The sequence below is a fragment of the Cupressus sempervirens genome, chromosome 11, assembly GCF_028749045.1.
Source record: "Cupressus sempervirens isolate cs-2001-9-10 chromosome 11, ASM2874904v1, whole genome shotgun sequence".
NCBI lineage: Eukaryota > Viridiplantae > Streptophyta > Pinopsida > Cupressales > Cupressaceae > Cupressus > Cupressus sempervirens.
The window spans coordinates 610,751,475-610,821,474 of NC_143128.1; the positions used below are offsets into that span (position 1 = coordinate 610,751,475).

Genomic DNA, 70,000 nt, shown 5'->3' on the forward strand with positions numbered 1-70,000 from the left:
CTACAAGAGTATCTCAGGAATATGCCTTCATCACCTTTGACATCAAATTTACCTTTCCTGGATTCTTTCAAGATATAACATTTGCTACCAAATACTTTCAAGTAACTTACATTAGGTATGTAGCCATACCATAGTTCATAAGGAGTTTGATTTGAATCTCTCTTCAAGTATACTCTTTTCAAGGTATGCATTGCAGTACTGATTGCTTCCATCCAGTATTTGATTGTAATATTCTTTTTTATCATTAATGTTCTTGCACAATCCATGATGGATCCATTCCTTCTTTTCGCTTTACCATTCTATTGAGGTGTACCAAGGGCTGATACGTATCTCTTAATTCCTTTTTAAATGTATAATTCATTGAACTCATTGGAAATAAATTCACCACCTTTGTCTGATCTTAAACATTTCAGCTTCTTTCTAGTTTCTTTTTCTACTCTTGTTAGATACCATTTAAATTTTTGAAAAGCTTTAGATTTTTATTTTAGATACATTACAGTCATTATTCTAGAATAATCATCAACAAAAAGAATGAAGAACTTATCTCCACTATAACTCTCTATTCCAATAGGTCCACATAAGTCTATATGTACAATCTCTAAGACTTGTTCACAATGATAGTTTTTCCTTTTGAAACTAGTTTTTCCCATCTTACCAATTTGACAATTTTTGCATAGACCCATATCGAGTTTTCTCAAGCTAGGAATACCTCTTACTCTTCTATTTTTTCTTATCTTGACCAGGCTATCAAATTTTACATGACATAATCTAATGTGCCATAACCAAATTTCTTCTACTTGAGCAATAAAACATGAACTTTCACGAAATCTAGATATAATAGACTACCTTTTGTTTGTTTGTTAGATACAACCAGATTTCCTTTTCCATCTAACAATTGGCCTTGCTATTCTTGAATTCTACCCATAATCCAATGTTATTTAAATGTGCCACATTCAGTAGATTATGCTTTATTCCTTCAACCCAATAAGCATTGTCACATCTAAGTTCATTAGTTAATGAGATACATCATTTTCCCTTTATGCAACAAGGTTCATTGTTTCCAAATCTCACACTACCACCATCATAATGTTCCATGTGCTCAAACTTTGTTTTTTCTCTAGTCATATGATGTGAGCAACCACTCTCAATAATCCATGTATCTTTTTTTCTAACATGAGAGATAAGTACCATTTTATCTCCTTCATCATTAGATTCATCTTTTACAACAATATATACCATTTTATCTTCACTGCTATCAAAATCTTTAGCCATAAAAGAAGATTTCTTACCTTTTTCCTTGTAGTTGTTGTACTTTTTGAATTCCTACTTGCCTTTGAACTTATTACTTTTCTTTTGGGCACCTTGTAGCAATGTGACCAACTTCTTCACAAGTAAAACAAATTAGAGGAATCTTACCTTTTTACTTTCCTATAGCTTTGGATTATTATTTCCTTGCAAGTAAGGCTTCAACAACTTCAAGATCACCATCTAAATTTTCTTCTTCTTCTTCTTCGCTCTCTATTTGAGTGGCTTTTGATTTCTTACGCTTTTTCTTGAGTGAGAACTTGGCTTCAAATGTAGACTCAATACCTTTGGAACTAGGGACATAGTTATTATAGTTATCCAAATCAAAAGTTGTCAATCTTCAAACTAGAGCATTCAAAGTTATATTTCCATTTGGATTAAATCTCATCTCTTGAATAGAAGATACTCTAATTGCATAGATAGGAAGAAGGGTTCTGAGTACCTTTCTTACAACTATTGTTAGTATTTTTCTTTTCAACAATATCTTCAACTAATTATGTTCTAGAAGGAGTCTTGTTATCATTATGAAGACATTTATGACCTAAATCATTGATAGTTTCTATATGTAGCCTCATAAGTCATTTCCATGTTGCAAAGTTCTCTCAATTAAAATTGAGAATCTCTCTTATGTAAGACATCTTGATCTTTAGCTTTGGTCCTTGAAACCTTCTCTGCAAGTACCAAAGGCTCTGATACCAATTTTTCGAAATATAAGAGGAGTAACTAAGAGGGGAGGGGTGAATCAGTTACCACAAAAATAATTCTTAGATCCCTTAGATGTCAATATAAATCAAAACTAAACTCTATTGAAACTCAGGAAATACACAAGAAAAATGTTGTAACTTGGTAAACACTGAAATAGCTTGGTAAATGCTTAACATGAAAATCTTAAGATATTATCTATGATTGATATAACTTTAACCTAGTTGCAAACAAATAAGAGAAATGGCATGAATGCAAGATTTTAATGTGGAAACTTAATTTGGAAAAATCACCAATTGTAACTAGTTACTAATTTTCACTCTTTTGAAGTGAGCCCTGTTAGGAGCCAACCCTATTAAAGGTTACAAAACAAAACACATTGTTAGGTGTGATCCTATTAGAGGATTTAATCACCCAATTAGGAGTGACCTTGTTAGAGGTCTTTAGACAATTCAATAGAAATGCCACCTTGTTAGATGATTTTAAAATAGTTGTTAAACCAATTCTATTAAGAGATTTAGATCACTTCTACAATGGTTAGAGAGTAACAATGAGATGACCTGATTCCTGATGCAATTAAATTGTTGATTATAGATCTCAATTCTAGCTTGTATACTTGATCCTTATTAATTGAATGAATCTTTGCATCTCGACAAGGATATTCTTCTTATCCTTCTAATTTGCTTCCTCTAAGCATCATTAAATTTTCAATTTATGTTCCACACATTCAATGCTCAACTTGACCTTATATTTATATCTTACACATTATCTACTCAACTTGAATACAACTAAGAATAATTAATATTCATCTTCTTAGTTGACTAAAACCAATAAAAAATTCAATTGAACTCAAGATGCCAAAACAACAAAATCCTTTGTTAACTGACCCTACTCAGTAGATACTAACTCAAAGTTATTTTCTTATGTTGACCAAGTGAACTTAGTTAACATTGTATATTAATAAAGTTCCTTTGGTAACTGAGTGAGCTTGGTTAACACTTGTTCCATCCAACATTTCCTTCATTAATCAAGTGAGCTTGATTAACACTCAACTTCTGTAAGCTTTACTTTGTTACCGAGTGAACTCATTAGACACTGTCTTCTAAACTGGGCAAACTCTAGAATGCCCAGTAGACTTAGGAAACTATTTTTAATGCTCAAGTAAGCTCAACATACACTAACTAGTAATTATATGACATTTTTTGTAACATCAAATATAATACACAATTAATCAATTGTTTCCAACAGCCACATAGTTGGTGTCCAGGTACATTAGGCCTGAGTCTCAAATGGTTACTAAATGCAATTTCATGAGTTCATGCCATGCCTTGAAGTTATCTATGTTCAGCTTAGGGATCTCCCTTTTGTAAGACATCTTGATCTTTAGCTTAGGTCCTTGAAACCTTCTCTACTAGCACCAAAAGATTTGATACCAATTGTTAGAAATATAAGAGTAATTGAGAGGGGAGGGGTGAATTAGTTTTTACAAAAATATATCCTAGATCCCTTAGATGTCAATACAAATAAAAACCAAACTCTGCTAAAAATAGAAAATATTGTTGTAACTTGGTTAGCACTAAATCACTAAACAAACACTAACAATCTTTGTTACTTGGTAATTACTAAAATATTTGTTTCTTAAGGTGCTTAGTGTTATTAACTAAAATTAACTTAGTTGCATAAATAGAAAGAAAATAAAATGAACACATGTGACACCAGGATTTAATATGGAAACCCAATTTGAGAGAAACCACCAATTGCAACTAGTAGTTTTTTTTCACTCTTCTGAAGTGAGCCTTGTTAGGAGCCAACCAAGTTAAAGCTTACAAAACACATTGCTAGTTGTGACCCTATTAAAGGATTTAAATCACCCTATTAGGAGTGGCCTTGTTAGATGTCTTCAAAAACTTTAATCTAGAAATGCCACCTTGTTAGAGGATTTGGTAAATAGTTGTTATGCTAACTCTGTTAAGATATTTAATACACTACTAAAATTATTAGAGAGTAACAATGATACAACCTAATTTCTAATGCAACTAAATATGTTGACTTCAAATCTCTACTCTTGCTTGAATACTTGATCCTCCTTGATTAGATAAAACTTTGTAGCTTAGTCAACTAAGGATACTCTATTGTCCTTCGAATTTGCTTCTTCCATTTATCTTCTCAATCTCATGCCTTTCTTCATTCCTACAACTTGAATTTGTACTTATATATTTTTCCTTATCATGTCAGCTTGAATAAACTTACAAATATTCAATATTCATCCTTTAAGTCATCTAGACTTAAAAAATATAAATTTATCAAACTAAATATATTGATTCAAAAAATTCTTCGTTAGCCGACCCAACTCGATCAACACTAACTCAAAAAAAAATTTCTTCAAACTTTCTTTAGTAATTGACTGAGCTCGTTTACACTAGTTCCATGTCAACTTCTCTTTGGTGCCTAAGTGAACTTGGTAGATATTTTCTTACTGCAAACTTCCTTTTGTACCTGAGTGAGCTTAGAAGATACTATCTTCAAACTTGATTATCTCTTGAATGCTCAATAGATACTAGAAACTATTTTTATTGCCCAAGTGACCTCGGGAGACACTAACTAGTAAAGACTTGCAATTTTGTGTAACATCAAAGATAATATACAATTGAACAATTGTTTTCAATAGGTAGCACATGATTTATGTAATATCACTTGCTAGTTTTGTGAGAGCTTAGCACTATATAAGAAACCACAATGGTAGTTGTTGGTGTGAGAGAAAAGGACAATGGCAAAAAGGAAAGTCCAACAAGACAAGGCTTGACACATTAGCCAAGGGAGAATTTGTGAAGGTTGGAAGCATGACATGGGATGTGTGGATTCATTCTTGTTTACATGCATTTCTTGGTTGTGGCTATGGCTTTGAAGGCTTTAATGGTTGTATTGCAATGGTGTTTTTGTTGAATAATACATGGCAATAGATTCTTTTGGAGGCTAGTTTTTTCCCTTAACGAGGGTTTCTTAGGATATATATCTTGTGTCACATTTGGGTATGTTATTTATTCTATTGCATGTGGATTTTAATTACATATTCATTTCAAATCTGTTATGGGTTTTGTGGAAATGGTAATATTTGTGGTTGCAGGTTTCCTTACAATTTTAAGTATTGTGGCTACTAAAGATTTTCATTTAGAGCTACTTAACATTAAAATAAATTTTCTTCATGGTGATTTGGATGAAGAAATATATATGGTACAACCATAGGGATTTAAGGTCAAAGGTAAGGAGAACTTAGTGTGCAAGTTGAAGAAAATTTCATATAGCTTAAAGGAAACACCTTGGTAATGGTACCTTAAGTTTGACATTTTTAAAAATGAACATGGTTATAATCTGTGTCATTCTGACCATTGTGCTTATTTTAAGAGGTTAGATGGTGATAGTTATATTATTTTATGTTTATATGTTGATGATATGATTGTAGCTAGGTCTAACATGGATCATATTAAGGGGTTAAAACAATAGTTAGCACATTCATTTACTTTGAAGGATTTGGGGACAACAAAGAAAATCCTTGGTATGAAAATTTGTAGAGATAGAAAGAATAAAAAATTGACATTATCACAAGTTGATTATATTGGGAAGGTGTTGCAACATTTCTCTATGGAAAATGGAAATGTTGTTAGCACACATTTGCTTGGTCATTTGAAATTGACTACAAAGATGTTTCCAAAGATAACAAAAGAGGAGGCTAAAATTTCAAAGGTACCTTATGCTTCAGCTGGAGGGAGCTTAATGTATGCCATGGTATGTACTAGGATAGACACATGTAGTGGGAGTTTTTAGTAGGCATATAATTCATCCAAGGATTCAACATTGGAATGCAATTAAATGGATTCTCAAGTATTTGAGAGGAACATCCAGTCATTGTTTATATTTTGGGGGCTCTACTATTGATTTATAGGGCTATGTTGACTCATATTTGGAAGGGGATATTGATACCAAGAAGAGTACTACAAGTTATGTATTTACTATTTGTAGAACAACAATGAGTTGGATTTCTAGGTTGTAGAAGGTTAATGGTTTATCCACTATAGAGGTAGAGTATGTTGTTACTACAAAGCAAGCCAAGGAGATGATACAACTTTAGTTATTCCTGGAAGAATTAGGAAACCCATAGAGGGATACTTATTTGTTCATAGATAGCTAGAGTGATGATATTCATCTTGCAAAAAATTATGCTCTACTTTCAGAGAAAAAAATATATAGTTGGGGTATCATTTCATTTGGTCAATTTTGGATGATGGACAGTTAAAGCTAGAAAAGATGCACATAGATGATAATCGAAGAGATATATATACCAAGGTAGCAAAAAGGGAATAGTTGAACTCCTCTCCAGCTTCAATTAGTCTTCTAGAATAAAATAAATAAAAGAACAATAAAGTCTAGGGTGGTTTGATATTCCAATAGGAGCTATAGGTTTAGCACTACTAGTATCAATCTCCAAGTGGGAGATTGTTGTGATGTGGATCATAATTACACTCAAATATATATTTTTTCCCCTTTATTTAACATATTTTTCCCCTATATTATTACTATGAGGGTTTGGGGGCTACACCCCCAAGACGTGGCCTAGGGGCAACACCCTTGGTTAGGGTTAGGGATTTCATAATGTTTGATGAGATTATAGCTTCTTGCAATAGTATTTAGATGTAAGTGATTACAGATTGTAATCACTCGATAATAATAATATTAGACTTGTTGTTGGTGGATGTAGGTTAGGGATTAGGTGAACCATGTAAAATCTATGTGTCTTGTGTTCTCTTCTATGCGATTTATTATTTTTTGATATTGGTTATATCTATATATAATTGTCATTTATGTTTGTGATTAATCCTACAATGTTGAATGTGTATGCACTTTGACTGTCTAGCTCATCGATTGGGATAAAAACTCTATTTATTTGGTGTATAGCCCATATGATAGACAACAAAATATCTCTACGATTTTGAGTTGCATAATTGATTCCTTAACTAGTTCTTATCTAGGTGGCCTTCCTTTATATTTTAATCATTTATATCCTTTTGAAATTTTATTATGGAAAATTTTAATCCTAAGCTAGTGTGTTGGAAAGGATTTTTTTTTGGCTACTAGTTTAGTTAGGCTCCTCAAAACCCACCAAATGTTGCAACAAAAACATGGGTAGACAAGAAATTGGACCTAATAAACATGGGTGATTCTTTGGTTGAATCTAAGAAACATGGTTTCCTCATTAAATTGGACCTTTCCAAGTCTTATGATGGTGTGGAACAGGATCTCCTATTAAATGGTTTTTTGAATCTTTTGTGTTCGGGCTCCATACCATTCAACCAATCAACAAATTTAGTTTTACTCCTACTTCATTTTCCATTATCAATGGCTCATCTTCAATGTTCTTAAAACCATCTAGAGGCTTGAGATAGGGAGACACTATCTTTCTTATCCTTTTTTCCATTATGGTTGATTTCTTAGGTATATATTTGGGTCTTCTAGGGTTTAAGGGGTCATTTATGGGTTGGCACCCACTTCTTAACCTCAATATTGAAGCTATGAAAAATTTATAGATGACACAATCCTCGTGGGAGAGACTTCTATGAGGGAGTTCAAGAATGCTTAGGATTATTTGAATCCTCATACTCTTGTGAAAGTAAATCTCATCGATTAGGATAAAATCTCTGTTTATTTTGTGTATACATTAGAGGATAGATAACAAAATATCTCTACAATTTTTGGTTGCATAATTGATTGCTTGATTGGTTCTCATCTTGGCCTACTATTATAATTTAATCCCCTAAGACCTTTTGGAATGTCATTTTGCATAATTTTAATCTTAAGCTAGCGGGTTGAAAAGGTAATTTTCTTAGTTAGGATGACAAAATTACCCTACTTAAAGATATCTTTAGAACATCCCCACTTATCCTTTAATCCTTTTCAAAAATCCTTGGAGAATATGTTGTGATCTTGGAAAAGATTCAAAAGAACTTTATATGGTCATTGATGGAAGGAAGATAAGGAATTCCCATAATGGGTTTAGATCAAATTTGTAGACATAGGGGTAAGGGTGGAGTTGGTGGTAGAACAATCAAAATACTAAATAAGGCTTTTATCACTAAATAGATATGGAGAATGTATGGAAAATACAAAGAATGGAACCTAACAAGGAAAATGATTTACCTCTATAGCTCTTACTCTCTTGATTCTTACCTCTCAACCCTTAATATTTATCATGCATCTTGTATTTAGAGCTCTATGTTTGATGCTAGGCATCTAGATAGTATCAGGGATAGATCAAGATTAGGTAATATATAAAAAAGATCAAATAATGGGAAGATTCTTGTCTTAATGAAATTCCATTGAGGGAAGGTTTCAAGGATCAGGGTCTGATTTATTCTTGCAAAATATTTTATGGTAGTATGATTTCAAGCTACTAGATCAATGGTAAGTGGATGAACCTTACTTCCATCAATCTTAGTCTATCGAAGATATAGATGTGGCTTAATTCTTAGAGGATCAATATGGATGATTATGACTCTCTCATTTGGGCATTTAATCACAATGGTTGTTACTTTGTTTTCTATGACATCTTGTAACTCACACCTAGTGACAACTCTCCCTTCTAGGGCTCTTGCTGGTTTAAAGTGTTAACTCATAAAATTGGAAATTTCTACTAGAATGTGTTTCAAATTCAAATTATTTCTATTGATAACATTTGTAAGATATACTCTCAATTGATAAATAGATGCTTCCACTAGAAAATTGATTTGGAGACCACCTTCTACATGTTCTTCCCCTGTCCTTTTTTCTTGGGAATTTTGGGATACTATATTGATTGGTTGGAATTTAAATTGGGTGTTCTTGGGTAATATCAAGGATTTAACAACTCAATAGATCTATGCAGCATCAAATCACAATACCAAGTTTATATGAAACTTGATTTTACAGCATCTCTTATGGAAAATTTGCAAGGAACAAATCCACAAAGTATTTAGTGATTAGGAAGGGTCAACCTGGGTTACTGCAAAAATAGTATTAAAGCAATAAAGAAAAAAATTATTTCCATTAAGAAATATGGTGATTTGGATGAAAGATTAAATAGAGACAAGTTAGTCTGGTTGTCCCCTTTGAAGTATTGGATGAAGACTAATTTTGACATTGATGCTAAAGAAAACAATGATCACGATGGATACAAGGGTATTATTAGGAATATTAATGTTATTATGACTATGTTTTCCCCTTTAGGTATCTAGATGAGTCACATTTCTAAAGCTAATGCTACTCTCTAGGCTAATCTCGCTATGCCACTTCAATGTACATAACTTTGAACTGAGGGGGATTCCAACAAAATTATTAGATACCTACTTGGAAAATCCTTTTGGGCTAGGTAAAGGCATAAACCTATATAAAATTGGTGATATTATTCAGAATTGGAAAATGAATTAAACCAATGAAATGTGTAGAAATTGATCAATTTTTTATTTATAATTTTTAACAATTATTTGGAATAAGAATTGATATATTTTCATATTTTTTATAGTCAATTTTTTACTTGCTAAAAAAAAGCTAAAAATTAGGGGTCTAGTACCCCCCACAAAATTATATGGACAAAAACATATTTCCCTTTGATCTTAGACTATGTTATAGGTAACATATATATCTAGAACATTAAAAAAAATAATTTGATTTAGACCTATATTTTCACTTTTATAATGATTCAAATTTCAACTCACCTAAAATCAATAGTTTTCATTTCCCACCACATTTTTCAAAAAAAAAAATCTATTCTAACTAGAATAAAAAATATACATTCTAGAAGAGGACTCTCTTCTTTAGAAAGTCATATTATTTTTAATTTTTGAATATGATTTAATATATATTTTAATTTCTCAAAATTGACATCTTTTTGAGTGTTAAAGTGCGTTCTTGTAGAATTTCTTGATTACAATATACTATATCTAATTAAAACACTATAAAAAAGCTATATGAGTATATTCTTGACTTTGAGCTCTATAAAATGGTGTTTATAAGTTATTAAAAAAAGATCATCAAAAACAGTAAGAGTTATTGAAACATCTACTTTTTGAAATAGTTATATTTCTTTAGTAATTGGATATAAAATAGTATAAAACATGCATTCAATAGACATTTCTAATTGGAAAAATGTCAGACCATAGATAACTTAGATAGAATAAATTTATCTAGATCATATCTTTGAACAAAATTGTTTTAGATATAAATACTCAAATTTAGCTATTTCGATAAGTTAGCCTGAATGGTGACACAACTTTGTACTTTTGCCCTTGAGGACCACATGGATGGTTGATAACATAATCAAAAAAATTGAAATCTATCATTAAAGTTTTTGAGAATGTTATCATTTCTCATTCCTACCAAGAGGCCAACATGTCTATGGATTGGATAGAAATTTTTTTGTTTCATCCTAAGAAATTTTTCCTTTGGAAAGGGAATCTAAATTTAGATTTTGAGCTTAAGGAAATAACTAAGGCACATATGACACATAATGACATGAAAAATATAACAAATAATGATAGAAGTGATAGAAAAACCTAGGAGGTAGTGGCATGCCTTTCTCAATAATTTTGATTTGCATGTTATATCAATGATTATTAGTTTAACTACTACTATTTTTACATTAGGGTGCATTTTGAATTTGGACATTGGTAATAGACATTTGGTTCATAAGATTGATTATAGAGATACAGATTGTGCTCTAAAACATGAGGAACCAAGCTCTTGTAAAGAATGGAAGGATTTTTTGACTATATGGGAACAACTTGAGATGGTTAGAGTAAACATTTATCTAGAAATGGACATGGGTTCAAGTCAAAAGCTACTTCAAAGCTCTTCAAGAGCTAGAGGAAAGATACATCTATCATGTATGGTATCTCATTCACTCTTACTCTAGGCTTTATTTCAAAAAAAATTGTCCTCCCTTGTGATGTCATGGATTTTGACAAGGAAAGAAAGGCCATAGACAATGTTGTTGCTTAATTTTGTAAAAGTGACAAGGAGAGGAGTGCTCTAATAAAATATGGAAATTACTACTTGATCATACAAATTAAACCAATTTGGAGTAAGGTGCTATAAAGTATTAGGTCATATCTCACCTTGGATGGAAATTTTTCTAGAGTCCATAGTTATAAGTTTTATTTTATGAATCATTTCCATAATGTTGAAAGGGTCTCTTTTCCATTTTATATTTTGAAGCCCCTAAACAATAGTGTTATCAACTATAAAAAAAGGCCACTAGGAAATTCTACCCAAAGGGCATATTATTCGTTTTTCAAAATAATATAAAGTCTCCCCCCTTAACCAACAATAATAAAATAATAAGAAGAGGACGATGAAATGTCATATGCAGTAAACAAAAAATCCCCTTGGGATTTGAAAGTTAATCAAGGGGGGATTGTATTGGATGACAGTAAAAGTGGGATAGAAAGTAGGAAATATTCTAATAAGGGTTTGATAGATTTTATGGATGTTGGAGACTAGGGCCCAGATGTTTGGAAGGATGATCCCAAGGTATTGGAGACTAATGTTTAATTTTAGGTGAAAGGTAAATCTGAGTTATGGGAACAATGAGGGATTCTATATTTATCCTCTATAAATAAGAAGATCCAAGATAAAAGTTAAAAAGGGGAGCATGAAGAAGCCCTTTTTGATGGGTGATGCAAGGAGGGATCAAAATAGCTAGGGCCAATGGCACACCTAACTATCCAATCACTTTGTTGAGTAAACACAATGGAAGAAAAAATCAAAGAGAACAACACCAAGGAGTGAAGGAACAACACTTTATTGATTCATTCAATTATCAGCATACATGCCTAGCTGTAAAGCCTTCTAGGTTACAACCAAATACAAAATACAACTTCAAATCCATAATCTAGCTTCAAAATGTGCTATTCTAGAAACTAAGTTCCTCTACTTTGATTTCCCATTTAGACTCTCTAAGCTATCTTAACCTAAACCAAATACCCCTTTTATAATTTCCAAAATGGCTTATAGAAGTTTCTAGATCATTACAAGAAGGAAGACCGACCCTAAAATGGTGTACACACATCCCAAGACATAATCCTATCATTAAATTCTTGATCCAAATTAAATACATAAGTCAACTCAAACTAGAAACTAATCACTACAGAAACTTAGTTGAAGAAGGAACTAAGCATCAGGAAATAATATGTTCACTCAACACTTGAACGAATGCTCAGTCAATAGTAGTGCAATTGCTGTAACTTGGGTCAATACTAATAGAATGAATAGGATAACATGACAACCGGCAAGAAAACATGAGTCAACAACAACTTCAACTTAGGTGATACTAAATAGACTAGCACTCGATAATGATTGCAACTTGAAAACAACTCAAAGAATGAACACATATGAGTATGATAACATGTCGAACAAGGATGTTTCTCCATCAAAATAACAAAGTAGAAAGAAATTATTCTCTGGAATCATGCAAGTGTCATGACCTGAGTTAAATCAAACTCAGATTGACAAATACATGCAACATCTTGATTTGGTCTGTTCTTCCATGTCCCCAAATATTCATATTAATCTTTTCCTCTTGTGCTCTTATCTATGATCCAATATATGTTCAACGTCTTCAATCTACTTCTTAAGTTAATCATCAAGCACAAGAACTCCATTTTTTGATGCATTATACTCATACAAATCAACAATATTAAATATAGGAGATATATCCATGTCATCAAGAAACTCAACTTTATAACCATTACCATTATCAAACTTCCTCAAGATCTTACAAGGTCCAAACTTCTTCATTTTTAGCTTACTATATGTTCCAACAAGAAATCTTTCTCTCTTCAAATGAATCATCACCTCATCACCAACTTCAAAAAACATGATGTCTTCTAGACTTATCAACATTCTCCTTATACTTATGATTAGTTTGTTCCAACTTCAACTTCACTTTCTTATGTAAAGACATCATAGAACCAGCAAATTCTTCCCCTTCAAAAATTTTATTCTCTTCACCAACAACATCCCTCAAATTTGATACTCCTCTAGTATGCATTCTAGTAACAATCTCAAAAGGTGTTTTTCCTATACTCCTATTTACAAAACTATTATATGAAAACTCTAGGTATTCTTTCAAAGTCATTCTAAAATCTATGAATTATTATTTCATCTCTCTCTTTTACATAGACAAACACATATGATAAATCTTAAAGTGATTAATGTAGATAAACTTGATAAATTAAATTCATGGGTAATACATCTAGACATATGTATGATAAATATTATATTTCGATAAGAAATAACAACCTTCTAAAGCCCAATATAGATAATGTATTTAATTAGAACATATTAAGTCACCTACATGGATAAAGCATTTTTAAATGATACAATGGATATTGATCTAAGGATGGAACTTTGGTAGGTTGACTAGAAGGTTATGACCCCATTTGATCATTCAAACCCATCTTTCATAGAAGATATTTTGGAGATTCATAGTAGGGTGCTCATTCTACTAATGAGGTAATCCCTTTTTCTTTCCCTTCTCTCACTTTTTCTTTCATGTTAGTAGAGATAGATCTAGAAGTTATGTTTACTAATAATGTTCATCTTGAATTTATTATGTCATCACTTATTCTCTTGTAATGGCTTTCCAAATAATATATTTGTGGTTGAAATGTTTCTTCAGCTAAGTTCTCTCTTATTGGTTTATTTGTGTTTGTTTTAGTACTAACTCCTTTTTCATGTATTTTTATGTCTATTTCTATTTGCTTTTGTTTTTCTTTGCACCCTCATGCATGGATGTAGACTTAGGACCCTTTGTATTGATAGCTTGTTCTCTATGACTAAGTGAAGTTCTATCTCACTACAATTCACTGGAATTTCTTCTTATTCTCCTCTCTACTTTACCACAAGTATGGGTTGACCCACACTTTCACTAAAGTGAGGGCTAAATGTATTCTCTTATATTATAAGAACTCCAATTTAATCAAGGTTTAATAACTGTTTAATGCAATATCATCAACCTCCTTGTGCCTTTCCTTAGATTTATTTTCTAATATATCCTTTCTCTTAGGTGGAATTGGGATCAAACCTAATAAATTCTCTTTAAAGCTCCTATGTTTATAGTGTTAAGCTCAAGGTAGGATTTCTCCTACTAGATCCTCCCTTTACTTCAACTATCCACATGGAATTTTCTCTTTACATCATAATGAATATATCTTGAGTTTTGTAACTAAATCTAGAGATCCAACCCCTATTTTTGGATCCTAAAGGGATCCAAGAGGTTTTGGGAGACAAATGTCAAGATAACAATGTGCTTCTAACCAATTAGGGGTGCAATGCACTCATTAACAATCAAGGGCACAATGCCCCTAGATTGGCCAATCAAGGTCGAAGTGTACCTCATATTGGGACCTACTTTAGGTCCCATGTCTCGATACCTTTGGGGTGTTAATTCATAGGTAGGTCAGCCTATAGGAGTTACTCAATTCTAAGATCTATATAAACCCTTCAATTTTACCCATATCTACATCTAAGCATCTTATCATCATGTGTTCAAGCATTCATGCACTCAAGCTTTCGTGTTCTAAAGAATTCCTCAAGCAATCAAGGAATTCAATTTATCTCCATTGAAGTCTAGTGATACATGCATTGAATGAATTTATGCTAGATCCTGTATTGCATTTTCAATATTCAAGCTCTTCCTTCGTACATCCAAAATCCTTTGTTACATCTTTTGAGTCCATCTTTTCAAAATATGTATTGATCTACATATATTTTTAAGGAATATTTTAAGCATGTACATTCATGGAGGTTTTGGTTTCATTTTGATTTTGTTTCTAGGGTTTTGTAGTCAAGTCAATTCTATTAGATCTACTGACTTAGTTACATTGCAAATTTAAAAGCATATTCATTTATTTGCATTGCTTCATGTCATATATATCAATACTGCTTCCTACCATTGTATCTTTAGTTTAATTCAAGGTTAATTCCTAAACTAGGGTTTGACCAAGGCAAACTACCCTAATAAAAAATAAACAAACTTTGTGTTTTGCAACCTTCAAATATCCAATTGATGAATAGGTTATGTAATCTAATACCCTTTTTGGCTCTTTGTGAGACTGAAAAATTAGAATTAGTGACACATACAATCAATTAGGTTTGTAGCACAACCCTGGTGATCCATTTTCCCCTAATTATCTTGTTCGGCCCTCATAGATCTCTAAACAATTTTTGGGTTTTCTTTTGCTTTCAATTTTTAGCCTACATTTTGGATTACAATAGCTTATGACATCATTCAATAGTATATTTTCAAGTTTATATTATACAAGGTATATCATCTATTACTTTATATTTCTATTTCCCTTATTGCAGTATTATATTTATCCCTTTTGCTTCAATCCTCCTAAGGTGGGGGTGAGAGGGAATTAAACCCATGCTCTTCATTCTTCTTTTGTCCATTAGGTTTACATTGACATTTCTTCTTGTATCAATCTAATATAATCAAAAGGGGTAGATCTTGTTCTTCCCCCTTCATTTAAATGTGTGATTGGTTTATTTGCATTTTCCAATCATACACCTGGGTATAGGTAGGCATTGTCAATCTATGCTAGTATAGGTCAACTTAGTCCACCTATAACAAGATTTTCTCGAAAGGAGATAATCATGAGGTCTCAAGGAAGTCAAAAAAAGAATAAATAAATAAGTAATGTGCTAAAATATATTATGAAAAAGGTGAAATAATTACACTTATGAGGATCATGAATAGAAATGGGCAATAATCTAGAGGTTTGAGAAAAAAATGGAAGGATAGAAAAGGGCCCAAATACTAAGGAGAGAAAAAGGTATCAAAACAAGTTCTTCCATTTTAATATGATATATTTATCCCTCATTTTAGTGGGATTATGAGGCAAGTTACAGTCTTGATAAAGGGAGAAGAAAAGATAAAGAGATAAGTGATAAATTACAATGAGAAAAAACATCACCAAGATGAATGATCTAATCCCCTAAATCTTGGACCCTTAAGTCCATTCCCATGTACAAGAGCATGAAAAAAAGAAAGAAAGGAAAACAAGGGAAAATCATAAAAGAATGAAAATACTTAATAGGGATTAGTACTTAAAACACAAATCAATTAGAGAAAGAGACCCTGGCAGAATAATCATCTCACCCACTAATATCATATTTGGAAAGCTAGTAGAGAGAGAGAGAGAGAGAGAGAGAGAGAGAGAGAGAGAGAGAGAGAGAGAGAGTCTTTCTCAAGAAGATTTATGTGCCTTACTATGCATTACAAAAATAAAAAATAAAAGGGTATGATTGAATAGTCTAGAAGGTTTGTGTGCCTCATAGTCAATCTTGTGGACAATTTGGTGTCTTTTGTATGCATGTGTACACCCATGTATCAATTTCCTTGCATCACCATGGTGTTTAAATATGTTTGCATTCTTTATGGATGAACATGTGTCTACTATGGATAATGATACTTGTTTGTGTGCAAATGCATTTTATAGGGATGGAAAAGAGTCACTTATACACATTAGGGAGTGGCATGTTTCAAAGTAAAAGTAAAAGTGCATAGAAAGTAAAATATAGTACACATATGGTGTTGAGTATCCGTCTATCCTTCATGAATATGTCAACATGATTGGGACATAAGACATTTTGACAGAGGTATATGTTGTAGTAGATTTGCTAAATCCCACTTGGATTTAACCCCTCTCCCCTCTTTCTCTGATTCCTCTTCTACTTTGTTGAAAACCGTATGCTATTTATAGGCATTTGTTTGGGTAAGGCCACCCATGGAGGCCCATTTATATTCTATGACAACTTAGAATGTTAAACAAATTTTGGGTGGCTTCCAGAAATATGGAGAAACTGTATAACTTTCAAGAGAATCTTTCGTAATTACATGAAGCTTTTAATTTTTTCATGATTGTTATCATGTCACAAAATTTGTAATCTTTTCTAAGGAATTTTTTTTCTTCTTTCTGAACGTTAATGAGAAATAAAAAATTCATATTTTTAAATAAGAAAAAAATAATATTAATAATTAAATATTGTGTTTTAGTCTACTAAAATTTAATTATTTACTTTAATTGGCTTATTGACTTAGTGAAACGAGATAATATGCATGAAATGAATGCATAAGTTATCTAGTCATAGGTAAGAACTAGTAATATTGGCTAGAGGGACCTGTCACCTCTGGTTTTACCGCAAAGGATTTAGATTCAAACGCACGGCTTATTCAACGGTTAGTCTCAGAGTAAGTGTTTTAATGTTACAACTTGCAAGTTTTTGGCCGTCAGATCCAAGCAGACCAACGGTTGGCACCATCGCGCTATAAGGGAAATGCACGATATTTATTATAGTGCGATGACACCCTGACGACACGTTGCAGGGGTGGGTCCGGCATTTCGCAGGTCGGAAAAGGTTCTTAATGCCCTTGGTGCTATGTCATTATCACAAATCGGCCGAAAAATCTCCATAGCGACATAGTGCCCGGCGGAAATAGTCATGGCGCCAAATTTTGACGACCAGTAGAATCAGGTGTTGCGGCGACGAATCAGGACAAACCACATGTGCCAAGTCAGAGTTCCTATCAGCACGGCTAACATAGTCGGGGCTTACGTTCACCAGCGTCGAATCATCTCAGATCAACGGTAAGCGCCATCGTGCAATGGAGGAGTTGCGCGAGGGTTATGATAGCGACATCGCGCCCTGGTGACGTGTGTCAGGTGGGGCCGTGTCTCAAAGCGATGCCAGGTGTATCGACATGGAGGGCAAAAGCATGAGGTACGACAAGTCCTCATGATCATTGGATTTGGTCGCATCAATGGATGGCACCATCTCGCTATGGCGAAGATATGCAAATTTTATCATAGCAAGATGGTGACCATCCGCCACGTGGATCGACAGGACCAAGTCTCACCAAGGATCGCCAGGTGTCGTCCAAGGCGTGGTGCAGTTACGAATATGGCAATGAGTGGGATGGGTCCGGTCGCAGGTCGCAGAGTACGACAGGTCAGAGGTTTCGTGGTGACGGGCAGACAGGATCACGGCTCGAAGGTTTCAAAAACACGGCGAGGCGCTATGGCGCCAACGGAAAACCCATGTGTTTTTCGATGGCGACATAGCGCCCAAGCAGAAAGTTCACCATGGCAAGAAATGATTAGACGGATGGGTCCCAGTGAGTACAGTGCAAGCGTAGTCGGCATGGTGAATCAGATGGGGACACACGTAAATCTCAGGGCACGCTATCAGTGGGTGCTATGGCGCTATGGGAATTCAGCCTCGATTTCTACGTAGCGACACGGCGCCTAGCTGACACATGGTCACTCTGTGGATCAGGTCTTGGGTTGCCAGCTAGTCTTCATCGAACCAAATAAGGAGGTGCCATGTGTATGAGTCGGCGCACAGCGTATAGTGGGCCCAGTAGTCTCAGCAAAAATGGTGAGTCTTCACGATCGTCGGATCCGCAGGGGTCTATGACTGGCACTGTCTTGCTATCAAAAAATGCTCAGGAGCTATCATCGGAGACATATCACCCGTGCACCACGTGTCTTGGCGGGGCCACATTCCATGCTACTAGTGCAGTTAGATTTAAGTGACCAACAGACCAACGAGGAGACGCCATGTATCAATGGGCCCGATGAATCACAAGAAAAGGAGGGTCACAAGAGGGAGAGTTTTGTGATTGTCGGATTGGAAAGGATCGACGGTAGGTTCCATCTCGCCATGGCCAAGTTGCAAGTTTTTTAGCATAGCGACTTGGCACCCTTTTGCCACATGTCGGTGGGGTCAAGTCTCACCAGGATGCGTCGCTGAGCTGGTGCCAAACAAGATGGGCCCAGTCGCGGATTGGAGGGTCCACGGCGAATCAGGAATTGCCACATGTGTCAGGTCAGGGCACGGACATGTCGTGGGACTAGTTTCTTGACACAACCAGCACGTTGCAGAGGTGGGTTCTACACCGTCAGATCTATAGGGATTAGCGGCAAGTGCTATCTCGCCATGGAGAAATTGCGTGAATTTTATGATAGCGAGTTAGCACCTGTGCGCCACGTGTCCTGGTGGAACCATGTTTCATACAGCTGGCGTAGTAAGGACTAAGCGATCATCGGACCAATGAAGGACCGCCACATATGCCAGGTCAGAACACAGACATGAGGTGGCACTAGATCTTCAACGTGGCTAGTGCAGTCAGGGGTTGAGTTTTGAGCCGTCATATTTGCAGAGATCAAGGGCAGGCGCCATCGCGCTATGGGGAAGTTGCGCGAGGTTTGCCATAGCGAGTTGGAGCCTTTCTGCCATGTGTCCTTGGGGCCCAGGCGGGATGCGCAGTTAACATCATAGTAATGATTGACAGTTAAGTTGCCAAGTCAATGATACAGTCAGGTTGGGGCATCGCAGTCACAGTTTGGTACCACCACAGATAGAGATAACTGTTGGGTGCTATGTCGCTATCAGGAACTTTAGGGCATGGCGCCCATAGTGACATAGCTCCCAGTCAAACATAAAGGTGCGGTCAGCGTGTGAAGAGGACTGCCAGGGTGGCAAAGGGGAGGAAAGTGATTGCCCCACATGGCTCAGTCAGCATGTGGAACTGATTGACTTTTTTGACCCTGCTATTTCGTGAGCCAGAAAGGATAGAAATCATTTATTTATTTATTTTCCGTGGATCTGATTTCATAATCAATTGCCACCAACTCAGAATGAATATCAGGTGTAGAGGGACACTCCATCTATCCAGCCTATCCATCTACCATGTCAGGGAATGTTGCGGCGCCATTCCTGCCCCTTCAATGCCCCTATTTTCAACGAGATATTGGATTTTTTGTACCCAAATCCATGCCTAGATCAGATCCTTGATTGGATTTTGCAGATGAGGAATTAATGCCAGTAGGTGAGAAGTGAATGTAATGAAAAAAATCCTCAGTCATGCCCGAATTATAAAGGCAATTTTGTGATTTTTTTTAAGGTCGACTCTCCCTGATTTTCTCTGCTACTGCTTGCAGACTTGCAGGGTAAAAAATCCCTTTGTCTCTGAGCTAGATAAGCATCTTGTATCATCTCTTTTAGCCATCAACGTGTATGTGTATCATTTTACCTCTCATTGATGTATTGTTGAGATCAGTGGTCTGCATACTGTATCTATCTTTGGCCTATTGAATAATATACAAGTGAAATCTTCTATTCTTGGTGTTATTCAGTTGGTTTCCTAATCTGTATGTGGTTGTTGGTCGATACAAGTCTGAATGAATGTATGACCTTGGATGTTACCCTAGTTCTATAGTGCATATATGGGTAGAAATGAATCTGAACACTTTGTTTTGGTGCATCACTACCTTAGATTAGACTAGGTAGATTTGCTTTAGTGCTCTCTTTCTCCCTTTTCCTTCTGAGAATAGATAGGCGCGCCCTGACATTAAGAGGAAGCCGGCCTTCTCTGGAGAGTCAACCTCGCATTTCAAGTCCCACAGCTTGGAGATTGTTTCCATGTTTTACTAGGTTTTCCTCGTGCATAAGCCTTGGACAAGGGTGCAAACCTAAGTGACAACAGGACCATTCATGTTTTGCAAGATAAATTTAAATCATAACCTACTTATTAATGAATAATTAGCCAACCCCTATCATGAAATGGATTTTTGAATGCATTTAAAGCAAAATATCTATCATTTATAATGCAATTAAAAAATATTCCAAAATATATTACCAATTTTAGAAATTAGGCTTGATTAGCAAATTATCAATGAATCCCTTGTAACCATTTTTAGTAAATACAATTTTTTTTCTTTTAAAACAAAATTTGTGTGTAACAACCTTAATTTAATTTCTTTTTAAACATTTATAACAGATGATTTTGAAATAGTTTGAAAGGAAAAATTCAACAATGAAATTTTTAAGTTAAAAGTCAAGCTCATAATGGTGTGGTCACATGCAATCCTTTTCATAGCCTCTAATACAATTTTCAAACAAAAAATATTAATGACTTTTAAGTTATTTTCAACAATTAATATTAAGAAACTTAAAATTATTAAAATAGATAAATTCAAAGTTGACATCTACAAGTTAAAAACTCAAGCTTCATGAAGAAGGATGGATGCATCACTATCCTTCCTTTTTTAATAATGAATGAATACAATAGAAGTCTTTTTTTCATTTCAATATCTTTTTTTTAAATAGTAAAAACATTTGTGTTGAGGTCTTTTACCCATTTATAACATAAGACTTTCAAATAGCTTAAAAAATAAATTCTAAGAGATGATTCTAAAATTAGGAAGTGGGGTTTCATTAGGGATGGTCAATTTCCTCACTTGTGATCAAATACATTTTGAGAAAATATTACAATGGTATTTCCAACAAAATTAGATTCATTTTTAGCCATTTACAACTTAAGACTTTCAAATAGTTGGAAAAGTTCATTTCAAAGATGTCATTTTCAAATTATAAAGTCAAGTTTAATTAGAGATTATCAATGCACCACTTTACTTCCATGTTTCTTTAGGAATAATCAATATGTCACTTGTAATCCTTTTCCATAAATGTCAATTTTTTTTCATACAATATTTGTAATGACAATTTAAGATGAACTATTTTCACCCATTTATTGCATAAATGTTTACAAAATTAAATTCAAAGATTTTATTATCAAATTAAGAAGTCAGACTTAATTAAAGATGATCAATAGTTCACTTGCAATCCTTTCTCATAAACACTAATATTTTTCAAACAAAATTTATAATGACTTTTAAGATAAACTACTTCTCATCAGTTATATCATACAACTTTCAAATAATTTGAAAAATAATAAAAAACACAACTACTGAAATGAATAACTTAAGCTTTACAAAATTAACTTAATCCTTATCACAAATTTCAACAAGTTCCATATAGTGGCTAATATTTGATATAAATATTAATAATTTAATTTTTTAAAATTATTAAATAAATGTAATAAATAGAAGTAGAATATAAGTACTCAAAGTTTGATGGCAAGAATTCATTTAAATGAAATGATTATGTAGTGTTAAAATAATCAATTAGTGTGTGGAATATTATTTATAGAAAAAATTAAAATTAGAATATGAAATAGTTAAACATAAAAATATAAATTAAGATGAATAGATATTAGAACAAGAAGAGAGATAATAAATCTAAAAAAAATTAAAGTTTACATATATTTTTACATATAGAAGCATCCTAGAATATTGCCTCATAATACAATAATGTTTTCTCTAAATCTGCTCCTATAACACTCAAATATATTAGCTATTGTAATAGTATAGCCTATGAAAAATACAATATAGAATCATAAGATTTAAATCTAACATGCCCGGCTCACATAGTAGCTTATATTTGATATCAATTGTAATAATTTAAACTTTTTAAATTATTAAATAAATGTAATAAATAGAAGTATAATATAAGTACTAAAAGTTTGATGGCAAGAATTCATTTAAATGAAATGATTATACAATGTTAAAATAATGAATTAGTGTGTGGAAAATTATTTCTAGAAAAAATAAAATTAGAATATGAAATAGTTGAACATAAAAATATAAATTAAGATGAATAGATATTAGAACTAGAAGAGAGATAACAAATCTAAAAAATAATTAAAGTTTACATATATTTTAACATATAGGAGCATCCTAGAATATTGCCTCATAATATGGTATTGTGTTTCCTGAAATTTGCTCCTATAACACTCAAATGTATTAGCCAATCAAATTGCATTAATTTTTTTTTAATGATTAAAGAAATAAAAAATTTGCATTTATACTATAGTAAAATGAAAAGTTAAATTAACAAGTATAAATGCTTACTTGTAACTTTTTGAAATCAAAAATTTTAATCATTATTTAATCACAAGCGATTGTAATAGTATAGCGTATGACAAATATAATATAGAATCATAATATTTACATCCAACATGCTTGGCTATAAGGACTTCCAAGTTACAATGATTAAAAATAAGAATACAACTCAATCCTCATATGTGAAGATCTACCTCCTAGCTACCATCCCTTGAGATGCTCCTAGTTTCTCCATGCTCCACTCCATGATTAATCCCCAACTGATGGAATAACTCTAGACATCACAAGACACTCTACTTATACTAAACCAAGATTTAGGCTAGCCTAACAAGTTACATCAAATAAATACTTACATTAAATAAATACTCAAGCCACAAGTTGGCTTGGTAGATTAAATAACTCTTAAGACAAGCCCAAAATTTACAATCATAGCTAACTCATAAGATAAAATAACAGTATGCAGCCTTCAGGTGTGTCTCCAAAAGAGATGACCTATACCCCAACAAATAACAACATAGAAGAAATATAACACAAGTATTCAAATCCAAAACAACATGTATTCTCATAATATAATCATAAGATTTGCATCCAACATGCTTGACTATAAGGCCTTCCCACTTACTACCAATACAAAGGAGAATACAACTCAATCCTCATATGGAGAAATCCACCCCCTAGCTACTCCATGCTCCACTCCAAAATTCATCTCCAATTGACTAAATGATTGTAGACACCACAAGACCCTACACTTATACTAAACCAATCCACAGGTTGGCCTATCAAGTTACATTAAATAAATAATCACATTAAATAAACACTTAAGCCACAAGTTTGCCTGGGAGACTAAATAACACTTCAAACTGGCCCCTAGTTTACAATCATAACTAGCTTATAAGATTAAAAGAAAACTATGAAACCTAATCCATAGGCCCACATGCCATCCAGTGATCCATATCTTAGAGCACATAAGATCACTCTTGCAGATTAATGCTCATAGAAAAAATCTCCAAATTTTTCCCAAGAAATATGAAATATGTTACTAGGAACCACCAAAAGGGCTCTAACTCAAATATGATGAGTCCAACCCTTATGTGTACATAGGAAAAGTTCCACCAATATGACTTAAACATAAACCTAGCTACACAAAAGGTAGGGTCCAAAAAATATGATGAGTTCATGATCATAGTCTATTTATGTTGATCATTTTTATATAGGTGGAGCATACTAGGGAAAATGATATGGACTACAATGACCTAGAGAATGTAGTTTTCAAGTGGAGGAATATGGAGTGACTATCAAAGATGTAAATAATGATCCTATGGAACAAGATGATTATGTAGTAGAAAACACAACTGAAGATGATGGTACAAATACATTGATCCATGACTCATTTATTATTGGAATAGTTGAGCCTGATGATCAATATGCCTTTGATATTTTTTATGATTTACCTCTACTCGAGAAACTCTACAATTACCTTTACGAAGGCTCCCAAACAACTCTCTTTTTTTGTTGGTTAACCTAATGGTTGTGAATGGTTTATCCAACATAAAAATCTCATGTGTATTAAGGTATGTCATATATGACATCTATTTTCATAGACTTTTTTTTTTACCATAGTTAATAAAGGGTGAAACCTGTACCATTAATATTACTAATATTAACAATTTTGCTTGTTTGTTGTAGATTGATAGACAAGTATTTTTTTACCAAAATCAAATATTGTACCTCAAATGTATTAAGAACATATACCATCATGAAATATATCAAAATACATTATCAAAAGATAGATGTATATCCCAGTGCTCATATTATATATCATAAACAAGATGAATTTTCAAAAAAATGTCCTAAATTTCAGATCAAGAGATATTGAATAGAGCAACTATATAAAAAAAAGGTTCCTCACAAGGTTGTTCATTATATTCACACTAATCCATGTTTGCAACAATTATTTCTGTGTGAAATCTTGAGACAAGTTATGGATTGCCATGCATGCAATACAAGTCAAGGTGACATTCTTAAAATACCTTTGGGTGATTCTACATTTATGGATTACATGAAAAATAACCACACATAAAGAAGAATCTTGTAATCTTAGGCTCTCATTAGTTGTGGATGGTGTTAATTTATTTGCAGAGATGAGATCTATTTAATCAGTGTAGCCTATTAATTATATAAATAATAATATGCCTCCATGGATGTCAATAAAGAGGGAGTGCATAATGTTATAAATGATTGTTCTAGGTAGTTTTTCATTTAAAATTTATCTACATTCAAAAATAAATATTGTAGTAAAATGGTTAAAATAATTACAGCAATAATTTTGTTCATTCAACTAGGTAAGAACCAAGTCAAAGATATAAATGTATTTATTGAGTCTCTTATTCATGAGTTGTTTGAGTTAAGGAATAGTGTTACAATGAATGACACCTCTAGACCAATGATACAATGAAAATTTAAATTCCATAAAATGCTTGGATGGACAATTAATGATGCCCTAGGGATAACACATTTCTATGGTATGTTATAATTTTCAACTTGTACATACTTTTAATTATTATAATTAATAGATTTACTCAAATTATAGATGATTTTCTAGGTCTTCCGACAAAGTGAAAATTTGCATGTCTATTTTGTGGTCCAAAGGTGATATCTTGTCATTCAAAAAAATTAGAAACGAAGGTGTGTGATGTGCTCTTGTCCATTTCCTATTTTGCAAATATTCATTCTTTTGATGTAGTGTGAAAAATATATGCAATTCAATGATGAATTGTGAAATGGAAAGAGGGTTATTAGAATTACAAAGAATGATAGAAGAAAATGAATCTCACATTTTAAAATTATTTATATTCTCTTTTACTTCTTCAAAACATGTTGGGCAAGCCTCAAATCAGAATTATCATTTCTTTTTGACTTGACACCCAAAGGGTAAGCAATTTTTTTTCTCCACACAACCTCAATCGAATATTAATTTTTTGGTAGTTCTTTTGTTAAAACCCAAAGAATCTTATGATTTTACTTACATTTCTAATCCATTATTAATATGGCAATGAGGTGATGTGTACAAAATGAACCCAATTATTGTTGAATGTACACAAAATGGATTTCTTGAAGTAGTTCTCTATAGACTTTCAAGAAAATGCACTTCACATATATACAACCAAACCCCACAACCTTTTCTATCATCCTTCTTATGTCTATTAGAAATTCAAATGCATTTTTTTAAAACTCACCAAATAGTTCTAGTTTATAGATATTCATGTATATGTCTATCAATATTTTAAATATATGTGTGTGCATTGCCTGGATTTTTCATTCAAAGAAACTGTATAGAACTTGGTGAGAACATGGGATATGGATCTTTTTACATAAAACCAAACTTTAGGACTTCAATATAATTGATCCCCACAAGTTCTCGTTGAGTGTAAATGGTGAGCAACAATTTATCTTGTCTTGCAATAGTAGTGTAATATATAGCTCAAAGTATTTATGTTGTTTAGTAATGATTATGGTGAGTTGATATTAGGTGGGTTTTCTTTTCCATATGTAGTCCTTCTCTAGTCAGAGAGGAGACACTAGAAGTGAGAAGGTATAATGCCTTTTTGTATTCTTTTTTCCCACAAGAGTTTCAATACAACAAGACATCCAATGAAGCGTTTGAGTACTCTCATGTGGTATTTAAGACTGCATTTCCAGCAAGTTTAGCATGGGATATAGTTGAAATTCAGGCATTGAGGTGTCATGGAGGGAAGCTTCAAAGGTCATGCGCCCAGTAGACAAAAAATCCAATTCAATGGAATAGCTATTGCTAATGTTTTTCTCATCCAATTAATTTCCATACATATTTAGAAATTTTGGTTTTTGTTGGACCAGTTAAATTTCTCAAATGAGTTTTATGGTAGTACTAATGTATGAAATTGTGATTATTACAAGTGAATGAGATACTAAGGATGGAGAAGGTGGACATATATCATGACCCTACCAAACTGTGTAGAGGACTTCTTAGAGGGAAGTCTAACCACAACTATGGGTAGTATAAGACTAGGATAGACAATCTCCCTGTATTTTCTTAATGTGTTACTATTTTAAGAGTAAAATACATGGTTTTCTAAGATATCACCTTTGACATGCAAAATTTGCTTCACTTTTGTTACTATTGTGAGGTTATTCTTTACTATTATCTTTACCTTTGGTAGGATGAAAATAATATGATCAAATGTGTCAATGGTCAGTATTCATGCAACTTGTGTTTATTAATTGATTTAAAATCACAAGACCATTTTTGATATCCTCAATAGAAAATTCCTAGCCTAAACCCAATGTTAATGTGTGAAATTATAATTTGGAATAAAACTTTTGTTTTAAATTAATAAGGTGTATGTCTATCAATTTAAATCACATATATCAAGTGTTGATTTTGAAGCTAAAAGTGTTAAACATCTAGATTGACTATTTTTTTCCATTTATATGTTGGTTTGTGCACTTTAAGAATAGTCCCTACTGTGTAGAATTTGGTAAGATCTTTGATCTCTTAGCCTTATGAGATATTTGTCATGAGATTTTAGTGAGGGTTGAAGGTAGTTTGTTGAGGGATATCAGTAGTTTGTGATATTAGATTAAGCTTATTGTATGTTCATTGTGCATTCAATAATGTTCCATTTTTTACAAGTAATTCAATCCAAACCACAACTCTCATTTGTGAGCATAAATTATAATTTATTATTCTATTGTTTAGTAATATGTTTAACTATAAAAAATCAATAGCTAATAAAAAATATAATAGCTTTTATTTGTTAATCAAATCTCATTGTAGAAATTTATAGCATGCTAAGAATATTTATACTTTATTCTAGAGCATTAGTTAGAATATTAATACAAATTTCTTAGATAATTTGTAGGTGAATACTCGAGAACATCAAAATATTTTAATTATGTTTGGGTACGATTGTAATATGTACATGTCAAGTTTTAAAGTGATAATTTAGCGGTGGTATTGGTAATTTGAGTATGTGTATTACAATTTAGCTTTGTATAATTATTGAGCAAAGGAACAATAAATGAGTTAAACATCTTATTATATAAATGGGAATTAGTTTGGGATTTGATTTCATGTACAATCCTTGTTTTGAAGAGCTAGATGTAAGACTACAATGAAATGTGATGATCACTGCTAAGTCCCAAACATTTTTGTTTATTGGGTTTCATATATTCTTTGCATTCTTCCATTAATCTTTTAAAAATGCGTAACAAAGATATAAGACCATGAATGTCACCTTCATTCAGTCAATGTATCCTTCAAGATTGCTTCTCATGATGCCTTCATATATCATATTCTTAACTAGCACGTGTCAACTTGGCATGTAAAATATCTTCATTTAATTAGATAATGGCTTTGACCTATAACTAAGTCATTATTTTATTTAGTATCATTCAGATTTACATTGTTACATTCATCATTTAAGATTACATTGCTACCTCTTCCTCTCCATGATAGTAGAAAACCTCTTCTTTTCATTTTATTCAATTAGAAAAATCACTCCTATTGACTACTCATTGCTTATACATAAACATACAGCCACTAATCTTAATACATCCTAAGTATCATAAAATATTTGTCAAAAAAGTTAAAACCTTAGTAATATGTTGTAAGATTAACACATTATATAACAACGTAAGCCTAACTATTATAAAAATGTTCTATTGTAAAATTAAAATTATTGAATAGATAAGATCAAAGTACAACATTGACAAATCGTTCCATTGCCACCTTGACTAGAACCAAAGAAAAAGACAGAACTAAAATATTTCCTTAGATTATTAGAAACTGCATGATTGTTAGTTTTGTTAATCACAAACTAAAGTCGTCATATTTTTGAATTTTAGGAAATGTTATGCTACTTGTTCAATCACTTTCTGCCACCGGGGGACACGGCAAAAAAACTAACCGGATGATTGACATGGTAAGTTAGGTTAGGTTGTATTTTCATATGAGCTGATTTTCTATTCAACAATGCCAGCTTGAATTACATCGCTGCGTGGTCCAACAGCTTACATGTCCATCTATGATTGGACTTAAACCGTCCCTATGGTAAGAAAGTCATGTCCATTAAGGCCTAAATTTTCTTGCTCTGTTTAATTATTTTAATCCACAATTAGGTTTTGAAGATCTCATTTGAAACTGAATATTTGAGGCTGACAGTCAACATTTGTATATAATTATTCTAAGGTACGTGGAAATCTCAGTGCTCACAAAACGTGCATTACTAATCTGTCACCTAATATGCTGAGAAACTTCCCAGCTGTTTGTGAGAAGTTCACTAAATATCTAACCTTGGAAAGCCTTGTTTCTTGTGAAAATTGTGAAGGGGAAAATTTATGAATGTCGTTTCTATATTTCATTTAACTGTTCATCCATATATTTTAATTATCCCAACATGGTTTATTTTCCTTTGTGAAGAAGTCAACAGACATACCCAACACCATTTGAAAAATCACCAAACAAAATTCGCATAGTTTTGGGCTTGTTGTGAAGCCAAAAAACTATAGGATCCATGGTACGTCCACATTATGAAGCTAACTAAGCAGAAATAGAAAACTTGAACAACTATAATCGTTCCTCAAACAATGTACATGAACAATAAAAGGAAATCTGTATCATTGATGCAAGATTGTCAAAGTGCTCAAGATGCTCCTACATCAAACACCTAGACTAAATGAGAATTGTTGTCCACATCAAGAAACCTAGATGCTCTAAGAAGTATCGTAAAGATCCAACTCGACTTCATATTTCCATGAACTATCTTCAATAGGTTTATTCTACCACTCAACTAAGTACTCTCTGTAATCCTTTCCTCTGGTGCTTTTATTTATTCTGGTATCCAAAATCTTATCAATTCCCTTTGTCTTCTTCTTAGGATAAGCATGTTTATCAACTATCCCTTCATTAGATTCATGATACTCAGAGATGTTTGAAATATTGAACATAGGTGAAATACCCATATCCGTGGGTAAGTCAAGTTCAAAAGCATTACCGTTGTCATGTTTCTTCTAGATTTTACAAGGTCCAAACTTCTTCCATTTAATCTTAAAATTTCTCTAAAACATAAGTCTTCTATGTGTACTACATCTAATGTCTTCTTGTAAGGTAGGAAATGTGCCACTTTAGAAAATCTATCAACCACTACAAAGAAATAATAATTACTTCTCTGAGTTCTAGGTAATCCCAAAATAAAGTCCATACAGATGGCATCTCAAGGTCTACAAGGAATAGGAAAAAGTTTATAAAATTCAACATTCTGACTACTTCCTTTGGCAGCTTGACATATTTTACAGCCTCTTTACCATCTTTTGAACATACTTATATATATGGCCAAAAGAATCTCTTTGAAATCAACTTCACTGTCTTATCAATCCTAGAATGTCTTACAAGTCCACCAATATGTTTTTCTTTAATGACATTCTCCTTCACAGACCCTTTAGATATACACACCTAAACTCTTTTAAAACAACATGTCTTCTGAAATGAAATTATCAACCCATTTATCTTGTTCATCAATTACAAGGTACTTACAAGCTTTCCAAGGTCCTGTAAAACTACGCCTAGTTTCATACAAGTTCTTCAAATTTTTGAATCCAAGCACTTCAATTCTCATCTCTATAAACAAGAATCTTCTTTCTCTCCATGTATTTTCTACTTTATTTGACTATCCACTCTTATGTTTCGATACAAAATAAAATTTATGCATGTATTCAACCCACTTCACATGTCTATAATTTAACTATTTTTGACTTCCCAAATACTTAAAAGCTTGATAATCAATATAGAAAACATATTCTCTAGGAATCAAATAATGTCTCCATCTTCAAACATGAAACAATTTTATAATTTTTTTTTTTGTCACAGATTGCATATTTTCTCTTAGCATCATTCACCTTTTCACTCTAGAAAGCTATAGGCTTACCTTCTTGACTCAAAACAATGCCAATCTATGAAATGATCTAAGTTCTCCAACATTCTTAGGTGTAGGCCAATCAAGAATAAATTTTATTTTTTTCAAAGTCCATCAATAAAAATCACAAAACCAAGAAACACAATCTCCTCTCTCATAAAAGATCATTTCTTCAAATTTATTTACAACTTCTCCTCTTTCAGCCTCTACAAAACTTGTCTAATATGTTCAAGATGTTCTTCCCTTATCTTAATGTATATTACTATGTTATCAAGATAAAAAAATTCTTTAGGACCTCATTTATCAATCTCATAAAAGTGCTAGGTGTATTAGTTAGACCAAAAGGCATAACCTACCGCACATAAAAGCCTTCATTATTCTTGAAAGAAGTCTCTCATTCATCCCCTTCTTTGATCCTAATTTGATGATAGCCAATTTTCAAATAAACCTTAGTAAAATACTTTTCTCTACTTAATCTATCCATAATGTCACCCATTCTAAGCAAAGGAAATATGTACTTAACTATAATTTTATTTTTAGCTCTAGAATCAGTGAACATTCTCCATTCTGTATTCTTATTAGGTTTTAATAAAATATATACCACAAAAGGACTCTAACTTTATTTGATCGAACCTCTTTCAAGTAATTCTTGCACTTGTCTATTCAATTCTTCATTTTTTGCAGATGTTAATCTTGTGGTTCTTTATTAGGAAAACTAGTTTTGGGTATCAAATCCATGCAATGACTTGTACTTCTCATAGGTAGTGATCTATTAGGTACATTACTAGAAATAATATCTTGAAATTCAGTCAACAAAGATCTAACCTCGTGTGCATGCTCAAATTTATTTCGTTTCTTAGTCTTTCTAGGAATCAAAGCAAAATAAATATTCCATCTTTTCACATCTTTCACAATTTGATTTCCTTCAACCAAACAAACTCCCATGGTAGTACAATGATTATCTTCAAGTTTCTTAATCAAAGGTAACAAGATTTGTTTCTTCCTATTAGCCCAAATAGTATACTGATTCAATTTACCATCATGTAAACCCCTTCCTATCATACTGCCAAGGTCTTCCCAAAAGTATATGACAATAATCCATAGGCATAATATCGCACAAATCTTCATCAAAATAAGACATTATTTACTTACCTCTAATTTATATTCATCCTTGATCGAAGTAATGTGATAAGGGTTACCGTGCTTGAATCTCTGTAATTTCAACTTAGGTACCAACTCTTTAGATACCAAATTATCAAAACTACCACTATCGATAATCACTTTGCAAAATTTATCTTCAATCTTATGTCTGGTTTTAAAGAGACTTTTCCTCAAAATAGGTTCATTATCCAACTGTTCATTCCACAAAGTTCTGTCATCCCTGTTTGCAATGCGAAAACGATTCAAGCATGCAGCTTTATGGATGCTGGGCCTGTTAAGAAAAGTTATTTTCGCTGCAAGATTTTGTTGAATTTGTAAGTTTTTCCACTGGGTGCATTTATTATCCAGAGAATCGGCCAGGGGCGAGAGATAATCTAGATAGAGAGGTAAATTCAGCGATCGGCAAGGAGAAGGGAATACCTTTCAATTTGGAAAATATCAATGCTGCAACTAGAAATTTCCATGAAGAAAACAAGCTTGGACAGGGAGGATTCGGTGATGTATACAAGGTAAACTAACCCTCACCGACTCTGTTTCTTAATTTAAGACAGCACATTGAAAAATACAAGTAAGTTTCAGAAGTATGTTTATCCATTCACTATGCCCATTTTATTATATTTTATTGTGTTGCGACTTTTAGAAGAGATCTGTTCACATATCAGGACTTTTACAGATTTACAAACTATTTAGTTACATTATAATTGTTTTACATGATATTCAAGTGCGTATAGTTATTGGATATATGTCATCTAGTAGAACCAACTAAAGAATCAAAGATTAGCTAGTCGCCATACTTTCAATTTTGATTTTACGTTTACTCAATTTTAGAGAGCCACAAACTGCTCTACTGATCTACTAGAAAATTAAATAGATCTCCTAAATAATCTTACAGCAAATTACACAGCCACCAGTTCTATGGTAATCCTCTTCTAGGGCAACGGTTTATTGATCTTTAAACTGATTACTGGTTTTGACGCTATAAATAATATCAGTCATTTTCTATGTAACAAGTGGGGTTTGTCTTTTGTTGTTGCTGCTGCTAACCGTCACTGTTTTCTCTCTGGTTTGGAGTTTCCGGGCAACATGGAAATAAGTGCTTTGGTGGCCTACAGCCTCTTTATGTCTCAGATCGGATTTCCTACTTTTCTTTCTCTAAATGACTATTTTATTATTCTTCTGAGATCAATTGCTTTGCAGCTTCTATCTGTAATAATTGGTCCTATTCCTTGCTCTGTTCCAGAGTTCATTGCTTCAGGATTATGCCTGAAAGAAATATCAAATTGAAATGCACACAAATCAATCATGGAGGATAACCTTAAATGATGGATGAATTATAATTGTTTAATTATATCTGAAACTTTTATAAAACATAGCATGAAAAACTATATTATTAAAATTTATTAAAAAACTAAAATTCAAAAACATTGTGAGGAATTGTTAGATATTCTAACAATGATATTATGGTTTCTTTTACTATTCAGTCTACTTCATTTATGTTGGTTGTTTGGAGATTCTTAGGTATTGTGCCTTTGACTTCAGGGTTTTGGACTTCCTTTACATATTTATGTGTTTTCTTTGGTGTCAGGTTCCAATGTCAAATGGGACACAAATAGCTGTAAAGAGACTTTCTTTCCAATCATCACAAGGAACGAAGTAATTTCTACAGGAGGTTAAGCTGGTGGCAGCAATTCAACACCGTAACCGTGTGAAATTACTTGGCTGTTGTGCAGAGGGCTCAGAACAATTACTTGTTTAGGAGTTCCTCCCTAACAAGAGCCTTGACAATATACTTTTTTCTAAGTTTTTCAGTCTTAATTTAACATTGGTATCATAAAATGTTTGTACTAAATTCTTTTTGGAAAATTTAATGTCATAAATCATTGATATTGATTGAGAGGTATGGATACAGATCCAAAGAGGAGAAAAGAGCTCTATGGGTCAAAGCGATTAAACATCATACTTGGAATAACCCGTGGGCTTTAATATTTGCACCATGATTCTCAACTACTGATCATTATTCATCGGGATATCAAAGCAAGTAATATCTTGCTCGATGAGAGAATGCAGCCAAAGATATCAGATTTTAGTTTAGCAAGGTTGTTTCATCTAGATCTGACTCATGTCAACACAGGCATTGTGGGAACCCTGTAAGAATCCTCCTTATTTGTATTTTCGGTTATTTTCAAATCTATCTTGTACACCAAACAAGTTTTCTGGTAGCTCTTCTTTAAAATTAGTTTTCTTATTTTCTTAAGAGGAGTAAACGCTTTGACCTGGACCTATGAACCAGTGAGGTCACAAACGGGAGACCTCATCCCCATTAGATAGTGGTTATATGGCCTCAAAGTATGCTTTGAGAGGTCAACTATCTGCTAAAGTAGATATCTATAATAGTTTTGGCATTGTTATTTTAGAAATTATATGTGGAAGAAAGAACAATGATAATAGATTGTCTTTTGAATTTCAAAATCTTTTAGAATGGGTAAGATTTAATATGATAAGTAATACAATTAACTTTTAGAAATTATGGATCTTATTAAGGTGAGTATGATTTATTTTTTATATAGTCATTAAAATTAAGTTTTAAAAAATATATATCTTAACAAAATGAGTATGATTTATTCCTATGTAGGTATGGAGATTCTATAAGAAAGGAGATATTATGATGTGATTGACAAAGTAATAATAAAAACTTCTCATGAACAACCTTCAAAATGCATTCAAGTGGGTCTTTTATGTACACAAGCAAATATGTCACTTCGTCCACCAATGTCTAATGTACATACAATTCTTTCAAACCATTCTATTACAAACTTACTAGATCCCACAGAACTTGGTTATGTAATTAATATCCAAAAAATGGTCAGTTGTTTTCATAAGTATGATCATCTAAAAGAACTTCTTCATACCCATCTACCAATGGTGTAACTCTAATAGATTTAGGTGCTAGGTAATATCACTCTTGTAGTTGATACCCAAACAAATATTCCATTATGTACATTTGTACATCAACAGTAGCTACATCAACCAATCATGAAAGTATATTAACTAGTTATTAGTACTTGTCATAGGATAAGTACTATTGTGATACTTTTTGAATTTCATGCGTTAAATTTATGATTAATTATTAAATAAGCTCTACTCTACCAATTTTTTAACTCTAATTTTTAGCATACTCCTTTAATTAAAATAGTTAATGTAATATTTATTATATTATATTCTTGTATTTAGTGATATGGATATTTATCTCTAAGTATGTAAACTCACAACAATATACAAAATAAATATTTAGTCCATTAAATGATATTGGAAAGAACTCTATAATAAACTATTATCATATCTATTCACTTATGTATATGACTATTTGTATTATATAAAGTTTTATAGCAACATGTACCCTACATAGTGGATGATTGTGATAAGTTTATCATAAACTTTTTGTATTACCTCTTTCTTGTGATTAAAACATTGTTTTATTTTTATTAATTGTATTAAAAAATGTGTATGTATGTATGTATAAAATGCATGACATTTTTTATTTTTTCTTGAGTTTACTTTTAATGAAATGATTAAACATAATCATTTATTAAAAAGTTCAATTTTTCATAATTAAAATTTTATGTGTTATTTTTTTATTATTATATTTAAACGCATATTATCTTTATGGAAACATATAAACATACTTTGTTGGTGCGCTTGTGCATACATACACATTCGTACATCTATTATACACATTAAAATTTATAGCTATTTGTTTAAAAGTAATGGTGCAATACATGAAATTAGTCCCACACCATGTGAAATTGATCCTAATCTCGTGCAATATGTTGTTCATTATTTATGAATATGGAGTGCTATTAGACATGCCTAAATTACCGTTAATATTAATTTTTTTCTTAAATTTTATTCAAACTACTATAAGAACCATTCAAATTAGTACAACAAGAGAGAAGATAGATTTTAATTCTTACTATAACTTTAAAAAATTCCTTATTAATTATTTTAGTGACTAAATAATCTAATGTAGGCATGTGTCCAAATATATTTTTCAAAGCTACCAATCCTTACTGGTCAATGGATAATAAATATTTCATTGAAGTAGAATCCATGAGTGTGAAATCTCTCAAATTAGACCTATCATTTACAATACAAATTTAAATTATGTTAACACAAGTTAGTTATAAAACTTAACCCACTACAAGGTGGGAAAGTTATTCTAAATCTTAGATAAAGTATCGACTGAGGAAATAATGTTTTTAAAGGAAAATTAGATTCATTTCATACTTATCGTTTTACCTTTTACAATCTATCCACCCTATTTCATTTTGTAATATTTTCTTTTAATTATAATCATTTTTCATTGATTTTAATCTAAACTAATTATCGCGATTAGAAAATGGTCAAATCATCCACAAAGTATTGAGATTAAGTCCCTCCTTTCATATAGAGGTGGCTCCCTTCTGTACTAAATATTACTAGCACTTAACTAAGCTTATGCACACCATACTATCAACGAGGTCTTACATTCATGTTATATTATCTCTTTTTTTCAACAATATTTTTTTTATAACAATCTTCAAATACAAAATTATTTGATAATAATGTGATCTATCATGAAGTACCAATAAGAGCAATAATTTCGATATACAATATAGTTAGACAAAAGAATAATAGTGAAAGTGTTGATAAAAGCAATATCTATTTGTACATGGTTCTAAGGACCCTTTAAAACTTCTTTGGATGTTAATCAAAAATAAATTTTAGTAACCCCATTGAGTACAAAAGGACAAGGACTTTTGTTAATTCTTATATTGATGAAGTAAAAATAGTAAAAACAATAATTTTAATAGGTAATAATAATAATAATAATAATAGCTCAAAGTCTCTAATTGAATTCTTGTTTGCACATTCATAACACAATTTTCAAAGTTAATATTGCAACTCAAAGACACAAAATGCAATTTTGAGTATTGGATTACTGATTTATATTTTTAGTTGACACAAAAACAATATAGGTGGCTCTACTTGCAAAAATAACCCATGTGGATCAGTGAAAAGGGAAAGGCTCTCATCCAAGTTTCATACAAGCTTATAGGGATATTAATAATGCTGCATGCATTTTGAGTACTTTGAGATTTTATGGGAATGGAAATCAATTTGATATTATTAGAGATCTTCAAATTTAAGAAAAAAACATCCCACTAGGGGCTAACGTAGATCAGAAAGTTCAAGGTTTTGATGGAATCCAAGTACTAGAATACAATTAAATGGATAAAAATGATAGGAGATGGAAGAAAGTTATTAGCAGAAGTGAGAAGTAGGAAAATAAGAGAAGAGTGGAAGGAAGAATTTGTGTAATTCCTTTATCAACTATAATACCTCCCTTAACAAAAGGAGGAAAATCATTAGTGTTATATTGTAGAGTAAACCAACATATGTGCCATTATATCCACCCATTATCAGTAAGAGCCATCCTCCTCTCCACAATCCCATCCAAAGGTTAACCCCAAAACCCTAGGGACCTATATATGTTTATTAACTAACCATATTAAAACCCTAAGAAAAGGGTCTAGAAACCAAGAGGAAATACTAAATCTAGATTCGAAAATAGTAGGGACCTATATAAATTTATTAACTAACCATATCAAAACCCTAAGAAAAGGGTTTAGAAACCAAGAGGAAATACTAAATCTAGATTCACCCTCTAAAATGCTAGCAAAAACCTAACCTTTGGCCCTCAAGAAGATCTAAGTTACATCCTCTGGACTCAATCAACATTACTATGTAGAATAGGAACATAAGTGGTATACACAATTATCACTAAAATCATAGGATTTTCATTAAATGGTTGCTGTTAGATTTTCCAATAGGGGACTAAGAAAAATGGTTTCAAAATCAATTTGATCACCAAGTATAGTGATTTTTAAGGATAATTTCATGTCCATAGTCTATTTTGGTATTTTACATAAGAAATATTTTTAATGAGGTAATTTCCTTCCATTTAAGACATGTTTCCATATTTTAAACAAATAAAATTTTGTGTCAAATTCCTCAAATGATTAGTTCCTCAATATCTCCAAATTGATAGACTCATTCACATTTTATCCAATTTTCCCAAGCTTTTAAAAAAGGGTGATACTCCTCAATATGATAGGAATTGGTTAGTAGCTATCATTGACTTCAATTTTTTCTGAGATGCTTCAATTGACCAGTTTTCTAACAAAACATGTGAAACTATTGGATCCTTAACTTTAAGAAATTATTCATCAAGGTTTTCTATAGGTATTTCATATTCTCTCTCTGATTGTTCTTGTTATTCTTATCTCTTCTAAAATTGTTCAGATTCCTTCTAAATTTTGGGGTTGTTGTGTAGTTCCTCATGTTGTTGGACATACTCATATTGTTCATCCTACAAAATTTTGTTGTATGACCCAAGTTGTTTCAAATCTAACATGATATCACATTATTTTCATATCTAGGTTCTGACTAATTGATCTATAATTTACAATCTCTACCAATATGTTCAAATTTGTTGCACTTATAACACATGATACTATTCCTTACAATATTGGTTCCTCTAATAGGTCTATTATTCATTATTAAATTTAGGTTTCTTACATTCAATAAGGGTTTTTGCGTAGTTCCTCATGTTGTTTGACATACTCATATTGTTCATGCTACAAAATTTTGTTGTATGACCCAAGTTGTTGCAAATCTAACATGATATCACATTATTTTCATATCTAGGTTTTGACTAACTGATCTATAATTTACAATCTCTATCAATTTGTTCAAATTTTTTGCACTTATAACACATGATACTATTCCTTACAATATTGGTTCCTCTAATAGGTCTATTATTCATTATTAAATTTAGGTTTCTTACATTTAATAACTTTATGACCAAAACCATGACAATTATAACAATAACTAGAGATAGGTTGAAAATAATAACATATATAGTCATTCTTCATATAGCCAAGTTCATTGCATGAATAACATCATCCTCTAAATTGGTTCCTTACTTCTTTAGGTGGTTCATCTTGTTTACGTTCTTAGGTACATCTTCAGATTGATTTGACTCAACCTTATTTAGATTTTTTTTCTTGCTCAGGCTATTGGATCTTAATATTTGATTCCTTTGTAACTTTGTGTTTCTTAAACAATTCTCCTTAAAAGTATCCAAGACCATTCTTATCATAATAACATCTCTGCATATAGATCTACTCATCAAGGTTTTGACTACTTGAATACAAGTTCTCAATATGTATCTTTGACTATGTTAGCTCTCCTTCCACAATCACATTGTACTTCTCAAGTTCTATATATTTTAATTTTGATAATTCAAGTTTAGATGTCATCTTACCAAGTTTTGATTTGAAATTTGCATTCTCTAATCTCAAATTTGATTCAATTTCCATGTCATCATCCTTCAAACTGAACTTCAAATTTGTAATCTTTAGCTCTTGTTTCAAAATCTCATTTTCTCTCTTAAGCCTTGAAACTTCATTGCAATACTTGATATGATCTTTAGACTCTTTCTTAGATCTAATATGTTTGATCTTGTCCTTCATCTTCTCATTGTATCCTTTAGAATCTTCATACTTGTCCTTGGGAGTATCTTTTTCATTTTTAAGTACATCAAGCTATTTAAGATCTTCTTCTAAGTTCTTTTGTAACTGATCCATATCCATAGAGATCTTACTTAAGTTGGTAGGTTTTTCCATAGTAAATGTGCTCTGATACCGATTGTTAGAAATAGGAAATACTGAGCAAGGGGTGATTCAATATTTCACAAATATTTTCCCAAATATAGATATCATTAACAATCTTGTATCTTACATAAATGAATACAATGATTAAGTTGAATAATAAAAATAACCATAAACCAATGCAACACATAACACTGTATTTAGTTAACTAAGGAAACCTTGGCCAAGGGGAAAACCTAGTAAGGATGGTACGCAAAAAATGATCCACTAATCAAAACTATCTTATCAAAGATAGTGACCCTGATATGAGTCTAGTACATTAGTATAGTATTGTGGTTCTTGTTAAAGGACTATGATTTGTTAGAAGCCTCAACCCTACTAGAGTTGTTATTACAATTACAGAATGTATGTAAGTTTAGCCCACTACGCAAACATGCAATATAAAATGATATATAGTAGGGCAGAAGTACAAAGTTGTGTTACCTTTTAGGCTGACTTATTAGAACAACTAAATTTGAGTATTTCTATCTAAAAATCATTTTTTTATAAACATATGATCTAGGTAAATTCATTCTAGCTAATTTATATATTGTCTCACACTATTCCAATTGGAGATGTCTATTAAATGCATGTCTTATACTAGTTTGTATCCAATTACTAAAGAAATAAAATTATTTCAAAAAAGTGGCATTTCAATAACTCTTGCTATTTTTTACGATAGTTTTTTAATAACATATAAACATCATTTTATAAAGCTCAAAGTCAAGAATATTCTCATATATATTTTATAGTGTCTTAATTAGATATAGTATATTGTAATTAAAAAATTATACAATAATGTATTTTAACACTTGAAAAGATGCCAATTTTGAGAAAGAAAAATATATTAAATCATATCAGAAAAATATTAAAAACATATGACATTCTAGAGGAGAGAGTCAACTTCTAGAATGTATAAATTGTCTCCTGATTTGAATAGATTTGGTTTGAAAAATGTGGTAGGACATGAAAGCTATCAATTTTAGGTGAGATGAATTTTCAATCATTATAGAACATAAAATATAGGCCTAAAGCTGATTTTTATTTTTGATTGTTTTATATATATATATATATATATATATATATATATATATATATATATATATATATATATGTTATCTATAACATAGTCTGAAATCAAAGAGAAATAAGTTTATTTCCATACAGTTTTGTGGTGGAACCACAACCCTAATATTCACCATTTTTCAACAGCTAAAAAATTATCTATAAAAATGTGGAAAATATGTCAAATCTTATTCTAAATAATTATTAAAAATTATAATCCTAAACTTCATTCATTTCTATACATTTCATTAGTTTACTTCATTTTCAAATTCAAAATAATAATACCAATTTTATGTCATTGAAGGTGAATAGTTGTACTTTTGTTAGTCTTTTCCTTTACAAAAGGGTGACACAAGTTTGTGCTTTTATCTAGTATGAAAAATACTAGATACAAAAACCTCTTTACAATTGTTGATATCTTTAATATTTGATATGACCTTTTTAGCTTGTTGTATCAACTTTGCATAATCTGTCTTTTACTTGTTTACCATCAAAGTTTTCCTTATAAAATAATTGCACACTTATCACAACAATCACCAAAATAATAGCACACAATTTCGCATTACAAAATATTTCCTTTATACTAGACTCCTTATCTAATTGGCCTTCTTTCCTTTACACAAAATGAAAAACTATACCTTGCCCACTTAGGGTTAACATCTAGGAGGTTGTCCCTAATTAGTCAAGTAATTTTTTTGGTAAGAAAAATAATTTCTTAGCATAAAATATTTGATTCCTTAATTCTATTATGTTTAATTAGCTCATTACTACAATTGGAAAAAATACAATAACTATGTATATACCATCTATACTACCTTGTTCTCTTACCTATAGTATCGTCACAGTTTGTACATCTTATACCTAAGTGTGCATGTTCCAATAGTGCCTATTTGAACCCTGCCAATCAAAACTCTAATTGTACTATCAGAATAATTGTATGATACTTCAACAATTTTCTAAATCAAAGTATCAAAAGTTCATCTCCATACTTTTCTCACTTGACACTAATTATATGTTTTTATAAATAATAACTCCACTCTATATGCCTAGCCAAATTGCCAACATGGATTTCTATATATTATCCATACTAGTTTAGCTCCTTAATATTTACCTTGTATTGAGATGTCCCTGGGCCTAATACATCCCTCATCTTTTTGTTTGCAAACCTTTCCCCATGCTAATAGGGATTTTTATTTACTTTTCCCCTATTACCTACCAAAAGAAATTTCTAAGCATTGTATCAAATTTATTTTTTTCCATTTTTCATAGGAGATCAATACAAGATAATCGATAAATGGGTTGTGTTGAAAGGATATATTATATCATCATTTCTCTACTGGTAGAAGAGAGTCATTTTCTTTTCCAGGATTAATCCATTTTTTATTGATCTTTTATGTTATTTGATCTCATAATAATTTTTCAATTTCCTGTTTTGTCTAAAGGGAGACCTAGAGGTATTTACAGGGTAAACTTCCACTTTTGAAATTTAAAATTTAGGAAATTTATTGCTCCAAATTAGAATGGGTATTAAAGAAGAATATTTTTGACCTCCCAGGGTTAATCTCTTGACCTAATGCATTGGTGTATTGACCTAATATTATTTTATTTCATTTTTCCTTCTCCATGATACATTGTCCATAGAGCATAGTGTCATCAACAAATTAGTGGCGGGTTGTCAAATCTAGATCAATGGTGATCATTATTCCTTTAATAGTTTTCTCATACTTAGAATTATTTATTCATCTTCTGAATGCTAATGCATTTAAGATGAAAATAAAATGTGATATCAAACCCCCCATCTAATTCCCCTAATTATTTCAAAAAATATTTTGGGTGATCTATTTACCAATATTTATAACTTATGGGAGAATATGCATTCAAAGATAAAATTTACCCATTACCTTGCAAACACAAAGGGTTCAAGGAAATCCCTCAAAAATACCCAATCCATTCTATCATATACCTTTTTAATATGTAGATCTTAATTAACATACTAGGCACTTTATTGTTTTGAATGGTGTGTATGGCCTCTTGGGAAATATTTACTCCATCGAAGATAGATCTTCCCTATGCAAACATTGCTTGTGCTATGCTAATTAGGTTTGGTAAAAGTTTCTAGATTCTCATTGCCATATTCTTAGTAAATACTCTATAAAGAGTATTGCAAAGACCTATGAGGCAACAATCATTAAATGTCTCTAGTTTTTGCTTTTTGGGATAAGCAAGATAAAGTTATTATTCACCTCCCTAAGGAGCTTATCTAAATTTTGTACTCCTTCCAAGGCCTAAGTTACCTTCATCCCTATGAAGTCCTGACCTTTTAAATGAAACATGTGGGAAACCAATCTATCCCAAGAGATTTATCTAGATTCATTTTGTTAAGGGATACACTTACTTCCTCAAAGATTAATATTTCCAATGGTATTCAACTTTTTTTATTTCAATATAAGCTTGTGATGTTCTTAATGATACTTTCTTGTACCCCTAGATTTAGGTTACCATTATTATTAAATATTGCATCATAGTACGTTATTGTCTCTTTTGCAATATCATCTAGGTCCTCTAGTTTTTCCCCATTCTTATTTTGAATGGAAGTGAGTCTATGAGATATTCTATGTTGTTTTGTACTACATTATGAAATAAGTTTTTATTTTTATCACCTGCATCTAGCCACATTTTTTTAATGTTTTCTTAGGAAAAAAATTGGTTTTTAATATTTTTTTGTATGTTTTACAGTTTTAAACAACCAATGTAATTTTTATTATTATACATATATATTTTTAAATAGTGTATAAATAATTAAATAGTGTAATATTGGATAAGTTAGAAAAAATATTGAATTTTAGTAAACTTTAAACACTATTAGAAAAATTAGATAAATTTTAAAATATTATTTAAAGAAAATATAGAAAAGTAATTAGAAAATATTAGAAAATTTAGAAAATACTAGAAAATTTAGAAAATATTAGAAATTTTAGAAAATATTTGTTAAATATAGAAAATTGTTTAGAGAAAATATTAGAATATATATATATATATATTTACTTTCTTTTTGTTAGAAAACATTAGAAAATGTTAAGTAAAAGTTTAGAAACTAATGTTTGGAATATTTGATAAAAACCAAAAAAATTACAAAATAGTACAAAACTTTATCTAGCATAAGTAAAACTCTATCATTGAAGCAAATGAAACTAGTAAATGAAACACTTAGATTGAACTAAATCAAACTCTCTCTTATAGTGAGCCTAATTAAAGTCTAATTGAAACTTTGACATTAAACCTAATAAATTATAGCTAAGTGGAACTTAACATTGAAGATAATGAAACCACAACATTAAACCTTGTCAAACTCTAACTAAAACTCTCACATTGAACCAAATTAGGCTCTAACTTCAATATTGAAACTTGAATCCAAATATGTTCACCTAATGAAACTCTAATTCAAACATTGAAACCTTCACCTCTCTCTAACTCCTAACCTTGTATCTATATCTTCCTCTAATTTCCAAGTCACTTTATCTCTCTAACTTTCATAACCTCTCTCTCTCTCTCTCTCTCTCTCTCTCTCTCTCTCACCCACACACACACACACACACACACACACACACATTTTATTTCACAAGATATATCTATTTTGTCTCTCCTTTATGACCTTATTTTGTCCTTTTTGCATCCCTATATATCTGTATCTCTCTCTTTATATCCCCATCACTCCCTCTTTTTATATTTATCCACTTCTCGTCTATCTTCAATACACATGCACATTGTATGTTTCTTCCACGCCCTCTCTCCATATTATCATCTTGACCTACTCCCATCCTTTTCAACTCCATCTATCTTTTACCATGTATGTATCTCTCAATTTTACCCTATCTTTTGTGCTCCTCTCCATTTATTTGTATACATCTACATATCTATCTTTGTCCATATCTTCCTCTACCTACCTAAAATTCTATTTGTCTATATCACTCTCCCATGACCCCTCTATCTATTTCTTTATATCCACATCATTCCCTCCCTTTATATGTGTCCCTTTAGAAATTATTATCTCTCCCTCTCTCTATATATCAGAAAAATGCATATCTCTACCATGGTATCTTCCCTCTCCTTCATTGACCACTCCATTAATTCCTCCACATCCTTCTCCATCTCTCTCACATTCTTCATATTTTTCTTCCATCTCTATGTACTCCTCTATCCTCCCTATCTCTATCTCTTCATCTCCTCTATCTTTATCTCCATCTCTATCTATCTCTTGCTCAACCCTCTTGTCCCCCAACATCTACCCAATTCAAAGAGTTTAGTTTGGTTATGATTGAATCCTTATATAAGTAGATGCATAATTGATTTGAATCAATCACTTTTCCATTGAAGTATTTATTGTATAAATAAAATCATGGCCTACTAAGTGATCTCATGTACACAAATTTATGAAAAAATGAGGACAACCATCATTTTAAATATGACTATTGATTTTTGTTATTTTGATTAACTAAATTCAATCCTATGTTTCATAAGTTATTCCCAAGTACAAGTTTCAATGAGATGTAGGTTTAACCCAACACAAAAAATAGATAAATCCAATCCAATCTTCATGACAAAAATGTGGACCTATTATCTTTAATCATGGTAATTATCTTCCATCATAGGAATAATCTTTGTGTAAGTGCTTCAAATTATAACTAATTATTAGGGTAAAAAGGGTTTCCACAAATTTAAGGGCCTATTTGTTTGCCGACATAGGAATAGAAAATTAGAATAGGAACAAAATTTTTGAATGGGAATGGGAAAGAGAAATCCCATTCTTGTTTGGTTAACTTGGTATTTGATTAGGAATATGTTACTCTCTTGTTTGGTTGTACAAAAATGTAATAGAAATGAGGTGGAGTTTTGTATTTTTTAAAAATAGATATAATAAAAAAAATGTTTTAAAACACAAAAAATAAAAAACAATTAATAATTTTAAATAATAATAATAATAATAATTTAAAAATTTAAAAGATTTTTTTTTTTTAAATCAGAAAAATTAAAATTAAATTATTTTTATTAAAAAAACCAAATTTTCTTTAAAAATAAAAATTAAAAAAATAAGATTGAGAATAAGAATGGCTCATTCCAATAATAACTAGTTTTTGAAATGAACATATGGTCATTTTAGGGACAAAATTTAAATATGTTTGCCTATTCCCTATTCTAATATGGGGTACCAAACAAAGAATACATTTCCTATTACTATTCCACCAAACAAATGGGCCTAAAAGAAAAATTGTTGATAAAATTTAGTGATTTTGACTTGAAAGTGGCAATTAGGATTCATATTTAATAAAATTCAAAATTAACACAACTGTTTATATTTAAAGCTAGAAACTCAATGCCAATTCATGGCCTGAAATTGACAAATTAAAAACATGGGCAACTCCCTTTGAATAGATGAATATTGTTGGGACAAAGATGAACTCTTTTTGCTCCAAATACTTCACATGAAGGAGAACGCACAAATATGCAATCAAATGCACACGTACATCATGAACTTGCAAAATCTCATATTTTAACCTCATATTTTCCAAAGAGTAACATGTGTTCTTTAATTTATCCAAATTTGGAAACTCTAAATTTTACTCTTACAACAGGATCAACTTGGAATGAAATTTAATACATTTTAGCTGGAAAGCTTCCATGGGATTTTTTTTATTACAGAATTGTCATCCAAAATAGAAAGAATAAATATGGAAAGAATAAATCAATCGAATCCTCTACAATCAGATAGAAAACGAAAATGACTTTCATTGAAGCACCTTGAGACGCAACAAGGGATCGGTCGGCTTTCCTGGCGGTTTCGAAGCTCAAACACGTTTTCTTCCTTCACCTTCCTGAGAAAAATTTGTAGACTGCGTAGATTAAAAAACAGTTGCTTTTTGGCTAAAACTTTGAATGATATGATATCATCACCTTCCGATCAGACAAATGAAGATAGATTTATGGGCTTCCGAATTATAACAAAACTATGCACGTCAAACTTGCCCCAAATCATCCATCCATACATTTGTCATTAAGTCTCATAGAGGAGATTTAGACAATGGTGCCCCAAATGAGCTGTTATATAACAAGCCTTTGATTGTCGTATTTAATCTCAAATTAAATTCAATAGTATCATTGACCATGAAACTTTCCAACATTGCTTGATGATGGACTTAAGGCCTTCATTATAAATAGATAGTTGGATTTCACTTGTAGTTGTGGTAGAGAAGAGCACTACATTTTGATAAACTACTAATAGAAACAAAGCACACATAACAACACAAACACAGGGCATAATAGAGTAACAACTGAACAGAAAGACAAAGTTAATATAATAGAGAAATAGTAAAACCACAGTATTATTCAATAATCACTACTAAGTTTGTTACATACATAAGACAAGAGATTGGGTATTTATAAACATACTGTAGACTTCTAGAAAGTTCTTGTAAACTACAGTGGAGATATGGAGCAATTTGGATGGTTCAGAATATTTCTGGACTATATATTAAATGTCAACTACCACATTCTGAAATATTCAACTATAAAGAAATAAATAAACATTATTTATTCTAACACTCCTCATAATGTTTATTTTGAGGGGATAGGAACATCCTTTAGTTATAATAGATCTCTAAATTTAGTAAATTTTATAATAAACAATGCTTTTGTAAATATATTAGCAACTTGATCTTCTATTCCACAAAAAGTGAAGCTCCATCTCTTGACTTTCAATTAGATATCGAAAAAAATGATGATGTACTTCTATATGCTTGGACCTTGCATGATACACAAAATTTTTCACTAGCTTGATAGTACTTTGGTTGTCACAAAATATTGTAGTTGGAGAGTCTTGTAGATGGCATACTTCTTCAAATAATCACCTAAGGCACAATGCTTCTTAAGATGCCTTTAATGAGGCAATATATTCATCTTTTGTTGATGAGAGTGACACCATTGATTGCTTCTTGCTACTCCATGAAATTGGTCTTGATCCAAGATGGAAGATATATCCCGAAGTTGATTTTTTATCATCAATGTCCCCTGCATAATCAAAATCTATATATCCAACTAAAGTAGGTTCTCCTCCATATCTATATTCAATGCCAAGCTGGTAAGTACCCTTAATGTATCTTAATATTATTTTAGCCGCTTTCCAATGTTCAATGTGCAGATCTCCCATGTACTTGGATACAATACCAACTACATATGCAAGATCTAGTCTAATTATAGTAAGGTACAAAAGATTTCCAACGAGTTGCCTATACAATTTTGCATCCATCTTCTTTTGAGTAGAGTTAGTACTCAACTTCAATCCAACTTCACATGGTGTATTAGTTGGTTTAAAATCACACATATTAAATTTCTTTAGTACATCAAGAGCATATTTAGTTTGAGAAAGGATGACCCTTCCTTCTTCTTGTCATACTTGTATGCCCCAAAAATAGTGCATTAGCCCTAAATCAATTATTTCAAAAACTTGTTTGAGTTGATCTAAGTTAGTTATCTCAATATCATGTGCGTGATCTCGTACAATAATCAAGTCATCCACATACAATATTTTACATACACATCTAGATCAACTTTACTTCTTCTAAATCCAAAATCTAGAAAGTACTTATTGATTTTTGAGTACCATGCCCTTGGTGGTTTCTTAAGACCATAGAGTGATTTTCTTAATCTACAAACACAATTTTCTTCACCATATTTAATAAATCCTAGTGGTTGTTGCATATAGTTTTCTTCTTTTAGGTTGCCATGCAAAAATGCACTTTTTACATCCATTTGGAAAATTTTCCAACCAAACATTGTAGCTAAAGAAATTATTGTATCAATGGAAGTCATTTTGGCAACTAGAGCAAAGGTTTCAATATAATCTATACCTTCTATTTGCAAGAAACCTCTAGCCACTAACCTTGCTTTATACTTTTCAATAGCTCCATCTGATGTAAACTTTGTTCTATAGGTCCACTTTCAGCCAACCTTATTTTTTCCTTTTGGAAGTGTTGTTAGTTCTCATGTTCCATTCTTTATCAGAGAGTTGTATTCTTCTTGCATAGCCACTTCCCATTCATCTTTTCCTTTTGCTTCTTCATATGTGCTTGGAGTGTCAACTTGCATCACCTTAGTCATAAGAGCATAGTTAGAAAATATATTTCTAGGACCTTCTTCATAAATTTCTTGGATGCTTCTAAATTTCCTTGGATTTTCATTATCACTTTCACTTGATTCTTCAACTTGAGTCTCTTCCCCAGTAGTAGTTTTCACACCTTGACTTTGACCATTAGTAGAAGTAGAATTTTCTTTATCAATCAAAATTGGAAAGAAAGATAATGTTGGATAGTTATCATTCTTAATATCTTCATCAAATCATACATTTCTTTTAATATAAATTTCATTTGTTTTGGGATTGTATAACCTATATCGTTTTGATTCCTCACTATATCTAACCATTATGCACTTCCTAAGTACTCTTCCTTTCAAGTTTGCTCCTTCTTTAATTAGGAATATGAGAATATGCATTGCAACCAAAAATTATAAAATGAGATAATGTAGGCTTTCTTCCACTCCATGCCTCTTTTGGTGTTATGTTCAAAACTACCTTAGTAGGTGTTCTATTCAAAATATATACGGCAGTATGAACTACTTCAGCCCAAAATTTAGCTTCTAGATTTCTAGAATGAAGCATACACCTAGCTATTTCTATTATAGTTCTATTTTTCCTTTCAGCAATCCCATTTTTTTGGGGTGAATAAGAGATAGTTGATTCTTTCTTTATGCCATGTTCTTTACAAAAATCTAAAATGACCTTATTCATATATTTAGTTCCTCTATCAATTCTTATTATCTTTAAACATTTTCCAATTTGTTTTTCAATCAAAGCTTTAAACTCCTTAAACTTTTGAAACACTTCATCTTTATTTTGTAGAAAATACACCCAAATTCTCCTGCTATAGTCATCTATAAAGGTGAGAGCATACCTTGATCCTCCAATTGAGGTTGATTTAAAAGGACCCATTACATCACTATGGACTAGATGTAGAGGAGTTTTTTCTCTCCATGATTTACCTTGTGGGAAACTTTTCACATGTTGTTTTCCCATTGCAAACCCTTCACATACCTTGAGACTCAATGATATCTTTGGAAGCCCATCCACCATTTGCAATCTCTCCATAAGTTTGAGACTTTTAAAATTCACATGCCCCAAATGCTCGTGCCACAACTTGCTCATATCATCATATTGGGCAATAGCACACATATGTTTATCTCCACATTTAGAAGTAAATTCTTGAAACTTATATAATCCATTCTCCATTTTAACAATTGCAATAACTCTATAATTATCATTAACATCCTTGATTAATCACTTACCATTGTAGAATTCTATTTTATATCCTTGACTTGCAATTTGAAACACTAAAAGTAGATTTTTTTTTAACTCAGGGACTAACTTCACATTTTTGAAAAAACCATTATCAACTTTGACATTACTAGTCCCTTTAACTTCTAAAGCACTATTATCTCCCAAATATATTCTCTATGGTATTTTCACTTATTGATTCAAATTGTTCCTTATTGTGAGTCATGTGTTGTGTAGCACCAGAATCAATAACCCAATCATCTTTGAAAGTATTATTTTCTTTAAGTGCAATAAAAAATGCATTTATTTTAGAATCACCAAATTTGGGAGAATTACTTATCTTCTTCTTTGTATCTCTTTTCTTCTTGAAACATTCATTTTCTTTATGACCCATTTTGCCACAATAATTACATTTCCATATACTACTATTATGATCTATAGATGAAGCACCTTTATTTTCATACTTCAAGTTTCTTTCTTTAAATTGATTATCTTGTGACTTCTTATAATATTGCTTTCATTTTATTAGAAATGCTTGAGATTCACCATCAAATGATTTTTTTTCTTTAACTTGTCTTTTCTCTTCTAGAACCAACTTTAGCACACAATTATTTAGATTTAATACTTTTTAATTTATCTACAGTATCTAAACCCCTTATAAATGATTGATAAGATCCAAGAAGACTTTGTAGTATAATTTGGACAAAACCTCTATCATCTATATCTTTTCCAAGAGAAGAAAGCTCATTCTTCTTTTCCTTTCAGTTACTTAAATGTGGGACTATCTCTTGTGAGCTTCACAATTTCATATTATATAACTCAGTAGTGAGAGATAAGATCCATACATCACCTGAATTTTGATATAGATTCTTCAAAATTTCTTATACTTTTACTCCACTTCTCTCATTACGAACTTCTAGAAAAACCTCTTCTAAGAGTGTAAGCTTGATTAGTGTTGCTATCTTCTTGTCCCTTTTATCCCAATTATCTTGATCCTTTTCTAGATTTGTAGGCTTCTACTCACTACCAGTCGCAATATCATAACAATTTTGAAGAGTTAGAGTGATTTCAACATGAGATACCCAATCATAGTAATTTTTCCCATTTAATTTAACTATGAAAAGAGTAACACCAAGTGATTCCATTATCAAATTCTCTCCTTTTTGGATGCAAATGAAAGAGATTTCAAAAAAACTTTAATGCCCAAATTGAAATTGAAAACCGATCACCAATTTGTTGAATAATGTCTCTTTCTTTTGTTGTTGTATTGATCTTTTCACCAAAACAATTGCTAATGCTGCTCACTCCCAGATTATAGCCTACAAGTAAAATATTAAGCCAAAAAAAATTCATAGCCCAAAGAGCAACTAGGCTCTGATACGATGATAAACTACTTAATAGAAATAAAGCATAGATAACAATAGAAAAATAGGACATAACAGAGTAACAATAGAATAAAGGAACAACTGAATAGAAAGACAAATTTATGTAATAAAGAAATAGTAAAACAACAGTATTATTCAATAATCACTACTAAGTTTTTTACATACATGAGACAAGAGGCTGGGTATTTATAAGCATACTACATACCTCTAGAAAGTTCTTGTAAGCTAGGAATGAGATATGGAGCAATCTGGATAGTTCAGGATGTTTCTGGACTATATATTAAATGCTCAACTACCACATTTTGGAATACTCAACTACAAAGAAATAAATAAATATTATTTATTCTAAAAAGTTTCCTATGGCTTGTTATCTATTATAAATTTTTTTGTACTTGTACATGTTCCACATAGTTCCAAACATTTAGAGCACATAAATTAAACATTGAATTGACATGCAAGACATTGTCTGACTCACATGAGCTTCAGTTGAAATTTTAAATTTTTGAATTTTACTTACCTAGTGAGAAATTCAAAGAGTGGATGAGATGAAAGAATGGAAGACCTATTCCTGCTAGTAATTTGAACAATATCTACCAATATTCCTCGAATGTAATTAAAGGGAACAAAATTTTGAAAGATCCTACCAGTGTGACCATTAAGGCCATATCATTTTAGGTATTTTGTATGACATTAGATGATGACAAAAGGCTGAACTAAACATCATTGGAAAAAAGTTAAAACTAGTGATCGATAGACAAGATTAATTTGATTGTCGTCCATGCCTTTTAAAGATTCTCAACCATTGACTGTATAAATCAAGTCACACTATTCAAATCTAACTTTTTAATTATATATAAATAACACATGGCCACAAGGAATCAATTTTATAAAATACACCTCTCATTTAAAAAAAATGAAAATAACATATAAGTTAACTTATATTATATTGTCAAAAACTTATAGTATATTATTTAATAATATACTTTATAATACTAAAATATTATATAATACATAATTTAAAAATAATAATTTTATTATATAAATCTAGTTTTTAATATTTTATTTACTATATTTATTAATTATTATAATATTCAATATAACTATTGCTATAGATTGCATGTTACGACAAGTACATGTCACTATGTGACACTTGTTTTAATTATATTTAAGTCCTTCTAAGTGGATTCACATCAATTTGAATGCTATTACTTTTTCATTTACAATGAAATCACAAGTTACATCATCTTTTACTAAATAGTTTATTTATTGACTTCAATACAACACAAATTTATATAAAATAAATATCAATTGTTTTCTTAATCAGTCATTCATATGGCTTCCACATACCTATTATAAAACAAGATACAATTACTAATATATGAATATATAATAAAACTAAATATTGTAGAGCCACCTATTTTTTACTACATCCATGATCTAAATTCCCATTCTATAGGTAATGTTGATGAACATACCATCTCTATTCCAACTTGCAATTGCAACTTTTTGCATGTTGCATTAAATATGAGCCTTTACTTTCTCCCACAAATTTAGTCAAGTTGTCGCTTCATTATTATGATTGACAATTTGACAACCTTCTTTAAAAGGATTGAAACACCTACTTTTTAAAAAACAAGTCCTCTAGAGAGTCTCATCCTTCTATCATGATGATAGATATTATAGTTTTTAATATTATATAACACTAGCACTTGTACCCCAGAGGTTCAAGAGTTATGTCGATTCATCATGTCACAATCTTGATTCTAATCTTTTAATTAAATGCATTATTGGTTTATAGCTTACAAGCTTAAGTAAATAATTTATTCCCATATATTCACATTCTTTATAGGCAACAACCTTAACAAAGACATGTGAATATTTCATGAACATTTCTATTTATTCATAGCGAAGATAGAATAATAGAAACACAGTGTGCTCTATTTAACACAAAAATATATATAGAAGCATGAAAGCATTTATTTTAGTAAAAGATATATTCAAAGCTGGTTATTTAATACAACGTCTGAACAAGGTTTTTCTACAAGAGCAAAGGCCCAAAAAGATGTTCTAGTTTTTAGATTTATACAATTGTTTTCTTAATCTATGCAAAAAATTTGCGCCATGCAAATTCCAAAAAATTATGGAATGCACGTCAGAGTGCACCAAAATCTCCCATGGTGAAGTGTTCATCATATCTTATTTCCCATTTGAGAAGGCAGTATTTTTTTAGTGCTCGATATGCCATGTCAAGTCATTGCACAGCGGTTTCAATTTTCTCTATTTCATCGTCCAGTAGGCTATGTGTATAGGCATTTGCCTGGTTGAGTCCCTTTAATATTTCCTGGCTATCAGTAGTGATATTTGTAGCGAGTTGTTTGATATATTTTTCATTTGATCGCATCTAGTTTGTGGAAGTGGAGCTTGCTGTAGAAGCCTCTTGTTGAAATGCAATTGAGAGGGGCGGAGCTAACTCTGAGATGCTACTCAAAATGGCAGTGGTATTTCTAGGTACATTTCCATTAACAATATTAGTAGCTAATTTAAAGAGACAAATGATATTATTATAGTTATTTTAAGAAAGTCATGAAATTTTAGAAATTAATGTGCACAGTTAAGTCAAAATATATAGTTACATTCATCCAGTATAAGTTGCTAAAGGATATTATGTCCTCCTCATACTCCTATGTATTGAACTCTAGCTTGTAAGGAAGGATATCTAATGCTTCATCTCTATAAATGACATGTCTACATACAATGAATGGTGACACACTCTCTCTCACACACACACACACTTTTGAATATTTTCGATCTTCATTCTCTCTCCGACTGAGCCCTTATATCTCCTTCCTTTGTTCTCCATCTCCCCCTTCTTTCCTTTTAAAATAATTTAAAAAATATTTCTAATCTTCTCTCCCTCCCCCCTCTCCCAACCCCCTCTCCCACCCCCTACTTTGGCATCTACTTCATTTGTTTCTCTTACATTTTCCTTCTCTTACATTTTCTTCTCCTCCTTTCGATCATACATCTTCTTTGTTGTCTATCCCTTCTTCTTCTCCTTCTTCCCTTTTTCTTCTTAGTCATCATTTTCCTTATCTTGCTTCTCCTTCTTCCCCCTCCTTTTCTCCTCTGCCTTTTCTTCTCACTCAATTATCTCTATCATTATTTATTTCTTTTTCTTTTGCTCCTTACTCAATTATATCTATCATTATTTATTTCTTTTTCTTTTGCTCCTTAATTAGTTTTTGTAGATTTCCTTCTTAATCATATAAAATATGCTTCTCAGTTGACCTTCCTATCCTGAAATATCACCTAACATATTGGCAGCAACAACGTTTACCTAGTCGTGAATCTAGAATCACAAAGAATTGTTAGTACCACGACACCTCTTTAAGAAAAAGTTTGGGCTACAGACTTCTGTAACAAGTCCAAGTCTATTCAAACAGGGCAATAACAGGGGAGGCTCAGCATCTGTCTACTATATTTTTGCAAATACAAATTCTCTGAGCTGATTTCTACGCCTCTAAAATGCTTCAATGGGAAATGAGATAAAGAAACAGAGTAACATATACATTCAACAGACTGAACTGATTACCAAGAGAATAAGGTCCCCTGTTACTGCATTCCATTATTCCCCCATTTTATCTTGCAAATGTTGTTTCCAGCTTATGCAGGAGTTCCTTTTGCACACATATGTTTCCATCATAAACAATTTCTATCATTAATGGAAAGAAAATGTCTCAAACGTAAACCACCCAATTTTGCGTATCAGTCAAAGGTCCATCAGGCACAAGAGGCAGGGTGGGTAATTTTGCCTGAATATACTTTTAAAATGACATCACATGACACAAAAAGAATATCCATCGCACACTTTAGTATGGGAAACTTCATATCTGGACCTATGGTAGCAAGCATCTCCAATTTATTGCTTTTGACCTCATCCTCACAATTCACGCTGAAGGTCCGGACATGGATTTTCTTGTATTGCAGAGCAATCCTAATACGAGATGTCAAAGGGTATATTTCAGATCCATACAAACTAACAATAGGTCGGCCTTGTACTACATCAGATGGTACAACTGCAGGAGACTCTTCTTGCCAGATCTGCGATCTCCATGACCAGCGGCAACCCATCCTGGGAAAATCTAAATATTCTATAAAAAGTATGGGATTAATAGGTGTTTCAAGATGCACAACCACATAATTTTAAAAATCGATCAGGCAGAAATGATCTAAATCAAACATAACAGTCGATGAAGAGCCAGTTCTAAGATTGGATCAAATACAAAATATCATCGGGTACAACCAAAATTCATCAAAAGTGAAGAATCTGAAACACATGAGAATACCTCTTACACAATAATTGTTAAGGGTTTCTTTCAAAAACTTATGTAGCTGTGAATCTCTTGCTACCACTTAACTTTAGCTCAAGAGCATGCATTCAACAAAATCAAAACTCTTGAAGAAAGTCAGAGGAATTTGGCGAATTGAATTCGTTGGAGCACCTCGACTGAGCATTCTGTGGAATGCTATCAAGAACCTTTGGCAACCTGAGAAATTTACATTATCTCAATCTGAACCGCTGTAAGATGTCGAAAGAGTTACCAATTTTGTTTCAGAACTTGGTTCGTCTGCAACATCTCATCTTAGTGGTATGTTCAACACTTACCCTTAGGTCAGATGGTTTCCGAAATATAACAAGGCTGGAGATTTTGAACCTTTCTGGGTGCGTGCAAGTGGAGGAGTTGCCTACTGATATCATAAATCAGGCATCCCTGAGAGGTTTATTTAGATGGTGTGAAGAGGTTGAGGGACTACCAATTGAAAGGGCTAAACTTAGCAGGCTATGCAAGATGGCTATAGGGAGTGACTTGATAAGTTTGCCTGCCACTCTTGGAAGCCTTTCCTCCTTAACTTTCATGTCAAGAATGTCCCAGCCTGGAATCTTTACCGACGTCCCTTGAAAACTTATCATCCTGAGAGAACTTACAATTGCTGATTGTCCAAGCCTGAAATCTTTGTCAACCTCTCTCGGAAAACTGTTCTCCTTGGAAGAAGTTACAATTCGTAGATGTCCAGAGTTGAAAATTTTATTCATTTCCTGCTCCAGAAGCGTCAAATTACTAGAAAGGGTGTTTTTGTAAACATCCGATGGTGACATGCGCTACTCCAAGCTCTGATACGCCAAAGCCATAGTTGTCGCATATAAAGCCTGCAATAGACCATTAATCTAAACTAAATAAATTTCTCCTAACCTTAACGACACAATCAAACACTCGTCACTTTTTTCACACACATCTCCCTCACAGTTCCTCATCCTCCTGCTGGCGCCGCCGCGACCTTAATATCCATTTCTCCCCTCACCAATCCAAAAGGCATTACTTATTAATTATTGCTGTTCGAATATTTGATGAAACATTTTAATGGCACTCCTTCATGAAAATTGAATCCACTTTCGTTATGATTCTCGTCCTCATCGTTTTCCTTCATTTCCAATCACCTTTTTCCATTCGATTCCTTCCCCAAGTTTTCCCCAAGCCCCCAAAGTATCACACGTCCATAGCCCCCAAAGACAACAGTTGTTCACCCCCAAAAGACCACAGCCGTTCACCCATGTTTACTGCCCGACATCAATCTTGGAGTTCGATGGCTTCAAACAAAAATATGGTAAGCGAGGACGTCCTCGTTCCAAGCAAGACGAAGTCCAATGGAATTAAAGGTATTAATCCATGGAACAAAGGACCACACTCTCAGGAAATGCTACCAAATGTTAGAGGAGGAAACCCCTTCCTGTCCGGCAGCCAAAACATGACTTACGAAATGAGCAACCTACATCAGCACTAACATGTGATAGTACAGGAAATAATAAGTATGAACCTGCAAGAAATGATGATAGATTAAACATCCATAACCAACAAATGCTTCAAATCTTGAGGGCTAACATAGATTGCCAACTGATTATTTCAAGTAAATTAGTCCTTAAATACATAACCAAGTATGCTGCAAAAGCGGAGAGGATGTCAGAGACATGCACACATATGCTATCAAGGATGTGCACAGGTCAAGATTCAGATACTTTGACACTAACAACATGTACAAAATTCATGGTAGAGGTAATTGCAGAGCGCGATGTGGGGGCACAAGTAACATGCCAATGTGGGGGCACAAGTAACATGCCACATGCTTCAAAAGTTGTTGCTTGTAGAGTGCAGTCCTCCTTTTGCCTCCCTAAATGTGGGTAGAAAGCTACTCCAGTGAATAACAAGGATGACAACTACCACAATAGTGGAGAATAACGACATATAGAGCTACATGAAATGGCCACCCGAGTTAGAGACATTGACACTATTTGATTCTGCAAGGTTATTTACCTACTTTGCAAAACACAAACAAAGCCAATGGAGAAAAAGACCAATTGAAGCCATCATCTATGTACACTCCAAATTTTACAGCATTCCAAAGGAAGACTCCGACCAATTTGAAATATTTTGCTGGACGGAATTTCTCCTATACAAACATTTCTGCTGCATTGAGCACGATGTGGACCTCACAAAGGATGGGATTGAAAGAAACTGGTGAGAAGTGAATGCAATGAACTACATTGTTTGTCGTATCCAACATCTTGCTTCAGAAGCAATGACAAATGTGGATGGAGAAGGTGAGGAAGAGAACAATACTACCAACAATAGCACTCTTGAGATCAATGAATGGGAAATGCTATTATGGTTGGGGCCAACATCAAATAATCACTACAATGACATTAACATGCTTGGCAAGTGTGATTTTGATAACAATAATCGATGGGACCAAAACCTAGTTGCTACCCACCTTCACCAAATAGCAACAAAGTTTATAGAGATTGCAAAAAAGGACTCATCGACCATGGACACACTATTCTTTAGTGACAACTATGGAAATGCATTATCTATTTAGTAGAAACAAGCTTTGGACATAATTGTTAACCACAGTAAATGTACCCCTATCATACCATTATACATGATCACAAGAGGCACAACGAGTACAGGGAAATCATACTTAATTATTTCCATAAGATTTGCACTGAATGGGAGCACACAACAAGAAACAATCCAGCTGTTAACACTTGCTCCAACAGGAGTTTCCACATTCAACATACACACATCAACAATACACGTTGCACTGTGTATTCATATCAAGGAGATCCAACCATTGCAAGACCAAGCATTGACAACCTTTCAAGAAGAGTTGAAGAGCATAAGATACATCCTCATTGATGAGATGAGTTTTATAGGGCCAAAATTGTTACTAAAGATTGATAGCATGTTACATTAGGCATTTTTCGTACAAGAGTCACCTGTGTTTTGGTGGTGTCTCCATGGTCTTAGTTGGAGACCTTGCACAATTCCAACTTGTAATGGACATGCCTATTTATATTGCACATGCAAGAGCATGATTATTATGGGAAAAGTTCATGATAGTTGTCACATTAGAAATGTTGTACCGCCAACAAGGAGATTCACATCAGCAAATGCAATTTCGTAAGACACTAGAAAACATATGGAATTCAAGTCCAACACAAACAATTTGGGAACTCCTAATGGCACATGGCCACATGAAAATTCCACTAACTGAAAGGATGGAATTTGAAAGTGTGATGCACCTATTTGCTACTAATGAGTTCGTCAGATACCACAACATAAAAATGTTGCAATAGTTAAACGTCCTAGTGGCATTGAGCTTGGCAACAAAAAAAAGGCCTACAACTAATAGTACTACAAAGGATGAACAATTAGAGACAGAGGTGTTACTTTGTAAAGGGTAGCAGATCATGTTAACAACGAATATATGGACCCAGGAAGGGCTTGTAAATGGAGCATTGGGTGAGGTAATAGACATTGTTTATAGTATTGAACCGAGGCCACCTAAACTCCCATTGTATGTAGTCGCAAGAATGGAGAAATATGTTGGACCACCATGGAATGCTGCAGACCCCACATTGGTACCAATAACACCCATCTCTCTGGGTAGCTGAAGGTAACTACCAATTAGAATGGCATGAGAAATGACAATACACAAGTCTCAAGGGCTAACCCTATAGAAAGCTATGATCGACATCGGTAGGATAGAAAGGCAAGGGTTAACATTCACAACACTATATAGAGTTTAAGAATTTAGATAGTCTTTGTCTCCAACTAGTATTTAGCTTTCAAAGACTATGAAAAACCATCCGTACACAATGCTATGAATAAATTAGGAAGCTTGATTTCAAAGCATGTCTCTTTCCTAAAATTTAGTTGCACAATGGTATGAAAGGTGCGTTAATGCACAATAGTCTCAACAACCCTTAATCTTTAATAAATATGCTAGATCCATTGAGTAGAGTTCATTACTATGTATCAATATGCTTCTCAAAAATTTATTTTCAGGTCAATTTAACGATTTTGTTTCTTTCAAACTGCTGTCATAACACTAATATGTTACAAATTCTTTTCTTTCTAGGAAGCATCATTGGACAATGAAGCAATTACAAGGATGCCTGCAATGTCTACATGTGTCATCGATTATTTTCTTGAGAGTCTTGCTTTGTAACCCTTTAGTCACTAAAATACTCCACATTAAATACTCTTGTGATGTTAATAATTGAGACCCAAATTTCCCTAATGAAATTCTAGATCGCGTAGCAAAAGAACTAAAGATGATTGTATGTATTGTCTTAGCAACCCTATTGTGTTACATGTATAGTTGTATGCCCCTAAATGAGAAGAATAAAAGGACACATTTTGTAGACATTATTGTGGTTCCCTTTAATTAAACATATTCTTTTATTTAAAATTTATCTATGTATTATAGTATTATTATTCATCTAAATCTGGACAAATTCTAAAAACTAGCCTTTTGTTTTCAACTTACATTTATGCATATGGATTGTATAAGTGGGGTGTGAGGTCTTTGTTTGCATTCAATTACATTTTCATGCAGCACAAAGTACTCTTGCAATTTATGCTTCTCATGTTGTTGTTGAGTATGTGTTATTCACAACATCACCTCTTCTACCAATGACACTGCTGATACCATCTTGACTGTTATTGGATTTCCAAGAGATTTGACAATGAATGTGTTATCCATTTTTAGAAAATCATTATTAGCATTGTGCAATCTTATCTGTTATGATGTTACGATGACAATCACTACTGATGTTCCTTATTTTTTGGGCTTTGGGTATGAATATATGGTTAAATTATCATTATTTGAGAACTGTTTTTAACTACATATAATAGTTAGCGAGTTTGTTTAAGGTTATAGTATTATCATGCATCTAATTTTGCACAAATTGTACATACTATAGTTTTTTTTTCAAGCTAGGTTTATGCATAAGGATTGTATAAGTGGGCTGTAAGGTCTTTGTTTGCAGTCAATTACATTATTATACAGCACACAATATTTTTGCAGCTTATGTTCCTAATTAGTTCTTGATTGATATTCTCAGTTGATTCTCCAAACAACAATTAAGTTAACAACATGGATGACATAAACATTTTAGTAGTTCAACTCCAAAGAAGACAACACACAAATTACTATTCTCATATGCCCCGTTTACTAGTGCACTTGTTGGAACACATATTTAGAAAGCTTTCGTATTTAAATTTGATCTGTTCATCTCATTTAGTTTTTACAAAATGGAATGCAATTATGTCATCCCATACCTTCCTCTCTTCACTTTCTCACTCCAGCCCATGGTTGTTTCTCTTTAATGCTGAAGGATTATGTACCACCTATTGTTTTTCTATGCAAAAATGGATTACAATACCTTTCTCCTTTTTGCACAATCAGGAATCCCCATTGTGTATATTGTCTACTTCCCCAGGAAGATTACTTGTAAGATGCCCTTCATAGTTATACATCTGCAACCCACTTAGGAGGATTTAAAGTGAGGTACAACTAGACCTACAATCCATGGTCATAGGAATTGCACAAGGAGCACATGGAGATCCTTACTTAGTACTAAAGGCATCAAACAATTCGAGTTGGGCCTCCAATGTTTCTACATTAATTTATCATTATTTCAAAGGCCAGTGGCAAATAAAGTTCAAATCTTCAATAGATTTGGAGATTTTTATGTATTATGATGAGATGGTCTAATGCAATGAAGTTCTTTTTTGGAGTAGGTGCCCAATTGTCATTGTGAGTTTTAAAATCCATGATGAATGATTTACTCGAGTGAAAATAGATGAGCTCCAATTTGAAATGATAGTCACAGATAGGAATTACCAATCATTTACTGTTGCATATGGGTGCTCTATTTTGGTGGTATTCTTAGTAATTGAGGATGAGAATATAGTTATCCTATAGTTTCTTCATAATGAGAAAGATCTATTTTTTTTGTAAATGGAGAATGTTTGCAATGATTCTTGCTGGTCATATCCCACATTATTTTGAAATAAGCTACAAGGAAAGTTGGCTTTGTCAGTGTGTTTGTGTCGATGATCAACTGTGTTTCAGCACTACAGGTGATGTAGGAACCTCAATAATAGCTGCATATGATTTGAAAATATGCATTTGGGAATGCTTTCCATAGCTTCCACACAAATTAGTCTTCTTCAATATGTTGTCATTTACATCCAACCTTCTAGAATTTCTATAGTTAGTTTTACATTGACTTTATTTTAATTCACAATTTTTTTTTGTAGTTGCTCTATTTCTAGATAAAAAAATCTTATTAAATGCTTACAACTTAGACACTGAATAAATGTCCCAACTATTCAATTGTAACTAGCATATTAACAAATGTGGTTTCTTTATTTTGCACTAAATCTAGATAACCAATTTGAATCATGAGGGTTTCATAAACAACTCCAAAAGTGAAAGAAAGAGAGCCTTTTTTTAACTCTGAAGACTTCTTCTTGGGTACCAATTAGATCTACTTTTATCAAAAAAAGAAGATCCACACAACATATTCATAAGCATTGTTAACAACTTAGAAAAGTATTTGCAATCCTATAAATAGACTACCACAAATTTCACTAAAGCTAGCTATTTCAAATTATATTTCTTTTTAATAAATTCACTGCGATTTTTGACTTGCACTGATATTTGTAATTATGCAAACTCCACTTTAAACAGCTAATGGAAGCAACACTGACATCCATCCTGTGGCTGGCCCAAAAATAACAAAAACTTGTAGGTAAGAATATGTCATATAACCAGTAAAGAAGATTTTTGAATTCAATAAATAATAGGCACATGATTAGAACATGCAATAAAATGACTTGGATTTAAATCTCAGAAGATTGGGTATTGTTTATCTCAAAGATATATGAATAATGTCAAGGTACATCTCAAGAGGTTCAAGATGCCATAGCGAAAAGGAATTAGTTTACAAGTCCTTTGAATCACAAAGTAGAGAATGCCATTATTTTTGTTGGTTCAAAATTTGATAGGTGGTTGTAATACTCACTTGGTTGAAATTTAGAACATATATAAATTTTTTGTACTTCAGCTATCAATACATGGTTCAATTCTCATTATCCAATCAAACAACAGGAAAATGATGGAAGCATGGAAAGTGCTCATTTTCATAATTAAATCGAACCTCAAATATGTTTCATTGAGGTAGTAGAATGTTGTTTTGCATACCCTTCATCTTCTATTTAGTAGTTAACAGATCTGTTGTTTGTCAGTCTAATAGCTTGGATGCTTACAATCATCTCCTAGACCCAACCTAGTCTTTACTGTTTACATTTTTGTAAATTTGTATTATCTATTTCATTATTTTAGGATGCTTATGTAATTTCTTTTCTTGGATTCTCGCTAGAGCAGTCAAATTAGTTCTAATTTTAATGAATATTGTATTGACTATGCACTATAACTATAACAATTGGTGCATACAAGCTACCCAACATGGAAAACAAAAATGTATCGAGCAATACCGCTACCATTTCAAGCATCATTTTAGAGAATCTCCACCCTCCCAATTCCACTTCAGCATGAGGCCTCTACAACAAGCTCCACTTCCACAAATTGGATGCAATCAGATGAAAAACATATCAAAAAACTCACTGCAAATATTGCTACTAATAGCTAGGAAATATTAAAGTGACTCAACCAAGAAAATGCCTATACATAGAGCCTACTAGATGATGAAATATATCAAATTGAAAGAGTTATGTGATGACTTGACATAACATATGTGACACTAGAAAAATACTCCATTCTCGAATGGGAAATAAGATATGACAAACACTTCACCATGGGAGATTCTGAACACTCTGGTGTGCATTCCAGAATTTTCTGGAATTGCACAAAACCTCTACATTGATTAAGAAAATAGCTATATAAATCTAAAAAAAAGAAAATGTTTTTTCGCCTCTGCTCTTTTAAGAAAACCTTGCTTATACATTATATTAAACAACTAGCTTTAGATGTATCTCTTGCTAAAATAAGTGCTTCCATGTTTCTGTATATATTTTTAGATTAAATAGAGCCTACTATGTTTCTACTATTCTATCTTCGCTACGAATAAATAGAAATGTTCTTGGAATATTCTTATGTCTTTGTTAAGGTTATTGGCTATAAAGAATGTACATTTATGAAAATAAATTATTTACTTAAGCTTGTAAGTTGTAAATTAATAACGCATCTAATTATAAGATTAGAATAGAGATTGTGAAGTCATACATACATAAATATACATACATACATACATACATATATATGTACATACATCCATACATACATGTATATATCTATATACAAAGAGATATTTTTTAAGGTGCTAAGTGATGACTTACCTCAAGATCCTCCACAAAAATAATGTAGGCCAAGAAAAATGGGTAGAGCTCACAAGAAATTTTACAAAAACATATCATAGAAGATATTTTTAGAAAGAAACAAGCCATTCTAGTAATGAGAATAATTGCTACAAATTCTTGTGAGCTAAGGGACGCTTAGCCTATGCTACATTTTCTAGAGACATGGAAGAAGTTACTATCGGCTTTAGTACTTCATAACATTCTAGATCATATAGCGATGTCCAAATTAACAATCGTAGTAGATACTTGGGATGCAAAGATCACAAGGGCATGACAACAAATTCCTATAGAACTGCCATCATATTAGGTACAATAAAATGAACAAGATGCAGAGATTAGAAGGGCATGACAATGACATGTAGAGATCACAAGGGCACAATAATGAAATACAGTGATCACAAGGGCACGAAAAAATAATCCTAGATCTCCACATGATACATACATACATACATGCATGCATATACATACATACATATATACATACATATATACATACATACATATACATCTATGTATGTATGTTTGTATACAAATAGATATTTTCTAAGGTGCTTATTACATCTTAGCACAACAACAAAATTGATCGAGTTGCATCCATTTTCTAGAATCCAAAATTAAACAATAAAAATCACTCAACCCGTGCTAAGTGACTTATCTCAAGATAATGCAGTGTTAATGGGCTATATATATATATATATATATATATATATATATATATATATATATATATATATATATATATATATATATATGAAGGGGAAATATAATAGCCATTAATAGTGACATTAACTCTACCAATACATGCATGGTTACATCCTTGGCTTCCATTATTGGGCTAGCATATGGAGCCTTTATATTCAACCATTTGTTATAAATTGGGAAATGTGCTTCATCCCTAGCATTCAAGCGATGCATCTGCATTTGCAATTTTATCACCTTGGAAAACTATATTTAATCTTGCTAGCCGAGAACAAGTGATTGTTTATTTTACTATACCTAATTTGGTGACAATTCTAGAGGAATTTGTAATTAACCCAGTTAATCAACAATTAGATCAATTTAACTAGGTTATGGCTTGAGCATGTGCTATTCCCATTTATCATATAGTTGTAATGTTAGGGGCAACATTTTTTATTTGTGTAGGATATGGAGGGAGAGCAATGGTGTTGGCAAACATGAAAATTTAGTAATGCCATGTCACCTTGAGGAACTTTTGTATGCTCTTGGCAAACATGTCATCGAAAATGTTCATCATGACCATTTTTTCTTCCACATGTTTTTGCATGGAGCCTTCACACACCTAGTGTTCACAAACGTCTACTTAAGAATGTATGTGAACTTGTAGGATCTAGTTTGAAGCCATAGTTTTTGAACCTGAATGCCATCATTTTTTTCCACATCAATCACTTGTACAGTAATAAGTTTTCCATATATATATATATATATATATATGTATGTATGTATGTATGTATGTATGTATGTATGTATGTATGTATATCTATACATACATACATAGATACATACATATGTATGTATGTATGTATGTATACATATACATACATGCATATTTGTGTGTGTGTGTGTGCAACAATATTTATGGTGATTTATTCCAAAACAAATGCTTCATATCATATAATTCCATAACAATTCAATAAGTTTCTATATTACCTAAAGATAGGTGAATTTTATCCTAAATGTCATGTCAGCTTGACTCTTTCAAAGAGCCAACCATGAATATAAACCTTTTGTAGTCAATAATGAAAAGGGAAGAAAATTTGTAAAAATCTGCAAGAAAAACAACAAAATTTGAAAAACCTAGGTCTAGATGTACTAAGTATTGTTGATTTTCCACTTTACATTTTGTGAGTCTGGTCAAAGAAAACTCAATTTATGTGTGTTGTTGCAGTTTGGTGGATACATGTAAAGGATTTTCTCATGAACTATTTGATAAAATGCCTCTAACAAATTAAGTCTTAGGAAATTCCATGATCGAAGTATGTGTGCATAATGGATTTGTTGAAAGTGCTTTAGAAACTAAAACTGCAATTGGCGGGTGTCCATCCTCTTTCCGTGTGCAGAAATGTAAAGCATTGGAACAAGGTTTGAACATCCATCAAATCCAAAGTTCAGAGGAATAATTGAGGTGTGGAATTTAATTTTTTTCCTCTCTTCATTTTAATATTTGATGATCTCTATTTTATTCATGGACCCTCTGCTTCAATTCCTCAACAAAGTTGAATTGCATCGGAGATTGTACAACTTTTTTTTGTATGTAAACAATGAACAAAAACCACCCATATGAGAAAATATAAAACAAAATGTTATAAACAAAAAAAAATTGATACCATCCCATTATGTTTCAAGAATAGACATAGATTTAAAAAAATTAACATAATGAAAGTAAACAACCAGAACAAACCTCTCAAGCCAAGCACCCAATCTTACTCCAATCTCATCTATGAATAAGAATCTGAATACCATATCCTTGCAAATGGCCAATGAAAAATGGTAGCAATGAAATTTATCTATTTATTGAAATTGTATAACTGGGCTAAAGAAATCAGCCACCAACGTTGCATAGTGTCCCATAGGTCCTCTGTGTCCAATTTTCCAAACAATTCTGTATCCATGCTCACGGATTGCAGCTGTAGAGCCCAAGCAACTCAATGTATAGGTTAAGTAGCATGGCAAGAGGTTTGAAAGAGTCCTAAGAAATAGATGGGTCTCTTTAGTCTAATGGTCTAAGGTTAGAGTCCTCTATAGCCTACCTAAAAACATTGAACAAAAATGAAAATATGTTAGATAAAGTAAATAGACACACCGATCTATTCTAGCTAGAAGCGAGGTTGTATTTGGTCAATCAATTAATTATATGTTGTAGTTTTTATTCAAATAGTGAAGTCCATGTATGGAATTCAATAGCCCAACCGATTATTTTCTATCTTTCCCTCTACAACCTTTTTTAGGCAATTGGTCAAAGAGATTTTTAGACACAACTAGAATTTTTTGACCATCAAATAAAGAACATTTCTATAAAACATTACAAATAAAGACATTGCCGAATACCAAAAGCATCATAAAAGATCTTCAAAATGAATTTCCACACAAATCAAAGACATGGAGAGAATCTCTAAAGGTAAAACATAGCACAGGAGCCTCAAAAAATCTTCACTAAGCTTGAAAAAAAATGCAATAGAGTACTGCTGGGATTTCTGTAGACTAATTTCAATTTTTTTGAGATACTTTCTTGTAGGTCCTTCTCATTTCAAATAGACTGTAGCAGCCCAACTTAAATGGTGAGTGATTGAAAAAGCCCTCAATGCATATTGGATGAACAAAAATCATTGTAGCTGAAATATACCTAGAAGAAATGAAAGAACTGAGCCAAGTAAAATGCTATTTTGAAACAAAACAACAAGAACTGCAAAATGATAATGGTCATATAGGGCAAAGAGCTATCATTGTAGATGTAAATTAGCTTTATTAATATGTTAGAAGATTCAATATGGATGTAAATGATTGTAAAATCTCATCTTTTGCTATCCCGCAATACTAACTCATGTAAGGAAGCAAAGGTTCTTGAAATCGCTTCCTATGCTAATCTTTGAGAGGACGATTATGCAAATCAAAGTAACTATTGCAAAGATCTCAAGAAATGCATAATAACATAATCAAAATAACAAAGAACACAAAACGCAGTGATTACCATGGGGAAACCATTCCAAGAGAAAAACCCCACCCTCCAAAACTCGCACAATGTATTATCAAACCAAGATGATTACAATACACTTGCAATGCAAGTTCTTATAGGATCGCATCACCACAACTCGAACTTGGAGAGAATCCTTCTAGCACCAGTCTTGCAAACTAAATTCAATTTTACAAACACCTCCCCAAGCCCTCCTTTTATAGTGATTTTACATCCTGGAAACCACTTATGGTTTTACAAAACCATGGGCAAAACTACCATGCCACATGTTACCCATTTTTTACATTTACATTTTCAATATGGAAAAACAACCAGATTAAAATAGTAATCCCGTCCACAATTTTGTCTCTTAGTCTAGATCCCCATAAAAGTCACAAAATGAGTCATCAAGGCTCTAAAAATGACCTACCTATATTCTACTATGGATAAGACTCATTTTAACAACTCACTAACTATTTTCCAATGCATAAACAAGCGGAAAACTTCCACAAACAAATTCTAGAATTTTCCAAGAAAGGATTGCAAGGTTGAGACACATGTTTCTCAACAACTCATACACCAAATAATATGTTCCTACTAAGAATAGGGAAAACCAGAACAAACCTTGTTCAAAAGCATATTCAACAAAAGGAAAATGACAAATGAGAAAGAACGCAAAATAAAAATGACCCCAAAATACCTTGTTACAAAGAAATCCTCAAATACATAATGTGGTAGAAGCAAGAAAAAGCCCTACAAATATGCAGAATATGCACATGCCAAATGCCAGTCCACCATGAATTGAAAGACCCATTGCAAGTCGCAGATCAACTCTATCAACAGTCAACCATGAGAGCGGGAGGCCATAGCAAGTCCATGACAAACACTGCAGGGAGGAAGTAGCAAGCGGTGACAAATATGTCACACCATCCATATCCACAAGCGAGCACTGTTCTGAAGCCAAGCATGCCTGATCGACACCTAAGAAAGGGATTCTGACTTGGACTGGACAATTTCCGATCGAGAATCCCATAGTAAATAGCCTAATTGGCTAATTATTTCCACAACAAGTCAAATTGTGATATTGCTATTAGGATTTAACTGTGTGATTTTGAGTCAAACTCATTGACCCATGTTTCATGAGTAGTGATTCAACATGAATCCATTTCTCATTAGAATAAATGGAACACTTAACACTCATTGGATCTAGGTGATGCTCACAACACTTGGTGAAGGTTTTGGAAATGGGGTTGCAAGTTAGGGGTTTAACCATGGAGGAAACTCCATAGTTAAGCACGCTTAGGCTGGAGTAGTACTAGGATGGATGACCTCCCAAGAAGTCTCGATGCTTCACCCCTGTGAGCATCACCTAAATCCAATGAGTGTTAAGTGTTCCATTTATTCTCATGAGAGATGGATTCATGTTGAATCACTACTCATGAAACATGGGTCAATGAGTTTGACTCAAAATCACATAGTCAAATCCTGATAGCAATATCACAATTTGACTTGTTGTGGAAATTATCTCCTACTTAACAATTGATGAGCTTAAGAGGCTTTCTAATGAATTATTCATAAGGCACAACACTTGGTAAAGGTTTTGCAAATGGGGTTGCAAGCTTTGGGTTTAACCATGGAGGAATCTCCGTAGTTAAGCGTGCTTAGGTTGGAGTAGTTCTGGGATGGGTGACCTCTCAGGTAGTCTTGGTGCTTTACCCCTGTGAGCATCACCTAGATCCAATGAGTGTTAAGTGTTCCATTTATTCTCATGAGAGATGGATTCATGTTGAATTGCTACTCGTGAAACATGGGTCAATGAGTTTGAATCAAAATAACATAGTTAAATCCTGATAGAAATATCACAAAATAATTTGAATCAAGTAATTCAAGAATTCTATTAATTAATTTGATTTTAATAATCTAATGATAAAAAGTTTATTAATAATAAATTTAAAAATGATAATTAATTTTTTTTGGAACTGCGAGATTAGGT

General features: G+C 32.2%; 2 pseudogenes; both read left to right on the forward strand.

Annotated features, from left to right (window-relative positions):
- Positions 1 to 26,132: 26,132 nt before the first annotated feature.
- On the forward strand, positions 26,133 to 26,917 carry LOC149531164 (pathogen-related protein-like; annotated as a pseudogene).
- Positions 26,918 to 28,735: 1,818 nt separating this feature from the next.
- LOC149531165 (cysteine-rich receptor-like protein kinase 44) lies at positions 28,736 to 55,043 on the forward strand (annotated as a pseudogene).
- Positions 55,044 to 70,000: the final 14,957 nt, after the last annotated feature.